The sequence below is a fragment of the Vombatus ursinus genome, unplaced genomic scaffold, assembly GCF_900497805.2.
Source record: "Vombatus ursinus unplaced genomic scaffold, bare-nosed wombat genome assembly UNPS02010193.1, whole genome shotgun sequence".
NCBI classification, from domain to species: Eukaryota; Metazoa; Chordata; class Mammalia; order Diprotodontia; family Vombatidae; genus Vombatus; species Vombatus ursinus.
In genome coordinates, this window is record NW_020949971.1 from 9,069,604 (window position 1) to 9,135,682 (window position 66,079).

General features: G+C 42.7%; 1 protein-coding gene across 1 annotated transcript; it reads right to left on the reverse strand.

The window, feature by feature from the left end:
• Positions 1–33,421: 33,421 nt before the first annotated feature.
• Positions 33,422–45,716, reverse strand: IL21 (interleukin 21). Its single transcript, XM_027853744.1, has 5 exons — positions 45,412–45,716; positions 45,251–45,286; positions 38,351–38,497; positions 34,881–34,958; positions 33,422–34,793 (listed from the first exon to the last, which is right to left on the reverse strand). Exons 1-5 carry the CDS (start codon positions 45,553–45,555, stop codon positions 34,734–34,736), a joined length of 465 nt encoding a protein of 154 aa, XP_027709545.1. The 5' UTR covers positions 45,556–45,716; the 3' UTR covers positions 33,422–34,733.
• Positions 45,717–66,079: the final 20,363 nt, after the last annotated feature.

Below are 66,079 nucleotides of genomic sequence, written 5' to 3' on the forward strand. Positions count from 1 at the left end.
CTATTGGGTACTAGGCAAAAAATAGAAAAGTAGATTAGGGAAGGATAAGTCAGACACCATCTAATTCTATAGCCTAGCCTTTGAAAAACTCATGGACATAAAGTACTTGTGGAAAACTCCCTATTTGACAAGAACCACTAGGAAAATGGGATGAATAAAAGGATATGAACAAACAATTCTCAAAAGAATCACATACTACTAATAAGTATATGAAAAATAGATCCAAGAAGCCTGGCCTAGGAAAAGAGTTGAGAAAAGGTACTTTATTTCTTTTATAGAAGTAGGGGACTATGGGTGTGGACTCTCGAATGCACTTGGTTGATATGTTTGTTAGTTTTTCTGAATTGCTTTTTTTTAAAAAATTTCTTTGTTACAAGGGATAGGAAAGGTATTTATTTTTAAGGATATTTTTATTTCATTAAATATTTCTCAACTACATGTAAAAATTTTTAATATTTATTTAAAAAATTTTTGAGTTCTCAATTCTCTCCCTCCCTCCTGTCCCTCCTTCACTCCTAGACAAGGCAATCAATGTGATATTGATTATATATTTGACATCATTCCAAACATATTTCCATATTAGCCATGTTACAAAAGAGACACACACACACACACACACACACACAGAGAAAACCCCAAGAAAAATAAAGAAAAATTAAATATGCTTCAGTCTGCACTCAGAGTTCATCAGTTCTCTCTCTGGAAATGGATAACATTTTTTTTTTTTATCACGAGTCCTTTAGATTTGTCTTGGATTATTGTCTTGAACAGAATAGCCAAGTCTTTCACAATTGATAATCCTTACAATATTACTGATACTGTATACAATGTTCTCCTAGTTCTGTTCACTTCACTCAGTTTATGTAAATCTTTCTTAGTTTTTCTGAAACCATTCCCTTCGTCATTTCTTATAGCACCATAGTATTCCATCACAATCATATACCAAAACTTGTTTTGCCATTCTCCGATTGATGGGCATCCCCTCAATTTCCAATTCTTTGCCACCACAAAGAGAGCTGCTATACATATTTTTTAATAAATAGGTCCTTTTCCTTTTATCTCTTTGGGATATAAACCCAGCAGTGGTATTTCCAGGTCAAAGGGTATGCACAGTTTTATAGCACTTGGGGAATATCTCCAAGTTGTTCTCCAAAATGGTTGGCCCAGTTTACAACTTAACCAAGAGTGCATTAGTGTCCTAATTTTTCCACAATGCCTTTAGCATTTGTTATTTTCCTTTTTTTTCATGTTAGCCAATCTGATAGGTGTGAGGTAGAATTTCAGAGTTGTTTTAATTTGCATTTCTCTAATCAATAGTGATTTAGAGCATTTTTGATATGACTATTAATAGCTTTGATTTCTTCTTCTGAAAACTGCCTCTTCATATCCTTTGACCTTTTATCAGAGAATGGCTCATATTTTTATAAATTTGGCTTAGTTCTCTATATATTTGAGAAATAAGGCCTTTATGAGACACACTTGCTATAAAATCCCCCGCCCCCAGTTTCCTGTTTTCCTTCTAATTTTGTCTGCATTGATTTTGTTTGTGTGAAACCTTTTTAATTTCATGTAAATAAAATTATCCACCTTACTTCCCATGATCCTTTCTATCTCTTGGGAATAAGCACTTTTTAAGCACCTACTGTGTACTCGGCACTGAACTAAACGTTTTAACAAATATTATTTCATTTATAGATATATGATCATATAGATATATATATGTATGTATATATATATATGTATGTGTGTGTATATATATATATATATATATATATGTATGTATACATCCTCATAAGAACCCTAGGAGGTAGGTGCTATTATTATCTCCATTTTACAGGAAACTGAGGCAAACAGTGGTTAAATGACTTGTTAAGGTGATACAGCTAGTAAGTGTTTGAGGCCAAATTTGAACTTGGGTTTTCCTGACTCCAGGCCCAGTGCTGTCTCCACTATTCCATGAAGGTGATATAAAAATGAGAGTTATTAACAAAAAAATTTTAAATCCTCTATTTTTCAATCTAGGAATAATTTGCTATTATAAATTATGCATATTCTAACCTATTCATAATATATTATTATAAATAATAGTTTGTAGTCGAGTTGGATAGTCAAAGACACACATGAAAAGATGTCCCAGATAGTGCTAAGCAGTGTATACATGGTGGCACATTCCAACTGCATGGGGAGCAGTAGACAGCAAGCATTCTGAAAGTCACAGCACATTGAGGTGGGCAGAGAAGGCAGGCTTCACAGAGGACATTAGGATTTCATCTGAACCTTGAAGCATGGGTCGGACTCTGGTAAGTTCAGACAGGGAGGGAGGGAATTCTAGGCAGAGGAATGATGAGCAGAGGCTCAGGCATGTGTTCTGGGGCCACTGAGCATAGTAGCCAGATTGGAGAACACGTTTTGAGTAGGGGAATAATGGGAAATGAAGTTAGAAAGGTGAGCTTATTGGGGCAGGTTGATGAGGACCTGGGATGGGGGTAAAGGCATTTCATCGTTATCCCGTGGTATTAGGGAGCTACTGAAGATTTTTGAGCAAGGGAGTGATGTCCATACTACTATCATGTTGGGACTTAGGTCCGCTTTGGGCCATCTTTTAAAATTAAGTTCCTATATAAAGGCAGCTCTTGGGTAGTGGCAGGTCACTGGATTTCAGGTCAGAGGACCTAGGATTGAATTCCTGCACTGTCTCTAGTATTGCCCAGAGGCCCTTGTTTCAACTTTGGCTTTCAATTACTATGTCCGTAAAATGAAGGGGTTCTCTAAGAAAGATTCTTCCTGCTCCTAGTCTATGTCGGAACTGGCAACAAAAGCATGTTTTCACATATGCATAAAGGAAGCTTCCATCCAATTTACGGAGATTCATGTCGCTATATTGAGACACGTGCCCTTAGGACTGTATTAGACACGAGATCTAAACCCTTTTGTCTAGTACGTGTGGCAGGTCTAGGAGACTTGGATTCAAATCCTGCCTCAGATATTTACTAGTTGTGTGCGAACACAGGCAAGTTACCTGATTTCTCTTGGCCTCAGTTTTCTCATCTGTCGGCTGTGTGCTAAAATAACAGCAGGAAGACATGGAGTGGGGGCAGAGCTGAAAGCGGCCCCCAGTCTCAGCAGCCCTGCTCCCCTGCACCCCTTGCTGCTGACCCTGCATGAGGTGTCCTCACTTGGTAGTTTGCATTAGTCTAAGGGCAGGAGTATGGCACTGTCTTTTGGCTACAGGAATCCAAGCAGGCTCCTCACTGTCCCCTCACTCATCACTCAGCTTGCCCTGAAAGAGGGATGATATCTCTTATTGTTTTTTTTTTTTTTTTTTTGGTGAGGCAAGCGGGGTTAAGTGACTTGCCTAAGGTCACACAGCTAGTAAGTGTTAAGTGTCTGAGGCTGGATTTGAGCTCAGGTCCTCCTGACTCCAACGCCAGAGCTCTATTCACTGCGCCACCTAGCTGCCCCATCTCTTATCTCTTTAAAGGGGTCAAATCTCTCCCCAAACTTCTGTCTGCAGGCAGCACTGATCACACAAATGAGTGTAAAACAAGTGGTCCAGGGGACATGCCGGCGATCTCTGTCTGCTTCTGGGACCACCTGTGTGACCCGGCACTTGACAAATCTCCTGGCTGCTTCTCGTCTTGTAGTGACTCAGTGTGAAGAAGAGGGGTGTTTTGGGAGGATGCAGGAAACCTTTGGGGCCCCTTGGCCCATCCCCATCCCATGACAGTGGTAGGGTTGAGAGATGAGGAGGAGGAGGAGGAGGAGGAGGGACGGGGTGCTGTGTCACTTAAGATGAGAGACAGCTTCCAGTTCCCTGGCTTCCTTCAACCCTCCAGGCAGCATCATGTAACTGAGATTCCCTGTGAGCGGTCAGAGGTGGGCTGGACTTTTCCCACCCTGGGATTTGGAGGCTGCTCTCCTGAGGAGTATAGGTCTGACTAGGTGAGCTCAAGACCACGCCCCTGGCGACCTCCTCTGCTTTTTTCTTCTTTCCTGGGTGGGTCACTGAACAACATGCCTGTGTCCAGGCTTGGAAGAGACCTGGTAGGTGGGAAAGGGCGGGAGGTCGATCAGGTCCAGCTGACTGGCAGCTGGGAGGTGAAATGAGGCCATGGTGGTCTCACCAACCGCCCATGTGCTGATGAGGTGTATTTGTCAGCCTCTTAGGAAAGATTTAAATCAGTTATAAATTCAGGTACTGAATCTTATATTAAGTTGTTCATCAATGTGAATTGTCTTTTGTGTTGCATTTAGTATTTCTTTTGCATTTAAGAAATAAATACCTGTCCCATACCTGATTCATATTGTACCTCTTACCCTCCCTCTCTGGGGAAACCCTAAACATGAGCCACAATCTAAGCTTTAAATAACTTGTCCATGGGGCACCAGGTGGTTGTTTAATGAGCCAAAGGCTATGAGTAAAGGAAACCCATTCCCCTTCTCATTAGCTGCCAAGCTCCCCCAGGACCAAACTTGGCCTGGATCATGTAGGGGTCCAAAGCAGAGAAGCTGACCAGTGGAGAAGAGAGTAGGTGCAAGGTAGGGCCCCAGTCCCTCCTTACCACTACCCTTAGGTCCAAAAGCAATTTTTAAAATTGGACAAAAGTTTAGACACTCACAAGTTTTTAACATAGAACAAATGCTATAGCATAGACATTGAAAAGGAGTCCGAAAAAGGTAACAAAAAATATGAGCCCCAGCCCTTTTTGACTGTTGGGCCAGGAGGCAAAGATCATCTGTTTCTCTAGCATCCCCTCTCCAATCTCTGTTGAATGGCTCAGGAGACAGGGCGGGGTTGGCTATGGGGCTACAGATGTACCCGGAGTGTTCTGCTGCTTTCTGGTAAGAAGACTGCTTCTCTGCTCCCAATCACTGCCGTTCACAGTGGGAACTCTCAGGTTCCCTAGGCCTGGAGAGATATTGTATTTAGGACCAAAGTGTGCCATCTTTCTTGGAGCTTAGCCCAGGGCATGGGGCACAGGATGAATCCTCTTTTTGCTTTTCCTAGATAGCATTGGGTAGTGGAATGCTCCCTGACTTTGTAGTCTGAGGACCTGGCTTCATATCTTACCTCTGATATTTACTGTCTGTGTGAACTTGGACAAGTCACATCACTTCTTTAGGTCTCTGTTTCCTCATCTGTAAAAGAAAGGGTCTGTTCTAGATGGTCTTTCTGGCTCCTTGTCGCTCAAGACCTGTGATACTATGAATCCTACCTAGCTCTCTCAATGCCAAGTTCAGAATGTTTCCAGACTGGTGAATTCTGGGAAAGAGCCATCCCTGGGATCTGACTTCTCTCTGGTAATGATCACAGTGGCTGCTAAGTATTTACATGCCTTGCATGGCAAACAGAAAAAACAAAACAAAAAACAAACAAACCAAGATAGGAAATAGAAATAAAAGTCGTGGCATGGTGGAAAGGTCACTGGATTTGGATCCAGTGCATGGGGGTCCAAACCCTGGCTCTAATACTGTGTAGATCTAATACTACTGGTGTGGGTGAGTCCTTTTCTTTCTCTGGGCCTGTTTCCTCATATGTGGAAAAAAAAGGTGGTTACCCTAGATTAGGAGTCCATGAACCTTAAAAAAAAATCTGTAAGTATATCTCAATATAATTGATGTCTTTTGTAATCCTCTGTGGGCATTTTTATGTATATAGAAACATTATTGCGAGCAGTCCGTAAGCTTCCCTAGACTGTCCCCAAGGGGTCCATGACACAAAATAAGGTTAAGAAACCCTGCACTGGTTGGTTTCTAAGATCCTTTTCTGCTCTAGTATCTGTAGCACAATCTCTTAAAAAATGTTCTATTAGGCTGAGGGGTGGGGGAAGGTGAGATGTTTCTGCCTCTGCTTTCTTGAGTCCATACTGCCACTTGGTGGTGAAATGACTATAAACCTTGGTATGTGATGAGAGGAAGGTTTAGGATCTGCGTAGGTTCTGGGTCAGGGTTCCAGCTCATAAGACAGAACCTCAGATACGAAAAGCCACCTGGAAACATGAGCACTTGGTAGCAATCCGAAGGTTGTCTGAGGAAGATGAAGAAATGCACCCGTAGGGACTGTTAAGAGAAGAAAAGTCTCAAGGATTAGAAATAACAGAATCCAGACAGCTGGTGGCGCTGCAGTGGATAGAGCACCTGGAGTCAGGAGGACCTGAGTTCAAATTTGGCCTCCACATTTACTAGCTGTGTGACCCTGGGCAAGTCAGTCAACCTCTGTCTGCCTCAGTTTCCTCATCTCCAAAATGGGGATCATAAAAGCACCTGCCTTGCAGGACTGTTGTAAGATCAAATGAGGTAATATTTGTAAAGCCCTTTGCAAAACTACAGTGCTGTGTAAATGCTCGCTAGCTTACCAAACCATCCTCCCTCTAGCCCATTATAAGGAGAACCAAACAAGAAATCTGTGACTCCTGGGCAGAAGCATTTTCCTCCTGGACCACTTGGTGGCCAGTGCCAGAATTTGAGGTCACCTTAGTTTTCCATTTCTCAGCCTCCCGCCAGGATCTTAGGCAGTCTTAGACACAGGAAGACCTGGATTCCCACCCCAGCTGTGTGGCCCTAGCCTCATTTTCCTCCTTTGTGAAGTGGGGGCTGTAATGGCACCTGCCTCAGAGGAGTGTTGTGAAATTCAAATGACGTCAGTACTTTGAAAACTTTGAAGCAATTTGTAAACTCTAGTTCTCTTTTCTACCCCTCAGCATCCCAAGAAAAAAAAATGCCGCAAGGATTCATGTTTGCCTTCAGCTTGCCTTTCCAGATTGGCTTTACGTTCTTCCCTTTTACACATTCTACATTTCAGCCAATCTGTACTACTGGTGGATCCTGAACTCATACCCCATCTCCCAACGCCACACCTTTGCCCAGGCAGTTCCCACTGCCTCCTTGCCTTGACCTTTTAGAGTCATCAGCTTTCTTCAAGGCTTAGTTTAGGCGTCACTTCCTATGGGAAGCCTTTCCAAAGTTGCCTGATTATTAACACTCTCTCCTCCCTCCTTGATACTTTGTGTAAAAGTCAACTCTTTTCACCATACTCAGCACCTAGAACAGATCTGTGCATTATTAGTCAGTCAATAAGTGTTTATGCAATGGAACAGAATTATATTTAGTTGGGAAGCTTTTGCCTAATAGAAGTGACATTGGAGAAGGGCTCAGAGATGGGAAACACTATCTAGAAGGTACAGGAACTCTCTAACCATGAAGGGAGATGTTCTACTGATAAAGAATCATTCACAAATGCTGCCTTTTGAAAGGATCCCAGAAATTAAGCTTTTGTATCCCAAGACAACCTATAGCCTATAAGGCCCATTCTTAAGATTCTCAGCCTTCGTGCAGGGCTGTTGAACAACAGATCTTTCACCCACCTCCCCAAGTTGCTTCTTGAGGACAAGGGAAAAGTGATGTGGCTAGGGGAGAGAGGAGAGAGAGAAAGAAGGAGATACAGAGAGAGAGGGAGAGAGAGCCAGAGAGAGACAGAGACAGAGACAGACACAGAGACACAGAGAGGGAGAGTAGAGAGGGAGAGACAGAAAAACAGAGAAACAGAGATGGAGGGAGGGAGGGACAGAGTGAAGAGGAGGAGGGGAGAGAGAGGGAGAAAAGGAGAAAGAGGAGAAATCAAAGGGGGGGATGGGGGAGAGAGAAGAGGAAGAGGGAGGGAGACAGAGACAGACATCATGATTTGGAGGCTTTGCAGAGTAACCAGCTTTGCGGTTCCATGAGGCGCACAGAGCTTCACGGGTTTCCGTTCTGAGCATTTGGTCCCGGAAACTGAAGAGACTTGTGGTTTCAGAAATGACACACTTTGGGCTCTGGAGTTTGGCCCCAATCCCCAGCTTCTGCTGAGCCGTGGCCCGCTCCCATCGATAGCACAGCAGATGCCCGGCTTCTACAGCTGAGGCACCTCAATCACTTTTATATGGTCAAGGGAAGAATGTTAGCAGACAAAGTCTGTAGTCTTTTGGAGAGTAAGCCAGACAGATCGAGGGGCTAGAGAGGAGAGGGACTGTTCTAGAGTGGGAAAAGACCTTAGATATCACTGAGCCCAACTCCCTCATTTTAGAAAATGGTGAAAGTGAGGTTGAGAGAGCTCAAGTGACTTACCCAGGGCCACACAGCTGGTCAGGGTCCAAGGCAGGTGTAGGCAGGGAGTGATGGGCAGGAGTGTTGATAGCAATAGCAAAAGACACTTATTACTTTAGGAGTCTCTAATCTTCCCCAGCTTGACCACAAACAAGGGACCTCAACTTACCAGAGATGTTGAATCGAGTTTGTGGGCATCCTCAGTGGCAAAGCATGCTTGTTTAATCACTAAACTGCCCAATAAAGTCAGCATAAAGAGGAGCCTGATGAATACTAATGTGGGTTCTGAAGCCAGGATCTGGGAGGTCCAACTTTGCTTAACCTTTCCGTAGCACCCGAAGGGCCCCCACCCACCCACCCACAAGTGGCAGAGTGGATAGAGTTCCAGCTTCAGAGTCAGGAAGACCTGAGTTCAACTCCTACCCCAAACACTTACTGGCTGTGTGACCAAGTCACTTAACCCTGTTTGCCTCGGTTTCCTCATCTATAAAATGAGCTGAAGAAGGAAATGGCAAACCACTCCAGTGTCTCTGCCTAGAAAACCCCAAATGGGGTCACAGAGAGTCAGACACGACTGAACAGCAACAACAAAACCAAGATAATACTAGCACTAGGGTTACTGTGAGAGCAAACAGTGCTTCGCAAACCTTAAAGTGCTCTATAGGCATGATAATAATAGCTGGCATTGATAACAGTGCTTCAAAATTTGCCAGGTATTTTACCTGCCAGATCACTTGATTCTCCAAACAACCCTTGGGCATAGGTGCTATTATTACCTCCATTTTACAGATGGGGAAACTGAGGCAGACAGCAGTGAAGCGACATACCCAGTGTAACATAGATAATAAGTGTCTGAGGCTGGATTTGAACTCGGGTCTTCTTGACTCCAGGCCCAGATCTCTATCCTCCCTCCTTGCCCAAGACAATCTATGTGCCTTCTTCAAAGCCATAGTTCACTATCCCTCACCACTGCTTCTCTGCACACCCTCCACCATGTGCAGCATCCGTGGCAAGAAAGGATACATCTCCAAGCGTGGTCAGAGTCATGCACGGAGGGCCGAGGAAGGGTGGGGGCCGCTCACCCTTCCCTCATATGTGGGGCCACCGATGGCTTCTGGGGATGTCATCCTGCTTTGCTCACTGGATCTTCTCATGTGGTCACTTCAGGGCAACACTCCACTGGCCTTGTGGTTGCAGAACGCTTCAGGGCTGCCAATTCTGGCTTCAGTGAGAGGGCAGGTGCCTTCCCTTTGAGCCGAGAGCCGAAAGACTTCATTCAGCCTCAGCTCTCTTAGTGAAGGAGGCAGGTCCTTCCCACGCCTGGTCATCAGGAGACAGAGAAACCTTTAGCTCTTTTCTCTCCGTAAGTAGAATAAACCGGCAGTTCCCGGCATGTTGGCAGTGTGACTTTTTTCTCTAACCTGGGGACTATTAATCTGTTTTCTCTGAACTATTTTGATAACTTTTTTCCCCAAGATAATTGGTTTCCTCTGCAGTCCTCTGTGTTTTATTTTATGCATTTAAAAACATGATTCAGAGGAAGGGTCCCTAGAGTGACAGAGGGTTCATGACCCATACAAAGGGCAAAGAAGCCCTGTCCCCACAGCTTCCCCACCCATGCCCCATCTTGAAAGGAATGTGGAGGGGGTGGAGTGGGGGTGGAGGGACAAATTTTTTTGGAGCCCACATCAGGCCACTCATGAGAACTGAATCCATCTCAGAACCTACTCCCCGGCGCTCCCAGGAACAACCTCTCTGGGCTGAGCTGTTGTTGGACTTAGAGTTAACAAGTTCCCTTTAACCACATTCTGTTGTTGTCATTCAGTCATTTCAGGCATGTCTGACTCTCCATGACCCCATTTGAGGTTTTCTTGGTAAAGATACCGGAGTGGTTTGCCATTGCCTTGTTTAGCTAATTTTACAGATGAGGAAACTGAGGCAAGCAGGGTGAAATGACGTGCCCAGAGTCACACAGCTAGGAAGTGTCTGAGGCCAGATTTGAACTCAGGAAGAGGAGTCTTTTTGACTCCAGGCACTCTGTACACTATGGCGCCACCTCGCTGCCCTTCTTTCACTGAATAGGATGGCCTTAGAGACCATCGAGTGCAATTTCCTTCATTTAGAAGGTAAAAAAACAGAGTCATAAAGAGAATGAATGACTTTCCTAGGAAGATATAACCAGCAAGTGTCTTAAACAGGATTTGAACTCAGGTTTTCCTGACTTCAAGTCCAGTGCTCTATCCACTGCCCTACCCTGTTCTAAATTCTTGAAGTTCCATCAATTCTTGATTGTCAAGCCTATACCTTTTAAACTTATTTTTAGGAGCTGTCCTCTAACCAACCACTAAGAGCTCTCTAGGTCTGGGGCCCCTTGGTCTTATTTCATTCCCCCAAGATTTTTTGGTCTCCTGTGTAAATGAAGGGGTAGGGGAAGGGCAAGAAGAAACATCTCAGGCGGACCCAAGTCAATCCTTTGTTCCAAAATTCCTGCCTTGTCTTGTTATGTGTGGCCATCAGTGAGCCTCCCAGGCTTTGAGTACACCAGGGCTGTAGCCTGAGAGGAACGTGCTGATAAAATAAGGCATGAGAGCACTCCACATTTGGGGAGCAGCTAGTGAAAATGCACGGTCGAGAGACGGAGTGTCTTGTTCAAGGAATAGCGAGGAAGTCAAGGTCACTGGATCCCACAGTATGATGTGGGCACCAAAGGTTATTCCTTAGGCTGGCAAGGACTAACACCTGTAAATCCCAAAGAAAATGCCAGGCCCTTTTGGAGCCCACCTGATATTCCAGGTGTCAGCCGTCTATCCCAGCTGAGTGCCTTTATGTGTATCTGATGAGCGTGCCTTCCTCACTTGTGAAATTAAGGAGGTCGCCTAGATTAAACTCCAGAGTCCCTTGAGTTCACGTCACCTCTCCTGAGATCCTGAAAAGCTAGGTAGATGGCTTTGGTGGTGCAAGGCTAGCCCACAGGGTAAGGAAGAATCATAGAATCTCAGTGTTGAAAAGTACCTCTGGGACCCCCAAGTCCAAACTGCAGCTGAACAAAAAAATCCCTTTACAGCATTCTCAGCGAGCAGTCAGCTGGCCTTTGTGCAGAGACCACCAGTGAGGGAGGACCCATTCCCACGACGTGAGCAGTTTCTCTTTATTTTATCTGGAGATGGCACATACAGGGTCTGAAGAGCCACTTGGTAAATTTTCAGTGTGAGCATTTATACCTCCAAAATTGGCAAATGCTGAGGCAGGGTTTGATTTATTATTTTGTTGGTTGTCATTTATGAAAGGGATGGAGAAAATATTTACAATGCAGCTTAACCCTAGAAGGGTACTGTGCTTTTCCAGATAGGTGGTTGTTAAAACTTTACCAGCCCTGCCCCTTCATCCAAACCAAACAGCGGTGCTATCCCTCTGTGATCCGTCCTTCCATCCTTGCTATGATTGTTAGTAGTCTTGACATGGGGGCGGCTAGATGGCGCCATAGAGCACAGAGCACCAGGCCTGGAGTCAGGAAGACTCATCTTCCTGAGTTCAAATCCAGCCTCAGACACTTACTATCTGTGTGACCTTGGGCAAGTCACTTAACTCTGTTTGCCTCAGTTTCCTCATCTGTAAAATGAGCTGGAGAAGGCAACGGCAAACCATTCCAGTATCTCTGTCAAGAAAACCTCCAGTGGGGTCAACGAGGAGTCAGACACAACTGAAATGAGTCAGCAACAACAATCCTGACACAACTCCTCCAGAGCCTAACCACTCTTTGGCGTTCTTCCTTCTCAAGGTAGTTGGGACGGGGCTAACGAGTAAGGCAGAGAAGGCCATAGTGTTCAGTGCTTATCTGTCATCTGCTCTCTTTGACTTTTGTACTGAAAATGACCAGACAAGAATGGCTAGCAGGGAATTAATATGCTTACGTATGGGTGCTCTGTCCAAAGGAATATTAATTTTGATTGCTTATACTTTGCAAGTTATCTCGGAGTTTGGGGGCTAGGTTTTTTTTCTTCCATATTTATTTATTTTATCATTATTTTGTTGAAAAACTGGAACAGTTAACTCTTTTTTTCTCATGTAGTTTTCATTTATGATTTCTTGAAATAAAGCTCTGGAAAACCAGGCTTTGATAAAGCCCATTAGGATTCAAGAGGGGCTACTTGACCATGCCTTAAACCCAAATCACTCTGGCTCTCACTGATTGGCCAATAATAGGTCCCAGCCCAACCTCATTTGGCCATTGTTTGGGTTTTGATGACTCAGAGTGAGTGCAAATAGCAACTGTTTCTGTTCCGGCCAGAAACTCTGAGGGTCTTCTTCTCCTAGATTGATTCTTTTGGAAAGGTAGACCAGGCCATCTTTTGCCTCAATTCTTACCTAGCCTTTAATCACTGAATGAATATTGTCTCAGACAAACTGAGACTTGGGAGAGAATTTACCTTAAGAAGACCAAGGTCTCCCACTGCATCTGGGGCCATCTCTAGTTGTCCTGATCTGTATCTTGCCACTGGACTGCAATGACTCTGAGGAGAGAGTGAGGCAGATGACTTTGCACAGCTCTGCCTCACTTAAATCCAATTAATTTGCAAGTCAAGACATCACCCTCCTGACACCATTAGTCCTCTTCAAAAAGGACAAAGGAGAACCACAAGAAGTAAGTGGATGGTAAGAGAGCTGTGATTACTTTGGATGAATTTGAGTAACCTGGCCCAGACCTTGTACCTAGAACTGTAAGAACTGAAAGAATAGATCAATGTGGTGGTTGAGCCTCTCTTAGGAACATTTGAAAGGTGGTAAATGAAAATGGGGTGGAGGGAGGTCCCCTAGGACAAGGGCAAATATGCCTACTTTCAAAAACGACAAGAGAACAAAGTCTCCGAAGAATAAGCCATTGAGCTTGACTTCAATCCTTGGAAGAATCTCAGAGGGGATCAGTGAAGAGAGGGTTTGTGAATATCTAGAAAGGGAAGCAACAGTTACAAAGAGAACCAGCATGGCTTCATCAAGCACAGGTCCCACTGGACCAATACTTTTTCCTTTTTTTTTTATTTAAACAGTTACTAAACTGCTGGATCAAGGGAATATGGTAGATATTATTCACCTAGATTTTAGGAAAGCTTTTGATTAAGTGTCTCCTATTTTTCTGGAAAAGCTGGAGAGATGTAGACCAAATGAAAACACAATTAGATGAACTGGGAACTGGTTGAATGATTGGATTCAAAAAGTACTTGTTGGTGATTCTGTGTCAACATGGTGGGAAGTCTGGAGTACCTCAGGGATCTCTACTTGACTCTGTGCTGGGAAACATTTTTATTAGTGACTTGAATAAAAGTGCAGAAGGCATGCTCATCAGATACGCAGAAGACACTAAGGTGTGAGGAGGGCTGATATCTTGGATGACAGTCAAGACCCAAAAAGATCTTGCATTCCACTTGTGATTTAAAGTCCTTCGTACTTTTCCAGTCCAAGGTATAAACTTTAGTGACCACTACGTACTGTGTGATCCGGTGACACTGGCCTCCGTGCTTTTCCTTGAACAAGACATAGTTTCCTGATTGTGCATTTTCATTAGCTGCCCCCGGGATGTGGAATACTGTCCCTCCTTATCTGTATCTCCTGGTTTCCTTCATGTTACAGATCAAACCTCACTTTCCACTAGAAGCCTCTCCTGATTCCCCTTAATTCTGGTGCCTCCCCTCTGTTAATTATCTCCAGTTTATCCCATATATATCATGTTTGTACAGAGTTGTTTGCATTTTGAGCTCCTTGAGAACAGGGGCTCTTTTTTTGCCTTTCTTTGTGTCCCCAGTGCTTAGCACAGTGCCTGGAACATAGTAGGTACTTAATATGCTTGGTAACTTATTGCCTTATAGCTATAAAATGTTGTATGATCCTGACTGTGACTTCAAACTTTTTCTTTTTGTGGCTGCTTATAGTATTTTTCTTTCACCTGATAGCTTTAGATTTTGACTCTGACGTTCTTAGAAATTTTCATTTTGGGGTTTCTTTCAGGAGATGACTTGTTTTCTATTTTCATTTTGCCCTCTGTTTCTAAGAGATCTGGGCAGTATTTATTTATGATTTCTTGAAATATGGTATCCCACCTTAGCAGAGGATGGATTGGAGTGGGGAGAGACTTGAGGAAGGCAGACCTACCTGCAGGCTATTGCAATAGGTCAGGCATGAGGAGATGAGGGCCTGTACCAAGCTAATGGCAATGTCAGCAGAGAGAGAGGTGGTGGTGGTGAGGAAATGTACATGAGGGATATTACAAAGGTAAAATCGATGGAACTTGGCAACAGAATCACTGTAGAGGTGAGAGAGTGAGGTTTTGAAAAGGACAACTTGGCCCAGAGCCTACATGACTGAGAGGTTAGTGATACCCTTGATAGTAGGATGATTGGGAAGAAGGGAGGGTTTGCGAGTGGAGTAGACATAATATGCTCAGTTTTTGTCATGTTGAATTTAAGATGTCTATGGGATATCAAATTACCAATGTATAATTGGCAGTTGGAGATGAGACTGGAAACTAAGAGGTTAGTATCAGATTAGTAGTGGTTGTAACCCATCTAGAGTAGTGTAATCATCACATTTTAGGAAGTATATTGAGGCGCTAACGAGCATCCAGAGGAGAGCAAGAAGGCTGGTGAGGTGCCTGAGATCATGCTAAATGAATACTTGTTGAAGGCACTATGGACAAGCGAAATGATAGCCCTTCAAATACTTGTCACGTAAAAGGGGGATTAGCTTCTTCTTTCCTGTTGGGCCCCAGAGGATAGAACCAGGAAAAATGGGCAGAAGTTGCAGAAAGATTTTGATTTAATTTGATATAAATCCCTATCATTGAGAACAATTTAAAATCTGAATGGGTTCAACTGATGCCTATTGCCCAGCCTCCCATCTTCCCCTCCACTGTAATAGGTCTTTCTTGCCTCTTCATGTGAGATAATTTACCCCATTCTACCTCTCCCTTCCTTCTGCACCTGTTGTGGTCTGAGAGGTTGAGACCCCTCAAAGACTGGAGTACGGGATGGGGTCATCTGGAATGAATTCACAGACGCAAGCATTCTTTACGTCAAGGTGGCAAAGATTTATTGTTACGCTTTTCAGCAGGCAAGGACTCTTAAGGAACCTACCATGGTGGGCAGAGCTCCGTAGGGAGCTTGCAACCTAGCAGGAATGATACTAAAGCTTATATAGGAAAAGCAGTGGATTATATGCCAAGTGTGCTAATTAGGTGATAACATACAACCTTGGTCACAGGCATCATTCACTACTGGAAATGGGGGCGGGGGAGAAGAGAGGGTTCCTAAGGGGTGTATTTTTGGTCTGTTATGTCTGTAACAAGATGGCTTTGGGAGTTGACGTCTATAGCTTGACTCTGGATTGTATATGGTAACTGTGGGCATCAGTACTTGATGGTTCTGCTGGTAGGAGATAGTCCTGTTCATACAAGGGAAATTCTAGAGATCAGCTTGTTCTTGTGACAGGGAGAGATAGTTTGCCTCACTGGGCACACTCATGAGATAGAGTCCTTGGGCTGGAGGGAAACTGTCAGGGATAGTGTTTCTGAGGCTAGGGAGAAATTGGGGTCCAAGCACAGACACCCAAGCACCCCATCACACCCACTGTATTCTTCTTTCTCATCCTTTAATTTTTTATGTCATTCCCTCAAATTCACCTCATACCCATACCCTTTATCTATGTACAGTCCTTCTATCTGTACAATTAGTGATACAATTTTTAAGCGTTACAAGTATCATCTTCTCTTGTAGGGATGTAAACAGTTTAACTCCACTGAATCCCTTATGCTTTCTTTTCCCTTTTTATCTGTTGATGCTTCTATTGGATCTTGATATTGGAGGTCAGATTTTTGGCTTAGTTCTGGTCTTCTCATTATGAAGGCTTGAAATCCTTCTGTTTTGTTGAATGACCAATTTTTCCCTTGACATGTTATGCTTAATTTTGCCAGCTAAGCAATTCTTGGTTGTAGTCCTAGCTCCTTTGCCCTCCAGAATATCATGTTCCGTGACTTCTGATCTGTTAATGTTGCAGCTGCCAAGTCCTGTGTGATCCTGATTGTAACTCCCTGATATTTGAATTGTTTCTTTCTGGCCATTTGTATTTTTCCCTTGACCTGATAGTTCTGAAATCTGGCTATAATGTTCCTTTACTTGGAATCCTCTTTCCTGAGGTGATTGGTGGATTCTTTCAATGCCTAATTCTGTCCCTGTTGCTATATACAAGCAAGCTGTCAACCTGCCCCTCTCCCCCTCCTCACCTTCTTCAAGGACCAATCTGGTGTTCCCTTTGCCATTAAGCTGTTCTGAATGTTGAAGTCAAAGTCAGGATCAGACTTTGCAAAAGCAGATTCTGTGCTGAGAGGAGTCAAGACTAGGACCAGGGGAATTTGGGGAAAACCCCTTAGCGGTGCTGGCATCATCCTGCCTTTCTATGGGGTGAGGGGATAATGGGGATTGATTGACATTTAGGAGATGATTATTATTTTCTGTTATCTTCTCACCAGGTGGCAGCATTGTACCATATAAAACTGAAAACATAGCTGGTGAAACTGGAAACCCTTTGTCATTCAGCGTATGAATTGTTTAATTTTTAATGAGGTAATGCCAACGCTGGGGTGCTCCAGCAACAGAAAACTCCCAGAAGACGGTGCTGAATGCCCACAGGGACCTCATTCATGTTTCATCTCTAGTGGCTCTTTGATATCTATCAACAGGGACCAAATTAGTAGAGGGTGGCTGGGATATGTTTATGCTTGACCATAATTATCTGTTTAACTGTCGTCATTATGGGCTTTTAACATATCTACAGGATAATTTTAAAAATGCAAATCAGTGATTTTTCTTGACATAGGATAGGAACAGACCCCTATTTTTTTTTTTTTTGGTATCATGAATCTTCTCTACCAATGAGGGTCAGCACCTTCTCTGAAATTGATAATCTTAGATTACGGTCCAACCCAAAAGGGAGATGGCAGAGCCTACTTTTCCTCTTGGATGGAAGTCTGGAGGTCCTGAAGTTCAAACCTAAGAGGGAGAGATGGGATAAGCCACCAAGTGGGGAGCGGCTGATTAGATGCATGTTATAGAGCAGCAGAGGTGAGGCCTAGGGAAGGAGCAGCAGGGACATGGCGCTCCACCCAAGTGTGGGCAGAGCAGTCCTAGAAGGAGCAGTGATATAACCACAAGAGGGCATTGGTAACCCTGTATCAGTAGAAGGCCCTGGGCATATGTGTCCCCTACACATACAGCCCATATGGGATCTCTCCGCCTGTCCACTGACCCAACTGAGGGTGTGTGCATTTGTGTAAGAGTGTGTTCCACGTTTCTTGGAGGAAGGGAAGGGAATTTTAGGGAATTTCTCCTGTTACTTTTCTTATGATGCTATTTTATTAAATGCCTTTAATTTGAAGAAGAAGATAGCCATCTTAGAGTTTCCTGGGAGCACTCACAGCTGAAGTGGCTTGCCCAGGGTCATCCAGTCAGTTCCTGTCAGAGGTGAGACTTGAACCCGGGTCTTCCGGGCTCTGTGGTGGGTGCTTCTTATTAGCCTTGCAACCAAAAAACAAATACAAATATCGCTTGTCATTCTCTAGGCTCCACATGTGCGGCTTTGCACTGAACACTGTCCATGAAGAAATGCTTGTTAGTGAAGTAAGCTATGCATTTGAGAACAGAGTCAACAGCGGTGGTGTTAACAGTCATCAGGTGCAGATGGGCTAAGTGAAAACGTGATTTCAGGGCCCAGCTCAGACGTCTCCTCCTCCCTGAAGCCTTCTCAGGTTCCTCTCCCTCCTCAACTGTCTGGGAGCCTGTGTGCCTTTATCTCAGCCAACCTGGCATCAAACCTTGAGTGGGTTTAATTCAGTTCCTGGGTCTAGAGATGAAAAGGATCTTAGTGGCCTCCTGGTTCAACCCTCCTCGTTTTTCAGATGAGAAACCTGAGGCCCGAGGCCCTGCCGTGACTTGCCTCAGGCCACGTAATTATCAAAGTCGGTGAGCCTGTGCTCTGACAATTGTACCACGCTGCCTCCTTCAAATCGATTTGACGTCTGTGCTGGAGTGATCCCCAGCGAGGCACTGGGGATGCAAAGATCTGCTGCCCTTGGGGAGCTTCCATTCTGCAAGCGTGAATGAATGAATGAATGAATGAATGAATAAAGCCTCTATTGAGTACTTACTATGCGCAGGCACAGTGCTAAAGAGCTAGAGATACACATAGGAAAGTAAGCTAATCCCTGTTTTTGAGGAGCTCACATTCAAAGTGGGGAAGGTTCCAGCTGCAAATCAGATGGAAAGTCCGGTGCTCTTTAGGGGGCTGCGGCAGAGCGCGTGGAGATGCCAACAGCAATTTCAATGTTAGCTATACAAAGTAATGGGGAAGAGAGAAAGTACTAACTGTCAGGAAAGCTGGCAAGGACCCACGTAGGAGGCAGCCCTTAAATAGAGACTCAAAGGAAAAAAAGGATTCTAAGAGTAGAGATGTGGAGAGAAAGCATTCCAGGTGTGGGGGAGCAGTTTGAGGAAAGGCAGAGATGCCCAAGATTTGCTACCACAAAAAGAGCCAGGTTGTTGTTTTTACATTGGGGTCCTTTTTTTTCTTTCTTTGCTCTCTTTGGCATATAGGAGTACTGTAGGCTCTTTATACGTGTTGGTTGAACTTGAATTGACTAGATTTGAATCTCAGAAAAGCATATAATCCTTTTCAAATCATGTAGCCAATATAAGTCGATTTTTGTACTTTATTTTTATTAGAGGAGAACACATATTTCAATAGGAATAAAGGCCAATTATTTTAGAGATAGTGTCTGAGAGTGGGAGTTTTTTAAAATCTCTGTAGTCAGGTGAAAGATAGTGTGGTTTGTTGTGATAGGGTGCCAGCCCAATAGCCAGGAAGACCTGGATTGAGGTTTCAACTCGGACAAATATGGGCTGTTTAACTGTCCTCATTATGGGCTTTTAGCATATCTACAGAATAATTTTAGAAATGCAAATCAGTAGTTTTTCTTGACATAGGATAGGAAAAGACCCCTAATTTTTTTTTCGGTATCGTGAACTCCCAGGTAAGGAAATCTTCTGTACCAATGCAGGTCAGCACCTTCTCTGAAATTGATAATCTTAGATTATGGTCCAACCCGAAAGGGAGATGACAAAGCCTACTTTCCTCTTGGATGGAACATAAACAGGTCACTTGATACGTTAATACTCTGAACCATTCTTTAAGACCACAAGGTGCAGAGAAGGGGTGTCTCTGCTTTGGTAGAGGGACTTTCCTGACCTGGGTGTTCCCTGAAATAGTGAAACCATAGGTCTTATCCCCCTTCCTGCTTCCTTGCTGTTATTGAGTCATTTCAGTCTCTTTGTGATCCCATTTGGGGTTTTCTTGCCAAAATTCATTTTATGGATGAGAAAACTGAGGCAAACAGGGTTCAGTGATTTCCCCAGGATCACACAAGTAGTAAGTGTCTGAGGCCAGACTTGACCTTAGAAAGGTGAGTCTTCCTGATTCCAAGCCCAGGGTTCTATCCATTGTGGTGCCACTTAGCTGCCCTTTCCTGCTTCGAGATACCGATAAGAACAATTCGAGTAGGGAATCAGCACAGCATTAGGCAGGAACAATTCCAGTGAGACTATTCAGAGGTAAAAGATGGGAGACACAAGACGCCTGATGCAATGAGGAATGTGCTAGTTCGTGAGTCAGAGGACACGGCTTTGAATTCTGTCTCTGGTTCTTACTGTCTGTGTGTCCTTTCATAAATCGTTTAAACTACCAGGGTCTCAGTTTGCTCCTCTTTACTAATAATAGCTGGTATTTATATAGTGGTTTAAGGTTTGCAAAGCACTTTACATATATTATCTCATTTGAGTCTCACAGCAACCTTGACAAGTTACTATCCCCATTTTACAGATGGGGAAACTGAGGCAGTGTTTTTTAAGTGACTTGCCCAGGGTCACACAACTAATAAGTATCTGAAGCAGGATTGGACTTGGGGCTTCCTGACTCCAGGCCCCACTTTCTGTCCATTGTACTACCCAGCTACCTGCCTCTTTAAAAGAAGGAGGTTGAATCAGATAACCTCCAAGACCCCTTCCAGCTCTATATCTATTGTCTATATTACACGAAGAGATCACAGTGTTGTGACTCAAGTACTGAATACAGCTGGCGTAGACAAGGCTGGTTTCCTATTCCACCCCTGTCGCTTACTGATTTTGTGACCCAAGGAAAGTGACTTCAGCTCTTTTACACTGTTTTTTACACTTTTACACTCAGTTTTCTCATCCAGAGAATGGAGATAAAGCCAGGCTGTAATGAGATAATGATTGTAAAGTGTTTTGCCTTACATCAATGTTAATTATCCCACAATTATATCAGAGTGGGAAGCTGCTTTCAGACTTTGTTGAATATGCAGATATCCCTAGGTCCAAAATCAGTTTTAAAAATGGCTGTTTTTTGCTTTGGGGTGGAGAACAAAGTGAGAATACAGAGGGGTTAAGCATGGAAAGCAGACTCACTAAAATTCTCTATCTTTATATGTGTGCACACTTGCAGAGCTATTAAAGCTTCAAACTGCACTAAGACTCTTGAGAAAACCTGTAACCGGCAGGAATGACGTCAAACAAAATTGGAAAGAGAAGCTGGAGGGAAAAAAGAAAGGAATGAAAACTGCAGGGCGTTAGGAAAGAGATGCTACTAGAAACGAGAACAGTTTTATTCTGAACTCAAGTAGGAAAAGACGCAAGTGGATACTGTCAAGTAGATTAGTGGGATCCGAGATGGTTTTTTATTACCTTGTGGAAGAATACAAGAATGAAGGCAAGAGGGAGCCACTGCAGGTTCTTGAGCAGGAGTCAAAGCTTGTGTTTTAGGAATATTAATCCCACAGTCCTTAGGAGGATAGACTAGAGAGGGGAGAGTCTTGGGACTGAGATACCAATTAAGAGGCTATTACAATAGTCCAGGTGATGGGAGTCTGGGGGAGCTGGGTAAGTGGAGAGAAGGGAACACATGAGATATATTGTGGGGGTAGAATGGACAAAGCATGGCAATTGATAATGAAAGATAACGTGAATGAAATTTAACTAAAGTGGGGGATGGAACAGTGGGAAAAGTAGGGGACAGGGAAACAGAGATTTCCCTGGATTCAGGTCTTGGCTCAGATATTTCCTAGCTGTAGGACTTTGAGCGATTCACAAACCTCTCTGAACTTCAGCTTACTCATCTACAAAATCGGGATGATAATACTGTCAGGATCTGCCTTATAGTATTGTGAAGAAAATGCTTTTGGAAAACTCAAAACTATGGATGTGTGGGATAAATTCAATTCAGTTCGACAAGCATATTTATTCAGCATCTATGATGTGCCAGGCACTGACTTAGGTTCTAGAAATACAAAGACAGAAATGAGAAAGGCCTGCCTTCAAGGAATATACAGTCTACTGAGGGAAACAACAATTGTGCAGATAAGTAAAAGGCAGCTAGGTGGCGTTGCAGGGGATAATGTGCCGGGCCAGGAGTCAGGAAGACTTCCTGAGTTCAAATCTGGCCTCAGACACTTATTAGCTGTGTGACCCTGGGCAAGTCACTTCAGCGTGTTTGCCTCAGTTTCCTCATTTGTGAAATGATCTGGAGAAGGAAATGGCAAACCACCTCAGTACAACTGAAACAAGTGAACAACAAGCAAATAAAAATATTTACAAAGTAAAGTTACTTTAGCAAGAGAGAAATAACAGCTGAAATGGGAGGAGAGTTCAAGAAAAACCTTGTGCAGAATGTAGCTCTTGAACGAAGCTTTGAAGGAAACTGGTAAAATTCTGAGATGAGATCCTCACATCTAGTCATCGCCAGTTCTTGTCTGTTCTACCTCCACCATGTAGCTCATCTATGTTCCTTTCTCTTTCCCCCTTCCAGTTCCAGCCCCCATCACCTTTTACCCAGAATATTACAATAGCTTCTTAACTCGTGTCCCAGTCCCAAGTCTCTTCCTTCTCTGGTCCATCCTCCCCAGGGCTGCAGAAGCACAAGACTGACTCTTGCTCAAGAGCCTCTTACCTCAAGGATAAAATACAACTTTTAAAGCCTTGTACAGTCTGGCTCCAGCTGACTATTTTAGGCTTTTCTCACATTATTCACTTTCATATATTCTATGGTCTGCCATATTGGCCTCCCTGCAGTTCCCCATACCCAAAATTCCATCTCTCATCTCCAAGCAAGAAAGAAATAAGTATTCATTAAGCCCTCCTACTACGTGCCAGGTACTGTGCTAAGTGCTGAGGATACAAAGAAAGGCAAAGATAGTCCCTGCCCTTGAGGAACTCACAGTCTGATGGCGAAGACATGAAAACTACTATGAACCGAACAAGATACATCCAGGATAAGTTGGAGATAGTCAAATAAGAGAAGGTTCTAGAATTACAATGAATGGAGAAGGGCTTCTTGTAGAATGAGATTTTAGTTGGGACTTGAAGAAAGCCAGGGAAGCCAATAGGCAAAAATGAGGAGAGAGAGAGTGTTCCAGGCAAGGGGGGCAGCCAGAGAAAATGCCTGGAGTCAGGAAATGGAGTATCTTTTTTCAAGGAACAGCAAGGAAGCCAGTGTCACTAGATCACAGAAAGTATGGAAAGGGAAAAGCATAAGAAGACTGGAAGTAGTAGGAGGGCAGGTTATGAAGGGCTTTGGATGTCAAACAGAGGATTTTATATTTGATCTTGGAAGTGATAGGTCAGATCTTTAGGAAGATTAATTTAACAGTTGGATGGAAGATGGATTGGAGTATGAGAGACACTCAAAACGGGGAGACCAACCAGCAGGTTTTTGTAATAGTCCGAAATGATGCAAGTATCAGAGGAGAGAAGGGAACATACATGAAAAATGTTATGAAGGTGAAACTGACGGGTTCTGGCAACAGATTGGATGTGGGGTGTGTGAGAGAGTGAGGAACAGGGGATGATACCTAGGTTGTGAGCTTGGGTGACTAGGAGGGTGGTGGGATACTTGGCAGTAATAGGGAAGTTAGCAAATGGAGAGCTTTAAAGGGAAAGATAGTCGAGTCAGTTTGGGACGCGTTGAATTTAAGATGTCTAGCAGGCATCCAGTTTGAGATATTTAATTGGCAGTTTGGGAGGCAAGTCAAGGACGTGCCAATTGATTTCCCGTTGACTCCAATGATCATTCCAGTTGACTTCCCTGTCTAAAACAATCCTCAGTGGCCATCCCCCTCTTATGTGTATTTTCTTTCCTGTTTAGAATGTAAGCTCCTTGAGAGCAGAGACTGTCTTGCTTGAATTTGTGTCCTCAGAGCTTACTTACCACAGTACTTAACATTGTGAATGCTTAGTTAATGTTTCTCCATCGATTCATTCAGGCCTTTGAACTCCTCATGAGTAGAATACACTCTCTCCTTACCTCTACCTCATAAAATCTCTAGAATTACTTCAAAGCTCCCCTCAAATGCCATTTCTTACCGTAAGCCTGTCCTGAGCCCCATGTTATCAGTACCTATCCCCAGAAATTTGTATATATTTTGTATTTAATTTTCTGCATGTTTCTTCTTGAGGGCAGGGAATGTTTCATTGTTGCCTCTGTATCTCCAGGGCCTAGCACTGTGCCTGTTTTATAGGAAGTGTTTGATAAATGTGTTATGGACTTAAATGGAATCAGTGGAGACATGGAATTCTTACACCCGAATCATAGAATCCTTACATCATCATCATCACCATCATCATCATCACTATCACTATCATCACTCAAATTTATATGAAATGTTCAGGTTCACCCCACATTTTCTTTACAACAGTCCAAGAGAGAGCACAATTATCATCATCCCCATTTTATTTTTTTCTTTTTTTAAAAAATTTTTATTAATTTATTTTGATTTATCAATAATCACTTCCATATGCTTTTGAGTTTAAAACTTTTCTTCTCCTTCTTCCCCACCACCCTCCCCAAGACGGCGCACAATCTGATATAGGCTATACATTTACATTCATATTAAACATATTTTCACATTAGTAATGTTGTAAGTAGAAATTAAAACCAATAGGAGGAACCATAAGAAAGAGGAAACAAAACTCAACAGAAGAGAAAAAAAAATAACAATTCGGCTTCCATAGTTCTTTGTTTGAGTGTGGATAGCATTTTCCATCACAAGGTCTCTGGAGATGTCTTAGTTCCTTGTATTGCCAGGAAGGGTTAAGTTTATCAGTATTAGTCATCACACAACGTGGCTGTTATTGTGTACAACGTTCTCTTGGTTCTGCTCACTTCACTTAGCATCAGACCATACAAGTCTTTCCAGGTTTTTCTGAAGTCAGCCTGTTCCTCATTTCTTATACCACAATAGTATTCCATCACATTCATATACCACAACTTGCTCAGCCATTCCCCAATCGATGGGCATCCTCTCAATTTCCAATTCTTTGCCACCACAAAAAGAGCTGCTATGAATATTTTTGTACATGTAGGTCCTTTTCCCATTTGTGTGATCTCTTTGGGATATAGCCCTAGAAGTGCTATTGCTGGGTCAAAGGGTATGCACATTTTTATAGCCTTTTGGGCATAGTTCCAAATTGCTCTCCAAAATGGTTGGATCATTTTGCAACTCCACCAACAATGCATTAGTGTTCCAATTTTACCACATCCTCTCCAACATTTATCATTTTCCTGTTTTGTCATGTTGGCAATTCTGATAGGTGTGATGTGGTACCTCAGAGTTGTTTTGATTTGCATTTCTCTAATCAATAGTAATTTAGAGCATTTTTTCATATGACTATAGATGGCTTTAATTTCTTCATCTCAGAGCTGTCTGTTCATATCCTTTGACCACTTATCAATTGGGAATGGCTTGTATTCTTATAAATTTGACTTGATTCTCTATATATTTTAGAAATGAGGCCCTTATCAGAGAGACTGGTTGTAAAAATTCTTTCCCAATTTTCTACCTTCCTACTAATCTTAGTTGAATTGGCTTTGTTTGTGCAAAAACTTTTCAATTTAATGTAATCAAAATTATCTATTTTGCTTTTCATAATGTTCTCTATCTCCTGTTTGGTCATGAATTCTTCTGTTCTCCATAGATCTGACAGGTAAACTATTCCTTGCTCTCTCAGTTTGTTTATATCTAAATCATGTACCCATTTTGACTTTATTTTGGTATATGGTGTGAAATTTTGGTCTGTGCCTAGTTTCTGCCATACTCTTTTCTAGTTTTCCCAGCAGTTTTTTTTCAAAGAGTGAGTTCTTATTCCAGAAGCTAGGGTTTTTGGGTTTATCAAATAATAGATTACTATAGTCATTGAGTACTATGTCTTGCATACTTAACCTATTCCACTGATCTACCACTCTATTTCTTAGCCAGTACCAAGAAGTTTTGATGATTGCTACTTTATAATACAATTTAAGTTCTGGAATGGCTAGGCCACCTTCCCCTGCATTTTTTTTCATTAGTTCTCTTGATATTCTGGGCCTTTTGTTCTTCCAAATGAATCTTGTTATTATTTTTTCTAACTCTATAAAATGATTTTTTGGTAGTTTGATTGGTATGGCACTGAATAAGTAAATTAGCTTAGGTAGAATTGTCATTTTTATTATATTAGCTCGGCTTACCCATGAGCAATTGATGTTTTCCCAAGTATTTAGATCTGTTTTTATTTGCGTGAAAAGTGTTTTGGATTTGTGTTCATAGACTTCCTGGCTTTGTTTCGGGAGGTAGACTCCTAAATATTTTATAATGTCTGCAGTAAGTTTAAATGGAATTTCTCTTTCTATCTCTTGCTGTTGGGCTTTGTTGGTAATATATAGAAATGCCGATGATTTATGTGGGTTTATTTTATAGCCTACAACTTTGCTAAAGTTGTTTATTATTTCAAGTAGTTTTTTACTTGATTCTCTGGGATTCTCTAAGTATAACATCATGTCATCTGCAAAGAGTGATAGCTTTGTTTCTTCTTTGCCTATTCTAATGCCTTCAATGTCTTTTTCTTCTCTTATTGCTAAAGCTAACGTTTCCAGTATGATGTTGAATAACAGTGGTGATAACGGACATCCTTGTTTCACCCCCGATCTTATTGGAAATGCTTCTAGCTTGTCCCCATTACATATTATGCTTGCTGAAGGTTTTAGATAGATGCTAGTTATTATTTTAAGGAAGACTCCATTTATACTTACGCTCTCTAGTGTTTTTAATAGGAATGGGTGTTGTATTTTGTCAGAAGCTTTTTCGGCGTCTATTGAGATGATCATGTGGTTTCTGTTAGTTTTGGTGTTGATATGATGGATTATGCTGATAGTTTCCTTATATTGAACCAGCCCTGCATTCCTGGTATAAATGCTACGTGGTCATAGTGTATTATTCGTATGATAAGTTGCTGTAATCTATTTGCTAATATTTTGTTTAAATTTTTTGCATCTATATTCATTAGAGAAATTGGTCTATAATTTTCTTTCTCTGTTTTGACTCTTCCTGGTTTAGGTATCAGCACCATATTTGTATCATAAAAAGAATTTGGTAAGATTCCTTCTTTACCTATTTTACCAAATAGTTTATATAGTATTGGAATTAATTCTTCTTTAGTATTTTACTTCCTCTTCTGTTAATCTGGGCAATTTATATTTTTGTAAATATATATCCATTTCACTAAGATTGTCAAATTTGTTGGCATATAGTTGGGCAAAATAATTCCTAATTATTCTTTTAATTTCCTCTTCCTTGGTGGTAGTTTCACCCTTTTCATTCTTGATAGTAGTAATTTGGTTTTCTTCTTTCTTTTTTTTAATTAGATTAACCAAAGGTTTATCTATTTTATTGGGTTTTTCATAAAACCAACTCTTAGTTTTATTTATTAGTTCAATAATTTTCTTAATTTCAATTTTCTTAATTTTTCCTTTGGTTTTCAATATTTCTAATTTGGTGTTTAATTGAGGATTTCTAATTTGTTCTTTTTCTAGTTTTTTTTAGTTGTATGCCCAATTCATTGATCTCCTCTTTTTCTATTTTATTTATGTAAGCATTTAGAGATATAAAACTTCCCCTAAGAACTGCTTTTGCTGCATCTCATAAGTTTTGGTATGTTGTCTCATTATTGTCATTCTGTTGAATGAAATTATTGATTGTTTCTATGATTTGTTCTTTGACCCAGTCATTTTTTAGGATTAGATTATTTAGTTTCCAATTTTTCCATGGCCCTTTGTTACATATAATTTTTATTGCATCATGATCTGAAAGGGATGCATTTAATATTTTTGCCTTTCTGCATTGGATTGTGAAGTTTTTATGCCCTAGTACATGATCAATTTTTGTGTAGGTGCCATGTACTGCCGAGAAAAAAGTATATTCCTTTCTATCCCCATTCAGTTTTCTCCAGAGGTCTATCATACCTAACTTTTCTAATGTTCTATTCACCTCCTTAACTTCTTTCTTGTTTATTTTGTGGTTAGATTTATCTAGTTCAGAGAGGGGGAGGTTGAGGTCCCCCACTAATATAGTTTTGCTGTCTATCATCATCCCTATTTTAGAGATTGAAAGGGTGTGTGGCACAGTGGATAGTCAGTCTCAGAGCCCAAAAGTCCTAGCTTCAAGTCCTACCTCTGACATATATTGGATCTGTGACCCTGGGCAAGTCACTTAACCTAACTCCGGGTGATCTGGTAACTTTAGGTGCCTGATTCCAGTGTTCTAGGTAACTGTAAGACAAGTTGCAGAGAAGTACCGACTAGCATCAATATAGAGAGTTTGCTAATCTGGGGGGTTCCCTACTCCAATGAAATCATGTCCTCTAATCCCTAATTCCTGTTCTAAAGATAAGAATTTCTGAGGTAGAAGGAACCTTAGCAACCATGTAGTCCATCCCGCACCCCAAGAGGAATCCTTTCTACAACATACTCAACAAGTTGTTCACCAGCCCTTTTTTGAAGAACTTCTATGATGGGTTCCCCCCAGGGCTTCCCATTCCACTCTCAGAAAACTCTAATTGTTAGGAAGGATTTCCTTGTGCTAAATTAAACTTGGCCTCTTTGCAACTTCTACCCACTACTCTTGGCAACCTGAATCTCAGAGAGGGTAATTATAGTCATAGAGGTGATAGGTGTCATCCAGTCTACACCCACCACATTCATCACTGCTAATTCAGGAACAGAGACAGGCGGAGGCTGATAGAGTCATCCTTTTCATGCCCAGGTCTCCTTGGGAGCTTTGGTTGACACCCGTGTGCCCATGTGACACCCAGGTTTGTTCACATTAGTGGTACAGTCCATGATGATTCATTGAATTTTTCCCAATCTAACCCTAAACAACCCTGAGGATGAACCCAGTTTTGCCTTGTTAGCCTTAAACTCTACTTGACTAAGAGTTGAAAAGAATCATCAGAAAGGATGAATTTTGGAATTAAGTATGTTTGGGAAGGAGAGGAGATATTCCTCACTGATAAGAGGAAAGAATTATGTGATTCAGGAAACTAAAGAAGGTGAGCTACTTCTTTCAAGATTCCTTTTTTTAATCATAGGAGTACAGATGAGTCTATATCTCCTAAATGATTAAAAATTGGAAGAGTCAATCACTCATTCAATAAACACTTATTAAGCACCTACTATGTGCCAGGCACCATGCTAAGTGCTAGGGATACAGTGGAAGATAAAAGACAGTCCCTGCCCTCAAAGAGCTCACAAATCTAATGGAGGTAGGTGACAACAAGGTAACAAATATGTACAAACAAGCTGTATTCAGGATAGAGTGGGAAGAAATTAAAAGAAAGAATTTACAATTAAGTAATTAAGAGGGGTCAGGAAAAGCTTCCTGAAGAAGGTGGGATTTTAGATGCAACTTGAATGAAGTTAGGGAAGCCAGAAGGCAAAGATGAGGAGAAAGAGCATTCTAGGCAAGGGGAACAATCAGTGCACATTCCTAGAGTTCAATGATGGAGTGTCTCGTTCCAAGGAACAACATGGAGGCTGGTGTCACTGGATTGAAGAGCATGTAGTGGGGTGTGAGGTATAAGGAGACTGGAAAGGTGTGGTGTGTGTATGGGGATGAGGTTAGGTTATGAAGGGCTTTCAATGCCCAACAGAGAATTTTATACTTGATCATGGAGATGATACAAAGCTACTGTAGTTTATTTAATGGGGCCAGTGGGAGGGTGACATAGACCCATGATTTAGGAAAATCACTTTGTCTGAATGGAGGATGAAGTGGTGTGAGGAGAGACTTGCGGCAAGTATATCAACACACAGGTTATTATAGTAGTCCAGATTAGAGGTGATGACGGCCTACACCAGGGTGGTGGCAGTGCAGAGGAGAGAAGGAGATATATTTGAGAGATGCAGCAAAAATGAAACCTATAATCCTTGGCAACCTATGGGATATGAGAAGTGAGAAATAGAAGTTGAGGATGACACCTAAGTTATGAGCATGGGTGACTGGGAGAATGGTGTTACTGTGGATAGTAATTGAGAAGTCAGGAACAGGGAAGGATTTGGAGGAAAGATAATGAATTCAAGTTGCATATGTTGAGTTTAAGATATTTACTGACCATCCAGTTTGAGATGTCTGATAGGCAGTTCGATTAGAGGTCAGCAGAGAGCTTAGGGTTAGAGAAGTAGATTTGAGAATCATCAGATAATTTAATGCATAGGAGCTGATGAAGTCACCAAGTGAAATGGTATAAAGGGAGAAGAGAAGAGGACCCAGGGCAGAGCTCTGGAGGACACCCACCCATGGTTAGCAAGTATGACCTGAATGAAGATTGGGCAAAGGAAATTGAGAAGTGGTCAGGTAGGTAGTAGGAGAACGAGGAAAGAGTATTATCCCAAAAACCTAGAGAGAAGAGAGTATCAAGGAGAAGACAGTGATCAATACCTAAAGGCTACAGAGAGGTCAAGAAGTCTAAGGTTGAGAAAAGGCCAACGGACTTAGCAGTTAAGAGATTATTGGTAACTTTGGAGAAAGCAGCTTCAATGGAATGATGAGGTTGGAATCCAGACAGTAAATAGTTAAGAAGAGGAAAGGAATTGGAGGCACTTTTTATAGATGGTCTTTTCAAGGAGTTTAGCCACAGAAAGCAGCAGAGACAGAGGAAGATGATTAGCATGGAGGGAAGGATCAAGTGGGGTTATTTTGAGGATTGGGGAGATACGGGCATGTTTGTAGGCAGTAGGAAGGAATCAGTGGAAAGATTGAAGATAAGTGATAGAGTGAGGATGACAGGGAATAATCTGTTGGAGGAGACATGATGGAACGGCATCACTTATGAAAAGGAGTAAGGGCATCTGTTCATGTGAGAGAGGAGTGTTGGGGGAAATAATGGCAGAAGGCATCTGAGTGATATAAGATTAGGAAGAGGGAAGAAGGGGGAGCTCACAGTGAATGGCTTAAATTTTTTCTGTAAAATATGAGGCAAGGGTCTCAGCTGACAGGGTGGAGGGAGGGGGAGCCATGAGAGACTTGAGGAGGAATAAAAAAGATTTGGAAGAGCTGCTGTGGAAGCTGTGAGATAGCAAATTCATAAGGAAGGTATGGGAGAATTGCCGAGCAACAGTGAGGGCCCCTAGAGGTTGTGTAATACAAATTTGTAGTGGACCCAGTCAAAAGGATTGTGTGATTTTCTCCACTTTCATTCAGCAGCACATGAGTAGGAGTGAAGGCTTTGGATGGCAGAAGTGATCTAAGGCTAAAGCTTGGCAGGGAATAATTGCTTATATTACAAGGGGGGCCGGGACTCAAAAAAAAAAAAAAAAAAGAAACAGTGTAGACTTGAACTGGTTAATCAAGGGGACAGGATGGGGAAGGGAAGAGAGTATGGCTAGTGTAGGGGAGATGATCTACTAGAGAATTGAGAGTTTAAGGGACTGGAGGTTGAGGTGAGGATGAAAAGTAGGGTTTTGTATTGGAAGGCAGAGAATGAAATGGAATGCTGATAGGCTGTGGTCAGATAAGAGGATTTCAGAGTTCATGAACATAGAAGTGGTTTATTTCTAGGTTATGGCAAGATCAAAGGGATGATATCTCTGTATGTGCTTGAGGTGGGGTGGAGGGATGGGTCATGGGAAATGAGTAAGTTGAGGAATTGGGATATTAGGGTATTTGGGAAGGAATAGAGGAGAGAAGGGTTGTGAACCAGGTGTAGAACTCATGGAGGAGAGAAGGGGAATGTTCTGGAGGTCTGTAGACAACAGCAACCAGGATTTTGATTAGGTGGTAGATGTGTATTGTATGGACCTCAGAGAAGGAGAAGGTACTGAGTCATGGTGGTAGGGAAAGAATCTGCAAGTGTTAGTGGGGAGCAAGGAATATTGCAACTCCATCACCCCAACTAGTGAGCCAGGGATAATGACTGAAGGTATAACCAGTACTGGAAAAGGCGGCTAGGGAAGGTGAATGATCCAAAGACAAAGGAGAGATGTGGAGTGAATATAAAGGGGTCTCATCTTATGACTTACACGCAGTCAATGACGTAGAAAGCATGACACCAGACAAGCATGAGCACAGATAGATGAGACACTCTATCAAGGAAGACTGACAATATACCAACATCCTTAGTGCTCCCTCTTGGTGCCCTAAGATGCTAAAAGACGCAGAGAATGACTTACAATGCATCTGCTTGGTCCTTTTTGGACAACTTATGGAAAGATGTGGACGAGAATGGCTTAGGATAAGTATACGTAGAAGAATCACGATATACTCTGCAGGAAGCAGTCCCCATCCCAAAGAATGAAAATCAAGAATTTAGGCTTAAGACAAGATATTGGTCCTGGCTGGGTAGTATTTAATGTACTCCAGTCTTAAATAAGAAGCCATTCACACAAAGGTTCCAAACCAAATATATAATAAATAAATCATTAAGTTAAAAAAACATAGTTTATATTAAAATTTAACTCTTAGTGGCAATTGTAAATACAACAGAGTAATATAACACTGAATAATAATGCTACAGTTCTGTACACGTGTCTTCAAAGGACACCATCAGCTAAAATCATAAAAATATGATTAATCTTCTCTAAAAGGTATAGCGTTCCCTTGCCTCACAGAGCAGGTGTGTGGGTTTACTCTATCCATATTGCCTGCTGCAATGGTCTTCTATAGAAACATCTCCCTTGTTTCTGCAGTAGGGGGTGCTAGAGTGCCTTTCAAATCAAAATAGATCAATGGAACTCTAGATGCCAAGGTAGGGCCAGTTCTTTTCCCAGTAAGAATTCTCAAAAAAAAAAAAACAAAAAAAAAAACCCAATTACAGCTGGAAGAGAACTTAGAGATTAACTAGCTGGTTCGTCTTCATTTAACAGATGAAGAAAACGAGGCCCAGAGAGGGCAGGCTACTTTCCATCTGTAAATGGTATAATGTCCAAAAGTCATTCATCCTTTGCCTCTGATTGGTCTTGAATAAAATAAGACAGAAGCAGAGCTTTCCACTGGCCTTCCTTTCCCTTTGGTTTCTGAACAGCCGTTGTCCCTCCTTGTGTTTCAGGAAAGATCTCTTAGGCCTCAAGTTTACTTGTACTTTTAAAAGCTCCGCCTCCCCCCCCCCCACCTCAACTTCCATGAAAGGATTTTTATTTCAGGTAAAGAACTTGGTCAAACAGCTTCTGAGCAGATATTTCAGAGGTCTAACCATTATGGTACTGAGAGAAATCCATTATTTTGAAACTCAAACCATGATATCAAAGAAACAATCAACCACCAAACCGGGCAGAGATAAGAACATATTAAGTAAGTGTTTCAGGTGCTGCAGAACTGCTGACCTACCATGGTTTCCATAGCATTGGCCAAACCAGATAGAAGTGGATAGCTTTTAAGTTTGAGCTAAGACACATGTAACGGTTCATGGTTATCATCATGTGTGCCAGCCATTTCCAAAATGGTTGAGCGTTTCAGAATGCAGTGTGGTAATTGAGCTGAGGTCCTAAGAAAAAATCATGGTCTTGAAAATATTTGTTTGGAACCAGCTATTTAAGTGAAACCATCCTCCACTTGAGTTAGTAGGTGGTTGCTGTACACTTCTCTTTCAAAACAGTAGATTTTTTTTCTCTCACTTCCTACTAGACCCGGAGCGTTGATCATCCCACACATTCTCTGTTCTTTGGCATGTTCCAAAGATCAATCTGACAGAGATAGGGGCTTCTTGAATTAGCTTATGACTCTGTGGTAACAATTTTGTTCTTTAGAGCAAGGGATCTTAACCTTTTTGGGTCATCGGTTCCTTCTAGCAGTCTAGTGAAGCCTATGGACCTCTTCTCATAGTAATGTTTTGTGATACATACAATGAAATACATAGAATTACAAAGGAAACCAAGTATAAGGAAATGCAGTTTTCCAAAAAATTTTTTAGAAAAGTTCACTGACCACAGATTAAGAACTCGTCCCATAAATATATTTAGCCTCATGTAGAAGGTTATCAAAGAGGCTGCTTGTTTCCATTACACTGTTTGGATGCGTGGCATATTTAAGACATTTAAGACAAAGGGACATTTCTTTCCCCCAAACCATTTAGACACAAGTTGTGCAAGGAATTCTGCAATGTTGGCTCCATAGGAGTTCAGTTTTCAGACTTCAAAGTTCAGGTTGGCCAGGGATGTTATTGCTGCCTGCCATCTCCTGTATCCATTATGAAGGCTTTGTTGGAGAATGGGAGGGGGGCAGAAAATGAAGTGTGGCAGCCCCAGCTGGCCCAGAATACTTTCTATGAACTTAGTGGATAGGATACTGGAGTTAGAGTCAGGAAGACCTGAGTTCAAATCCTTCCTCAGGGTTACAAGCAGTTGTGGCCCTGAGCATAGATCACTTAGCTTTTTTTTTTTTTTCCTTCTCAGACTCATCTACAAGATGACGAGGTTAGGCTCGGTGGCCTCTAGAGTCCCTTCCAGCCTTCAGTCTGTGAACGGTCAGGAGATTTTGGTAGGGTCATTTTGTACCCTCTGCTGGCACAGTACCCTAATCCTATTAAAAAAACCATGAATAATATAAATACATTTCTTCATTTCCATAGAATATAAATATTCCATTGGATCCTTATGAGCAAAGTGACGTTCTTAGTAGCCAGCTAGAAAAATAATTCCCCTCAAAGCATAAATAAGTTACATTTTTAACATGTAAAATATACTAAGAATGGGGGGAAAACTGTTCAGATAAGATTTTAAAAATTAGGTCTTTTTCTCTTTTAAAAAAGTTTGGTTTTTTAAAATAATTTTTCTTAGCTCCTGTTTCTATGTTCTGACTCATGTTTGAATAGGGACATTTTCTATTATGAATATAAACTAGCCAGGATTTAATTAAGCATGGTAAGGAGATCAGGTTTGCCAGAGGAGAAAGGGAACAAGGAAGACGGGGGCAGATCCAGAGTGACTCCATCTAGATCCTCTTCCCCATCTCCAGGTGACAGTACCCCGCCGGGTAACACAGTGAAGGATGAATATCAGAGGACGTGGCCTCTCCATCTGTCCCCTCGGTACGTCACCAAATCCGGGATGGAAGAAGGGCTCGAAGGTTTGTAGCTGATAGTAATTTTGGAAAACTCTTCCTGACTTTAAACTCTTATCTGAACTCATTTCCCCCCATCACAGTTATACTGCGTTTGCTCGGTTAGAATATTAAGATCTTAGAGTATGTCATATAGTGTCCAACTTTCTCTTAGGGCTTCAGGCATCTTCACCTCCCTCATGTATTAGGTGCAGTGGCCGTGGCAACGATGATGGTGGGGATGATGCTGATCATAAGAAATCATCTGTGAAGACAACACAGTATCAGTGATCCCAGCACGAAGGGCCCGGTCCCCATGTGTAGATGGAGGTGATGTAAGAAACAAAGATACCTTTTGGAGAAGTGATCTCAGGCTGTCGAGGAATTCTTGGGGTGGTTTCTTCTTAAAGGAATCACAAGAAGGGCATTTCTGCAAAGCCAAGAAGCAGAAGCACTCATTTGCACCCTTAATGTCATGGTTTCTTGGAAAGAAGAAAGGAAGAGAAGGAAGGAGGAGAGGAGAGAGGGAGAGAGGAATGGATGGAAGGAAGAGAGGGATGAAAGAAAAGATACATGAAAGGAAAGAACGGGAGGGAGGGAGGAAACAGGCATTTATTAAGCACCTACTACATTCTAGGCATTACACTAAACTCTTTACAAGTATCTCGTTTAGATGGGCGTGCACATCACCTGCCTATTATCCATCAAGCCAAAAGACAAAATCCTGTACTGTCACTTTACTGGGGCAGGGTGGGGCAAGTGGGGGAGAAGGAGGATGGAAAGAACTTGGAGCCAAGAGCCTGGAGTCCTGGATTCTATTCCCACATTTGTCCTAATGTGTGAATAATTTTTGTTAAGTCACAACCTCTTTAGGCCTCCTTACTTATAAAATGAGAGCATTGAATGAAGTGATCTTTAAAGTATTAAAAAATCCCATGACTTCTCTCTCCTCTCTCTCTTTTTCCCTCTCCCCCTCCCTCTCTCTCTCTCTCCCTCTCTCTCTCTCTCTCCTTCTCTCTCCCTTTCTCCCTCTCTCCCTCTCTCTCTCTCCCTCTCTCTCTCTCTCTCTCTTCCTCTCTCTTTCTCCTTCCTCCCTCTCTCTCCTTCTCTCTCCCTTTCTCCCTCTCTCCCTCTCTCTCTCTCCCCCTCTCTCTCTCTCTCCCCCTCCCCCTCTCCCTCCTTCCCCCTCCCTCTCCCTCCCTCCCTTTCTCTCCCTCTCTCTCTTCCCCCCCATTCCCCCCCCCTCGGAGGAAGGCAGAATAAAGGCAGTCAGGGATGATGGGTGGTCTTTTTTCCATTCATTCATCAACCAACAAGCATTTATGAGATGTCTACTATGGGCTAGGAAGTGTACTGGGTGCTGTGGATGGAAATGCAAAGAATGAAACCATCTTTACTCTTAGGGAATCTGTATGCTGTTGGGGATGACAACCCACACATATATAAGCATACACAGAATAAACACAAAGTGTGTGGGAGAGAGGGAGGATATGAGCAGTTGGGGGTATCAGGGAAGGCTTCACATAGAAGGTGCCATTTCATTCTCGCCCCAGGCCTGCCTGAACCACCTGACTGGCCTGAGTCAAGCCTAGCCAGGGTATTGACTCTGGAACTTTGTTTTGAAGGAAGAGAGGGATTTTATGGGGCAGAGTTGAGATTGGAGTTCATTCCAGATGTGGAGGGTGGTCTGAGTCAGGGCATGGAGATGGAATGCCATGCATGAGAAAGAGAGCAGGGTAATTTGGCTGGACTGCAGCGTGTAAGGAGGAAGAGTAATTCATGTACAATGAGGCTAGAAAAATAGGCCAGGTTGTGAAGGGCTTGGAAAGCCTGACAGAGGACTTTTATGTTTGATCCCAGAGGCAACAGGGAGTTTATTGAGCAGGGGAATGAATGATGTGATCAGATCTGCTTTTAGGGATGGACACCTGGACATCAGTATGGAGGAATAGGTTGGGGGGGGGGACACACTGATGCAGGGAGACCCCATAGGTAGCCATTGAAATAATTGAAGCAAGACGTGATCAGGACCAGGATCTGGGAGCTGTGTGAGTGTGGAGGAGAGGTTGATATGGGAGAAATGGCAAAATTTGGCAGCTGATTAGATAATTGGGGTGAGGGAATTAGGAGTCAAGGCTAATGGAACACTGCGAGCCTGAGAGGCTTGAAGAATGCTGGTGCGTTCAATAGGAGGAGGGGAGGGAAGAAGCAGTTGTATAGCACCTACTATGTGCTAAGCACTTTGCAGATATTATCTCATTTGCTTCTCACAATAACCTTGGGACGTAGGTACTATTATTACCCCCATTTTACAGCTGAGAAAACTGAGGCAAACAGAGGTTAAGTGACCTGCCCAGGGTCACAGTCAGTAATTGTCTGAGTTCAGATTTGAGTTTGAGCCTTCCTGACCCCTGGGCACCGAGGTGCCAGAAATAAGAAAGTTTGGTGGGGGGTGGAGAATGTTGGGGACATGTTAAGTGTGAGATACTTATGGGACATCCAGTTCGAAATACTCAGTAGGTAGTTGGGGATGAGGGACAGGATTAGGGGAGACAATGTTTTTGGTTATATGGACCTGTGCATCCTCTGTATATAGAGAGATGATAATTAAAGCCATGGAAGCTGAGGAGATCATCGAGAGGGTGCAGAGAAAGAAGAGAAGGCCAAGGACAGAACCTCGAGAAATATAGTTGGGAGTGGGATGTGGATGAAGAGGTGCTAAGGAGACCGAAAAGGAGTGATCGGACAGATAGATAGCAGGGGAGCCAGGGGAGAACTGGGTCACAAAAACCTCGGAAAGAACGTTCAGGAAAAGAGAGCGAATGGTCAATAGCATCAGGTGTGGTCGAGAGTCCAAGAAGGATTAGGACTGAGAAAAGAATGTCAGCTTTGGCGGCTGGGAGAACTGGTGACTGAGGAGAGAAGGATTTCGGTGGAGTGATGAGGTCAGAAGCCAGATTTAAAGTGATTGACGAGAGATGAAGTCGAGGACGAGGATAGATGGTTTGGCTGAGAAAGGGGAGGGAATGTGACCTCTTGAGGTGAAGGTAGGAGCTTAACGAGGGCTTTTTTCCCCAGGATGGGGAGACTTGGGCATGTTTGTGGGCATCAGGGAACTAGTAAATAGGAAGAAGATGGTGGGGCATGATTGAATGGCAGTCTTTTGGAGAAGACCCAAGAGAATGGGGTCAAGGGCCCGTGAACCAGGATCATTCTACTTGGAATAATCAGTCACCCAGCCATCAAGTGTCAGAAATGGATCTTAAACTCAGGTCTTCCTGGCTCTGAGGCATATTACCCTGCCTCTCAAGTTAATAAGAATAATTAGCTTAAATCAAAATTACCAGAGAGAGGGTAGAGATGAGCTGCCCCCCTGCCCCACTCAAGTCTCCTCCCTCTTTCTCCACCTCTTCCCTCCCCAATCATGCCTCAGATATGGTTAATGGTATCTACCCAGTACCCCAAATTTCTAATTATGGTCCTGCTTCTAGACCACTCATATTGAGAGGAAAGAAGGTGAGAACATAACTGTCTAAATTAGGAGAAAATACTTCAGAGATTACAAATGACAGCAAGTTTCCTTGTACCCATACTACTTCTTGGTAGGTTGGGTACCTGGGTATGTTGCTCCTACCCTCACAGGTCACCTGAGCCCCAAGTGAAGCTTAGAGTGTCCAGCACTTTGGAGTCCGGGGGCTGGGCCTTCCCCCAAAGTCAGACCTAACCAGGGAGCCCCAAGAAGCCTTGGGGAATCTCGTAGAGCACCCAACTTTGTGGTTCACAAGTAGAAATATGGTAGATGGCAGATGACAAAAAGCTTACTGGCTTGGTCTTTTTGGCCTCCCTCCAAGGCAGTTTCCTTCTGAGTTGTTTGATTAAGACATCAAATCTCATTTTCTTTTCTTCATTATTGTAGGGTGTTAACGGGGCCTCCTGAAAACATTTAATAGCTGATTCCTCACAGTGTTTCTGAAAGAAAAAATGTTTACATACGTATCAGAAAACCATGGAGAAAAAGTGGCCTTCTCTGCCTTGGTCATTCCATCTTTCTCAGTGGTTGGAGTTCATATTAATTAGTAACTGGCATCCAAGTTGAACAGTAGATAGAGCACTGGGCCTGGAGTTAGGAACACCTGATGCCAAATCCTGACACTTAATAGCTGTGTTGCCATGGGCAAGCCACTTAATCTTTCTTAGGCTTGGTTTCCTCATCTGTAAAATGGGGAGATTAATTCAATGGTCTCTGAGGTCCCTTCCAGCTCGAAATCTATTTATGAAAGTTTAAAACTTGCCTCTTTCACATAAGACTGTGTGATGCCAGGCTTAACACCTGCGTGTCTTAGGCAATTCTCTGACAGTTAGAGAAGGTGCCCACCTGCACTGGTGGAGGGACTTTCCTCATTCAGAAGTTCCCTACAGCAATGAGATCATAGGTCTGGGCCCCCTACCCTTCCTTCCCTCCTTTAGAGTTTGGAAAGTGCTTTGTAGAACAATGGTGTTGAGTTCTTTTGACAACCCCCAGAGGAAGGTGCTACAGGTAGCTTCTTAACCATTTTAGAGATAAACAAGCAGGTTCGTAAAGGCTCAGTGACTTGCCCAAGGTCACAGAGCTAGTAAGGATCAGAGGCAGGATCTGAACCCAGGTCTTCTGCACTCCAAATCCAGCAGTCCATTCACTTTTCTATTTGGCCTCTCATAAGATCAGGGAGGGGACCTTTAAAGGAAGGAAGGAAGGATCTAGAGTGTGCCAGGGGCTGTGCACCTGCTACTTAAGTGCTTTACAAATATTATCTCATTTGATCCTCACAACAACCCTTAGAGGGAGGTGCTTTTATTATCCCCATTTTATGGATGAGGAAACCAAGGCAAGCAAAGGTTAAGTGATCTGCCCAAGGTCACACAGCTAGTGTCTGAGTCCAGATTTGAACCTAGGGCTTCCTGACTCCTGTTCCAAGGCTCTATCCATTTACTGCCTGGCTGCCTCTTGGGTACCATCAACCGCTTACCTGGTGTCCTGCCCTGGATAGTTCAGGAATTCTGGAATATACATTCATCACTTAAGAGCCATCAGTGTATCGTTTTGAAAAATGTGTTCTGTCGAAAGCTTAGAAAGGTTGCGTTCCATATGACCCTGGATAAATCACTTTACTTCTGCACCACAGCAGAAGCACTCTAAAACTGTAAGATATACAGAGGCTACAATCTACATGGACAGAGAGAGTTTCCTCACGTGGGAGTGCCTTATATGAATGAAACCACAGGTTCAGGCCCTTTCCCTGTTATAAAATCAATACAACCAAACAATCTGATCTGCAAGATATGGAAGGAAAGAACAGAGACCCTTAGAATGGGAAAATCCTTGGGATAGCCTGCTTTGAAGAGGCATGCATTAGCTGGCCATGCTTTGGTAAAAACAGTATTTGCCAAATACTATCATAATTTAGAAATGGAAGGGATCACAGAGATTAGCTCCTCCGATATCTTTATTTTACAGATGAAGAAACTGAGGCTTAGAGAGCTGGTCACATGGATAGTAAGTAGCAGAGCTAAGATTTGAACTCAGGTCCTTAGACTCCCAATTCTTAAACTGGGGTCCATGGACCCCAAGTTGGGGGGTGTCTATAAATAGATTTCGGGGTCCCACAAGCTTGGATTTTAAAAAAATCACACCTTTGTTTTGTGTAATCTCTAATTGAAATTTAGCATTTCTTTCAATTAGGATTTTTTAAAAAATTCGGAGAAGGTCCAGAGACTTTACCAAAGGGATTCACAACAGAAAAAAAGTAGAAGACAAAAAAAAAAAAAATCCATCCTGGGATCAGAACTGATAAAGAAAATCGAGGGCCCCTCACCTTGAAAAATAAAGCTTACAATTGTTTGGTTATTTACATGAATCAAGTTAATGCCGGTTCTACGAAAGCGTAGGATCCTAAGTGTAGGCAGAGCCGGAGGAGACCCCACGGTCGTTTGGCCCAGCCTCACCACCATACACGTGAGGAAACCGAGGCTCAGAGGACGGGATCCTGCTGGGGCTCCCCAGCTGGCAAGAGAGCGAGTGTCCGCGGCTCATAGGGGACCCTAGAGCTGGGAGGCACTGAGGAGGCCGTGGCGTCAAGCCTCCTCGTTACAAATGAGGAAGCCGAGGCTCTTGGAGGTTGCCTTCCACAGTCACACACCGAGTAGCAGAGGCGGGATCCGAACCCAGGGCTCCCTGACTCGAGCCTGGCGCTTCATCTGCTCTACCATGAATTGGTTACATTTTTTTTTTTTAAATTCAAAAAGCTTCGTCTTTGGAATTTTTGTAAACGAAAGTTCGATGGTTCGGGGTCGTGCCCCCTGCCTTGCACTTTTCGCAGCCCCGCGGATCTCCTGTGGGTCCCTCGAATTTCCCCTGAGTGCTGATTAGGGACCCTGCACCGACGTGATCGCGGCTCCCGACCCAAGCCCCGGCTTCTCCTCTCTGCTTTCCCTCCCTCCCAGGCTGGCCGCCAGCTTTCAGCAGGGCCAGGCAGCCCCCTTCCGCAGCTCGGTCAAAATGCTTATTTAAGAGAAACGATTTCTAAATGTGAACTCGGGCGCTGCATTTTTCCTTGAAAACCACATACTCGCATTTGTTTCAGTTTCTCTCGTTTTCTTTTCTTTTTAACCACTACCGGCCTAACTTACTGGAAAAAAAATAATATTCATAATTAAAGAGGCAAATTTTCCAGCTGAAACTGAAAAACCTTAACTGTTTCATCCGTGATGATCTGAAGAACCAGCGTTTCTCACCGAGGCCCAGGATTGCTGAGTTAACACTTCCAGGTGTGTGTTGACAGCAAGTTAGCCTCCAGAGCAGAATGGAGCCCCGCGGACCTCGTATCATTGCCCCGCTCATCTGCTGGGTGCGGGCTGATGTGTCTAAAGCAGATTTACTGCAAGTCGGGTGAGCCCTTTGCATTACAGTGCCTTTGCCGGGAGTGCTTTGGAGATGACTAGGTGCTTTTCTCCAGATCGCAGCCCTGGCAGATAGGCTAAGTGCAGATGGTTTTAGCTCTGTATCGCCAGGTTCAGAAACAGCTCAGAAAAGCTGCTTGTGACTCGAGCAGGGTCACGCAGGTGGCACGTAGCCGGACCACAATTCAAAGCTAGGTCCCTCCTGACCCCAATTTATAGAACCATAGGATCATAGATGAAGAGTGAGGGGGGGCCTTGGAGGAAGGAAATAAGCATTTACATAATGCCAACTGTATGTGCCAGGCACTGCGCTCAGCACTTGACAAGGATCCTCACAACCCTTGGAGGTTGGTGCTATTATCATCCCCATTTTATAGTTGAGAAAACTGAGGCGGATAGAGGTCCCATAGCTGTGTCTGAGGCTAGATCTGAAGTCAGGGCCAGTCCTGTCCACCGTGACACCTAGCTGCTTCTAATAGCTCTAGAGGCTGCTAAGTCCAATCCTCTCATTTTACAGATGAGGAAACTGAGGCACAGGGAAGTTAAGGGACTTAGCCAGGGTCATCCAAGTAGAAAGTTCTTAGAGCCTGAGATTTTACCTTAGGTCTTTCCTGATTCCAAGTCCAGCTCTATCCATTATGCTGCACTGTCTTGCTGAAAGGGATCTGATCTGAGCCTCCTTAAACTTGCAATGAAAAGTCCTTTGGTGTGGTGGAAGGAGGGCTGAACAGAGTCAAGAGGAATACATTTATATTCCAGTTCCAACTGTATGACCTTGGACAAGTTCCTCTTTGCCTCAGTTTCCTCACCTGTAAAATGGGGATCATAATGCTAACTCTTCACAGGTTGGTTATGAGGAGAGTGCTTTGAAAATTTGAAAGTACCATGGAAATATGAGCTGATTGAACCACAGACAACGTAGAAATGAGCATCTCGGGTCTTCCCCACACACACGCATACTGGCTGACATCTTTGCCCACCCACCGCCTCTCCGAAGCACTGTGTTGCTATGGCCACCTGGTTCCCCCAGCAATGTGGGACCCTGGGCCGGTGTCCTGTCCTCCTCCAGGAGGCAGGTCCTGGGACCTATCGGGAAGGCTAACTTTGGATATCTTTTCCTTGACCTTTGGCCATTATGAATTAGCCAATTGAAATCTATGGAGTTCTCTACTATTGTTTGAGGGTCATAGATTTGGGAAACCCAAGGAAGTCAAAAGCCACAGTGACAAACCATTGAGACACACTCCTTCCTCTTTTTCCAGCAGGAGATTGAGATGAGGGCTGTGCCTGCAGCCAGGTGCACTGTCTTAGATTTCACACAGGAAAATGTTTGCCTTCATTAAAATAGAGTTTGCCTTCATTAAAATGGAATTTCACAGCCCATGGAGGCTCCAGCTACAAATCTGAAATTTGCTGGACTGGCTGAATGCTAAGAGGTCCCCTCTAGCTCTAAATCCTGTATGTCTGATGATGCTCTGTTATATTTTTCAGAACAGAAGCATCTAAAGAGGTGCTTTGCTCCCTTGGACACATCCCTTTTGTTCTACATGGAAGCTGGGGTTTGAGTCATTGAAAAAATAGGAAGTTGTATAGATGTACAGATAATTTGTAATAACTGACATTATAAAAAGTTCATTAGCTTACAGCTGGAACGGACCTTATAGGACCCCCAGTCCAACACACTCATTTTATAGATGAGGACACTGAGCCTTAGAAAGGTGAAGTAACTGGCCTAACGTTAACATGGAAAGCAAATGATAACAGTCAGGATTTGAACCTAGGTACTCTGACTTAACATAGTGCCCAGAACATAGTAGGCTTACTATAAATGTTTAGTTCCATTCCCCTTCTTTCCGTGGTACCCCAACTGCCTAATAGTCCCTTGAGAACTTTACAAAGCATTTGACATGTATAATTTCATTTGTCTTCCCGACAATTCTATGAGGCCAGTACCGTAGGTATTCTAATCTCCATTTTACTGATGAGGAAATTGAGGCTCTGAGAATTTAAGAGACTAAAGTGTAAGAGGTGGGATTTGGGCCCAGTTCTTGAAGGCCAAGTCCAACATTCTATCTAATACTCCACTAAGAATCATACAAAGTCTGTGGACTTGTCTACTACTGCAGACTTCACAGTTTTTCCACCGTGGGTCGGAGTCTCATCTACAATCAGTGTCATTCCCAACCCGACCCTAGTGAAGTGCTCTGCGTACACTGATTAGGTAAGTACTCAGTAAATGTTGGGTGCATTTTATCACATTTGTGTGCCAGACAATACAACCTCTAACATTCACCGTCTGAAAGAAACACTTAGATGATTCACTTTTGTATCCTTCCAGAGGCCAGTCAAATGGTCTTGGCTTGAGTGAAGGGGAGACAAAAGGGAGACCAAAGTGGAAGCACTTTCTCCTTTTCTGAGTTGGCCCGCTGGGAAGGAGCCGTAACTCTTCCAACCACGTCCTTTGTCACTGGTATCAAACACCATTTGACAAGTATTATCTCATTGCTGAGACAATAGCCTTTCATTTGCCTCATTGTTTACACATTCAGAGCATGATGGGCAGATGCATCTATTAAGAAGCATTCCCCCTTGGACTCAGTTAGGGACAACCTCCCCCTAATTGGTTGGAGGGAGCTCTTAGTTTGATGCCTTTTGCAAAGTGCGTACAGTAAATAGTGGGGCAGAGTAAGTTTTAGTAAAAATGAGTTACTATGACTCATTCACTTTCTCAACTATTTACACTCATTTACAGTAACTCCTTGCTTGTTATTCTTTCGTGTAACATTTAAATCCCTCCCTGTGCTGGTCCCTAGCTTTCTTATTATTTTTGTTTTTGAAAACACAAATGCACAGCAGTGAAAACATGCATTCACCACTTTCTGTGTGCTGTGCATGCAGGAATTAGCCTGAAGTTAGTGCTATCTAACTGGTCCTTCCTGAGATTCTGATGGATTTCTTTTTAGGTAGTTTAAGAATGCATAATTCATGGTGCAAGCAATACCTAACTAATCAGCAATACTCAGAATCCCTCTGAGACCCCAAAGAAGTGTAGTTATCTCAATGCCCCTGCTCTTGGCCATCCTACTAATTATTTGTCTTTACCTTAATGAACAAGCCTCTCGTGGTATGCATCCATATTTTACGTGCTTCTTCCTAGCCATTAAGAATTAGATGAGTTGCCTATTTCTCAGGTCCTTTCTCAAGGCAGAGTGAGGGACCTTGTGGCTCTCTGGGTATTCATTTCAGCCTAGTAGATTTGCAGAATCTTGGCTGGGGAATAATTCAAATCTCACCTTGGTCATTTGTTAACTATGTGACCTTAGGCAAGACACTTGACATCTCTGGGCCTCAGTTTCCTCATCTGAAAAATGAGACACCTGGACTTTATGGCCTTTAAGGCCCCATGCAGTTCTAAATCCATGGTCCTAAGATGCTATCTATGATAGATGCTATCTATCTATGACTTGGAAGTGATAGAAGATCAAATTCAAGAGATGGACATATGTAAAAAAAAAAACCCTCTTAGATTATACCTGAATGTACTTGATATACCTGACCACTCATCATAGAAGAAAGTTTAATATCTGAGCAAACGATATATCAACATTTTATAACTTGTTGCATATAAGATTTAATTCCAAATCAATGGACTTTTGAGGATGAATGATTTAATTTAGATGCTACTCCACACTCCTGCTTGCCCTACCAGGGTAGGACATTTCTTCCTCATCAGCCTTTTACAATACTCAAACATAAACATTTAGAGCAATGTAGAATTGGTCTTACCTCAACATTGTCGGGGGTAGGCAGAAGTGCAGGATCCTAGAGCAAAAGAAAATGGCATTCATGTGATTTTTAGGTGGAAAAGGGCTTCTTTCAGACGGGGAACAAGCAGCATCAAAGCCTTGGGTCGTTCGCCCCTTGGTGACGGCTCTGTTCTTACTCACCGTATCATTCACACACGTTTTCAGCTGTTGAACAATTTGTAGAAGTTGGACCATCCTGGTCTGGCGGCGGATTGGGGAGCTGTGTTTAGGGGCCACTGTCCCAGAGAAGATGATGACCAGGCAGTAGATGACTATCCTCTCCATGGGGCCAGGTTTTAGGCTTCCAATTGCCAGGAGTCAATCCCTATCTTTGCTAAGGATCTTACTAGAGGGGTACAATGGACAGGCTGTCAGCCACTCACCTATTTATTCATCCTTGCAGGAGAGCTAAAGCCCTCCCATTTCAGCCTGGAAATCTTTGTGAGATGGATGTATGTGAGTAACTTTTTTCTTTTCCACTGGCTAGGTATACGTGTGCATGTGTGAGGGCGTGGGGGCAGGGATTGATGGAGACAGCAAAATATGCCCCATCTGCATGTTAGACAGGAAAAGGAGAGAATGGGTGGATTCCAGTTTTCACCATGAATCAAAAGGGGCCCAGAAGTAAACAGTAGGTATTATAAGACCTCAAAGCAATAAACAAAAACACCTTGATCTCCTTTTTTCAGGCCACCCACAGCATCTTACCTGTGCCATCTGACACCCTGGGGGCACACTCATAGTGACACTCCAGTGATGAGTCAGCTGGCCTCATTTGTTGCTCTATAGGTCTTACCCCAGTGACTTTGTCATTCTGTTTGGAATTAGCTGGTATGCCACCAACTATGTAGGAGGAGAGGAAGCCTTTAGGAAGTTTTGAATAGAGAGGGCATTTCCCAAAGAAAAATTCTAGGTTCTGGCTAACTCAGAAATGGGACTCAGTCAGTCAACCAGCATTTATTAGGTTCCTACTGTGTGCAAATAGCACATATGCAATAGCAAATCTTGGTCTGCTGTCATTAATATTGACACCTACCAACACTGTGAACTTGGGCAAATCACTTATCTCTGAGAATCAGTTTCTTCATCTGTAAAATGGGGATAATAATATTTCTAGTACTAACCTCACAAAAGTGGGGTGACATGATGTACATATAAGATAAAGTGCCTGAAGTGCTTCACAGACTTTACAGAGCTCTGTATAAATGGCATTATTATTATTATAGTGTTGGTGGTTTCTGACACTGCATTTGAATATCTTGATTTGCTAATATGCGAAGTACTACACCTCCCTGGCCCAATGCTGCATCCTTGTTGAGCAGCCCTTCCATGACATGGTTAAGTAAATCACTTTTTGTTAAATGTTAGATGTTCCATGAAGGTCTCGTTCACCTAGGTGGCTGATGTGGAGAGAGGGAGAGGGAGAGGGAGAAAGTGAGTAGAGTGTAGACAGTAGGGAATGGAGAGAAAATAGAAGTGGGCCCAGGACAGAGCCTTGGAGGACATCCACAGTGACAGGGTGTGATATGGATGAGAAACCAGCAAAGGAAACTAGAGTGGTCTGATAGATAGGAGGAGAATCAGGAGAGAGCATAAAGAAAAGTATATCCAGGAGGAGAGAGTAGTCAACTGGGTCAAATGCAGTAGCAGAGAAGTCAAGGAGGATGAAAACTGAGAAAAGACCATCAGATCAGGTAATTCAGAGATACCTGGTGACTTTGGACAGAGCTGGTTTGGTTGAGTAATAGATGAGAAGTCCTTACAAAGGGTTGAGGAATATGTGTGAGGAGATAAAATGAAGGCAAGGGCAGATGACTTTTTCTAAGAGTTTGGCTGAGAAAAGAGGGGAGAGATATAGGATGATAGCTTGAGGAGGGGTAGGGTCTAGTGGAGACTTGGAATAGTAAAAAACTGAAGGTAAGAGAGGGAGCGTGATAATGGAGGCAACCTGCTAGGAAAGACCAGAAGGAATGGCATCAAGGCCATGTGGAGAAGGGTTGGCTTTGGAAAGGAGAAGGAACCTCCTCCTTATCCAGAGACTGGAACAAAGGAGAGACTGGGAGATGTTATTGAGAGATTTGTAGATGAAGAGAAGAGGAGCAGTGGTAATTCAACAGCCTCATTCTTTCTCAGTAAATTGGTAAGGTCTTCCAGTGAGAGGATGAAGTAAGGGGGAGATATAGGAAGCTTGAAGAGAGAAGAGGGTACTTGTTATGGCTTCTGTGGGGAGTGAGACAGGAACTTGATTAGGGAGGGATAAATGGTCCCACTTGAAGCTGGAGACCTTAAGTCTGTAACACCTGGTCAGCACCAATTTGTGATTTCCTCCCGCTCAATTAAGCAGCATGTGAGTAGGAGCAAAGGAGGTGGATGGTGGGAGTAAGAGAGGGTTCGAGTCTGGCAAGGGATGAGCAGTGATAGGACAAGAGTGCAAGGTATTCCAGTGGACAGCTCAGTGTGCAGAAGAATTGGTTAATTTTAGGGTCAAAATGGAGAAGGGAAGAAAGTACATCCAGAACAGGGCTGATGGTCTGGGAGCATACTGAGGGATGAAGCGGGGGACTGGAGGTGGAGATGAGAGTGAGGTGGAATGATCATGGACAGAAAGAGGAAACTCAGATTTTAACACCAAAGAATAATGGTGAATCATTATTGGTGATTAATGGTGAGATGCAGGTGACCATCCCTTTAAGTTGCTGGGTTAGAGTGGAGAAGCAGTCTGTGGGATCTGAGAAGACAGAGGAGCTGGGAGCTTAGGGTTTGAGGGAGCATCCACATAAACAAAGAAAGACCCTGGGAGGAGAGGAAGGCAGTTAGCAAGGTGCTGAACTTTCAGGCAGTAGACACGCATTTAAATTCTGGTTTTGGCCCTTACAGTTCCACCATGAGCGGGCCTCAGTTTCCCCACCTATAAAATGGAGATATTGATAACCTGTACTACCTATTTTACAATGGAAAGAATGCTAGTTTTGAAATCAATGGAACTGGGTTGAATCCTGGGTCTATCTACTCTTTTCTATGAACGTAACCTTCGGCAAGTCCCTTCCCCTAATCTATTTCAATCTCTTCTTCTATAAATGAAGGGTTGAGTTTAATAGATCAATAAGGTCTCTTCCAGTTCCAGGTCCTACATGAGACTTGTTTGTTCTGAGGATGAGGCACTATATCTATTAATTTGTAAATTAAACCTATGAAAAGTTGTAGGTAGAATGGGAAACTGAAATTGGATTTTTATCAAATGCTGGCTTGTTTGCCTGGTTACCTCTTCAGGTAACTAATCTGCCCTTTAACCTTGCTGTGCCTCAGTTTCTTCTTTTGTTAAGTGAGGGGCTTGGTTTCTAAGTCCCTCACGCTCTAAAACGATGATCCACTCACCTGGTTCTTCCCTCTGGAGCCGAGCAGAATAAGTCAAAGTCAAAGGACGACCCTTTGAATACTGAAGACAGCCCTCAAGTCCTATTCTGGCTCACAGTATAACTTGTGGCAAACTCCTTGCGATGCCCTCACTCATCCTTTCCCCTCATCTTCTTTCCTTCAGGGTGAACATCCTGTTCTTTCCTTTGACCAGTCTTTGGATGGCATGAATTGGAATCCCTTTGCCATCCTGGTCATCTCTGCTCAAGACCAGAATACTACAGAGGCAGTTTGACATAGAGATGATAGCACTGAGCTTGGAGTCAGGAGAAATAATAATTCGCATACTACTGACCTCCTGGGCTTGCACGAGAAAGTCATGTTGCAAGCCTTCAAAAACAGTAGGAATGTACGTAATAGTTACTGCCACTCTCTGTGTCCCAAGCAAACCCCTGTACTTTCTGGCCTCTGTAATTTTTGCTCATGTTCTTTGTGTCTGAAATACTCTTCTCCTTTTTTTCCTCGTTCAATTCTTGTTGTTCAGTTGATTTTGATCATGTCCAACCCTTTATGACCCCACTTGGGGTTTTCTTGGCAGAGATACTGGAATGGTTTGCTATTTTCTTTTCCAACTCATTTTACAGATAAGGAAACTGAGACAAACCGGGGTAAGTGACTTACCTGGGGTCACAAAGCTAATAAGTGCTGAGGTCAGATTTGAACTCAGGAAGATGAGTCTTCCTGACTCTAGGCCTTTTGCTCTATGCACTATGGCACCACCTACCTGTCCTTATTCAATTCTTGTTGTTTTTGTCCTTCATTCTTGAAGAGGACCGATGATATCGGTAGGTGAAATCATGATTTGCAGTGGAATTAAGTGAGGCAGGGCTGTGCAAAGTCACCAGCCTCACTCTCTCCTCCAGAGTCATCTGGGTCCAGTGGTAGGATATAGATCAGGACAACAGAAGATGGCCCCCTGATGGAGTAGGAGACCGTGGCCTTTTTAAGCTAAGGTCTTTCACAGGTCTCACCATTCAGTAATTAGGGCTAGATAAGAAATGAGACAAAGAATGACCTCTTTTACCTACTCAAAAAAAATCAATTTGGAGCAGAAGACCATCAGGGTTTCTGACCACAACAGAAACAATTACTGTTTATACTCACTCTAAGCCATCAAAATACAAATAACGACCAACTGAGGCTTGGACTGGGACTTATTATTGGCCAATCAGTGAGAGCCAGAGTGATTTGGGTTTAAGGCATACTGAGTAGCTCCATTTGAATCCCAATGGATCTTACCAAAGCTTGGTTTTTCCAGAATTCTATTTCAAGAAATCCACTTTTCTTTGGGCAGAGCACCCACGTGTAAGTGCATGATTCTCCGTCTGGACAGAGGGAGGGAGGGAAGAAGGAAGGAAGGAAGGAAGGGAGGAAGGAAGGAAGGAAGGAAGGAAGGAAGGAAGGAAGGAAGGAACGATGGAAGGAAGGAAGGGAGGGAGGGAGGGAGGGAGGGAGGGAGGAAGGAAGGAAGGAAGGAAGGAAGGAAGGAAGGAAGGGATTGCCTAATTAGAACTGGCCAGTTGGGTCCCCAGTGGGGTAGCTACTACTCCTCACAGATTATTGTTTGTCCTTCTTTCTCAAAGAGGACTAATAACATCAGGAAAGTGGGTTTATTTATATGCAGAGGACCAAAGATTTCGAGATGAAAAGTACCTTAGAGACCACCAAGTTTCACCCTCTCCTTTTACAGATAAGGAAACAGGCTCAAAGAGATTAAGTGATTTGGGAAGGATCCTATAAACCATAAGTTTCTGAGGCAGAATTTGAATTCAGATCTTCCTTCCTAGCCCAATGGGCCACCTGGCTGCTGTGATGTGTTTTCTCCCCCAGACTCTTGACTACCTCCCCACCAGGAATTCCCTTAGCATTTTACACCTCTAATAATAATAATAATGATAGAGAACATTTATATAAGGGCTTAAAACAATCGCAAAAGAATTGAAAATTAACATTACCAAGTTACAAAGAACAAACTTAACCCTAAGGAAGAGGTAAGAGAAGATACCTCACTCCATTCCTTTGGAAATGTAGGGGTCCCTGGGTGTGGATCATTGGGTGTGTCAGGGATTACTTTTTATGTATTGATTCTTTTTGCTGAAATTTTTTTTCCTCGTTCTATCTTTTTTTTTCTTAAAAAGTCTTTGCTATGAAAATAGCTCTCTAAGAGAAGGGAGGGAGAAGAATATGGGGAAAATTTAGGGGATACAAAACCAAGATATATATTTTTTAAAAGGTTATTGTAACAGTTTAGGTGAGAGGTGAGGAGGGTCTATACCAAGGGTGGGGTACCTGCAGCCTCGAGGCCACGTATGACCTTCTAGGTCCTCAGGTCCAAGTTTTACAGAACAAATCCTTTTATTAAGGGGATTTGTTCTGTGAAGTTTGGATTTAGTCAAAGGACAGCGCCTGAGGACCTAGAACACTACATGTGCCCTCAAGGCGGCAGGTTCCTCACCCCTGGTCTATACAAAGGTGGTTATTGTGTGTTTATGGAGAGAAGGGGACAAATGCAAGAGATGTTGTGAAGGTAAAACTGACAAGATTTGTCAACGGATTGGATATGGTGGGGTTGGGGGTTGAGTGGGGTGGGGGTTGAGTGGGAGTGAGGATGATACCTGTGTTGCTGGACCAGTTGACCAGGAGGATGGTGGTGCCCTTGACAATAATGAGAAAGTTATAAAGAATGGAAGGTTTAGGGAGAAAGATGGTGAGTTTTGTTTCAGACACGTTGCATTCAATATCCAGTAAGAGATGTCCAAGAGGCAATTGGTGATGAGGGACCGGGAGAGATTTTAGGGTGTGCTTACTTGATGCAGGAGTTATTTTTATCCCTACTTTGTGATGAGGAAACTCAAGATGAGAGTGATGAAGTGACTTAATCTACTTTGCCATTAAGTGTCTGAGACAGGATTTGAACTCAGTTTTTCCTGCCTCCAAGACCAGCAAAGGGGTGGGACTGTCTTTTGGCTTTCTTTGTGTCTATCCCCAGCATTTAGCACAGTGCTTGTCACTTAGTAGGTACAGAATCAATGTTTATTGACTAACTTAGCTGCCTCTCTAAGATACATATCTTGTACAACTTGGTTGTATGTGTAGCATGTCAAGTTTTTAGTTTGTAAGCTCCAGGAGGGCAGGAACCATGCCACCTACATTTTATATTTCCCCACTGCACCCAGCAGAGACTTCTGCAAATAATAGGCACTTAATACATATTTATAGGATGGAATTGTGAACCTAAATCTGGGAATACCTAGGGGCCCCTGGTTTCGGAGAATGTGGCCAAGTGGTCTGCATACATTTTGCACGTAGTTTGGTGACCTAATTATGGCATTCCAAATCAGAGGGCTCTGTGTTTAGTAATCCTGAGCAACAGCAGTAAAAAAATTCGTGCTCTAGAGGCACCGTAGTACAATTGGAAAAGCCTGGGGTTTGAAGGCTGGGGACCTGAATTTGAGTGTTGGTTTCAAAGCTTACCCAGTCTATGGCCCTGAGCAAGTCATTTCCCCTCTGAGCCTCAGTTTCCTCCAGGGTGCCTTCCAGTATTCAAGATCATAGGGTCTTGGGAAGGTGGAAGTGCCATTAGCTGTGTGGAGCTGATTTCCAGGATTTAAGAAGAGGGACTGAGATAGTGTGGTAGAAAGAAAAGAACAAGGGATGACTAGGAGTCAGGAAAACCAAATTCAAACCCACTTACTCCCCGTATGACCTTAGACAAGTCACTTGATCTCTCTGGCCCAATTTCTTTATCTGTAAGTCGGTGATGAGTTCAAGTCCTAACTCTTCCACTCGCTGGTTATTTTATATTGGTAAATTTCATCACCTCTCTGAGCCTCAAATTCCTCATCTGTAAAACAGGGATAATAGTCCTCAAGATACCCATTGGTCTAAGGGTTGTTTCACGGATCAAATGAGATATCAGAAGCTATGTGACGGTGCTTTGTAAAACATAAAGCATCATGCCCCTTTTCAGATGCTAGGATGGTGATGATGACAATGATGGTGATGATTTTAGAGGTAAAGAAACTCTTGCCTATGAATTATAGAATAACCTCTATAATTTTCAGAAGAAGGGCAGGTTAGATTATATGACCTAAAATTTTACAAGGGAAGCCAGTCCAGGAAAAATGGGAATTTTGAAGACAAAAATGACAGGACAATGACAAAAAAATGAAAAGACAAAAATGACAAGGATGAAAATTTGAAGACAAGTAACAATTCCAATGAAGAGGGAAAGGGGGAGTTGCTAAAAGATGAATGTAGATGGAACTCGTTGACCAACTTAGATTTTAAAGATGTACAGAAGAAAACAAAAGTAAGCACTAGAGAAAGAATATAAAGCAGCATCCGGAATACTGAATCTCAAGGGGAGATAGAGCTGGCAAGGAACGTTGAATAAAACTAAAAAAGACTTTTTAGCTTTGTTAGGGGAAAAGAATAGCATCAAAGAGACTTGAGGCGGATGGAATGATGATAACAGATTTTGGAGATAAAGCAGAAATATTCAACTCTCATTTTGCTTTTGTTTTCTCTATCAAAAAGAATGATATTTGACCAAAGGAGGACAGAACAATGATCACTGAAGTGAGTTGAAATCTAAGATGAGAGTAAGAGAGAGCTCTCAATGAATTAAAGTCACCTTACCCAAATAGACTGCATCCCGGGTTACTAATATACCTGGCAAACATGATTACTGACCCAGGGTCAGTGATCTTTGAAATGTCAAAGAGAATTGTAAAGGGACCAGGAGGCAGAAGAAGGGGAAATACTGCCCCAAGTCTAAAAAATGGGAAGAGAGTAAAATTTGCAGACTAGAAACAGTGAGCTTTTATGTGATTTCTGGCAAAATTCTAGAATGAATTATTAAAGCACTGATTAGTGAACATCTAGAAGAGGAAGCAGATTACAAACACATGAGCTTTATCAAGAATGTACCAGCAACCAGAATAATATATGTGACTATCATAATGTCAATTAAAAGACCAAAACAAAACACTGATAAGCAGCTGAACTCTGAGTAGTTGTAATAGCCAATCTTAGTCCTAGAAAACAGATAATGAAACATGCCTCCACTTTAAGGAGGGAGGTGGGGGAATTCAGGGGCAAAATGTCACATACAGTGTCATTGTAGTGACTGTTTTTGCTTAATTATTTTTCTGGGCTACACAAAATGACTCAATTCTGGGAGTGGGGAGGAGTGATATATCCAGAAATATTTCTGTTATAAAAAATGAAAGGTATTTTTTTTAAAAAAGCTTATTTTTTTTTTTTAAAAAAAGAGTAGGTCATGCAGACTAATCTTTCCTTTGGTTGGTTGGTGGTTGTCCTTCATGCTTGAAGAAGACCAAAATGACCTCACTATGTTGGGGTCAAGGTACAGTGTGTCTGACTGTGGTTGATAAGACCAGTATGAGCTTGGAAGGCTCTACCACAAGTCAGGCACATATAGTCCATATGAACATTTTTGGGTGCAGATGTCTCTAAATTTGCACATCTTGCATTTCTTTTGAACTACTGTCATTCTGCTTTGCTCATAGAGCACAGTGCCTTTTTGGATGTGGTAATGCCATGCTGAGCAGTCTTGACAGACTTATAAAACTGGTAAGACAAGAGGTTACTGTAGATATAGTTAGCTAGATTTTAGCAAAGGATCTGGCAAAGTCTCCCATGTTATTGTGGATGAGATGATGAGACATGGGGTGAGAAAATAAACGAATGAACGAAAAAAGCATGAATGAAACACTACTATATGCCAAGTACTATGCCAAACTGTGGGAATACAAAAGCAAAACAATCCCTTGTGTGGAGATTGTGGGCGAGCAGAAACCAAGGAGATACTTACATACTTGGAGGATTGTGAGTAAGGTAGTTCTTTCCCCACGGACATGGAAGTGTGCTCCCCCTCATCCTTATGGTCCCATGGGCATATCAATGAATGGTGACTTGGACATACAGTGGAATGTGTACCCCTACAAGGGCCGAGATTGCTGAGCCTCTACCTTTATATCTGATTGTTGTCGCTGAGAAGATTCACAGGGACTGAATGGGACAGGCAATCCATGCATAGTCTGGACTGCGATATTCCCCACCTCCACCATGACCGCAAGGGCATCGTGATTAGGAAAATTTGTTGACCTTGCATATGTGGACTAGATGAATTTTATTGATTTTAATCAATAAAGCCTTACATTCCTTGCTTATATGTAGCTGACTCAGCTTGTATTGAATACATAGGAATTTGCTGGTTTATAGGCAGCTTAATTAGTGGTCAAACATGTGAGTCACTCCTGTCAGCTAGTGCCTAGCTAGCCTAGCAATTGGCCATTCCTCACATTCCTTTCCTGGGGGAGGTTCCATGCTAATAGGAGGAGATAACACATAGAGAGGATGGTAGCCAGGGAGAATTATTTTGATTTAGGGAGTCACAGGGATAGAGACTGAGATTGGTACGCCTTTTCCTGGAGTAATGGTAATATTGGTTTGATTATGGCTCCTGCTGGCAAGGGTGAGTGGAGGTGGTGGGCGCCTGGCAGCATGGCTGATGACACAGTCTGTTGGTATGAAGGGTGTCGCTGCAGGCAGAGTATATGGTGGGGGAACAAATATGAATCTTACCTGGGACCAGTGGAGACAGACCTGAACAAATGAATAGACCTAGGGTCATTATCAATGACAATGGCAGCTTCAAAGAAGGTCTCTCAAATGATTCAACGATCTGTCCTTGGCTCTGTGATGGTTAACATTTTCAAAATCAGTAACTTAGAACATTAGACTCAATTTAATAAATTTACATTTAATAGAGATAAATGTGCAGTGCGGCGCAGTCATGCAGTGGGTAGAGAGCCGGCCTTAGAACCACAAAAATCTGGGTTCAAGTCCTGCTTCTGACTGGCTGTGTGATCCTGAGCAAGTCACTTAACCTCTTTGGTGTCCCAGGCAACTCTCTAAGATTATCAGTGGCAAGAAGCATTGGCTTGCCTTGGAAGAGGGAGTTCTTCACCTATTCTCTATGCCAGTACAACCATGGCTCTACCTCTCCCTGCCAAAGTGTGAAGTCTAACACTTAGATTCAAAAGATAAACTTCACAAGTGCAAGGGAAGTGTGATTAGGTGGCAGTTCACCTGAAAAAAGGGTCTAGGGGCTTGAGTGGGCTGGCAGCTCCTTATGAGTCAACCACTTGATCTGGTAGCCCGAGAAGGTAATTGAAATGTAAAGGAGGATCTTTAGTAGTAGTACTAGTAGTACAACTAGTAGTATTACTAGTCATAGTAATAATAGTAATGGTAGTAGTAATTATAGTGGTTGTAGCAATAATAGTAGTCGTAGTAGCAGTAGTAGTAGTAGTAATTGTACTAGTAGTAATAGTAGTTGTACTAGTAGTAGTTGTAGCAATAATAGTAGTAGTTGTAGTAGTAGTAATCTCTGTAGTAGTAGTAATAGTAGCAGTTGTAGTAGTAGTAGTAGTAGTAGTTGTAGTAGTGACTGATGTTTATGTAGCATTTTAAGGTTTGCAAAGTGCGTTATAGAATGTTATCTCATTTGAGCCTGGCAATCCTGTGAGGTAATTGCTGTTATTATCCCATTATCCCCGTTTGACAGATGAGTGTACTGAAACTGAGAGCAGTTAAGTGAATTACTGAAGAATACACAGCTGGGAACTTTCTAAGGTGGGATTTGGGCCTCAGATCTGCCTGACTTCGAGTCCGACACTCTATATATTGAACCACCTAGCTATCTCCTAAGCATGAGGGGCTCTCTGGGCCTCATTTGTCCAATGAGGAAGTTGCTAGATGATCTCTAGCTCTAAATCTATGATCCTATGATCCTGGTATCTGAATGGCTGTCATGTGGAGGGTAGGTTAAAGTTGGGAACCTGAGGGTTCAAAGAAATAATTCCTCTGACAACAATGTATTCAAATATCCCCGAGTAAAAGCAGTTGCCTCCTCAGTTGAAAAAATAATTTCAGAAAGATAAAAAACCAATGGTGAAGAGGTTATAATCAGTCATCTAGGAAGTTCCCTGGGGTCTCAGGAACTCCCCACAAATTCCTAAAAGCTATTTTTATCTTCTTCTTTCCCCAAAGGCCCCACAACTGGGTCCCAGATCAATACACTCGGTAGAGTGACTCTCCAGGGCCCCAGGTCTGCACCATTGCTTCCTTGCTCACGTCAGTCCTGGCTGACGGGGTGTGTGGGGGTGGGGGGAAAGGGGGATAGCACACATCTCCCCAGCTGTACCAGTATCCCAGCCCACAGCAGTTTTGTGCTACTTGGCCCCAGAAGTTAGAACTAGAAAGAAGTAGGTGGCTATAGCAGAGAGGCAGATCTAGGTTTGAGGTAAGGAAAAACTATAGGGTGAGTAGAGGTATTTAAGCATTGCTATGAACCACTTATTGGAGGTGAAAATAGAGAGAATTCCTGTCCAGGTAGGGACTGGACTCAGAGCTCTGAAGTCTCTTCCCTCCCTGAGGTTCTTTCAGTCCATGAGACAGAAACAACAGAATTTAGTAACAGCTTGATGTGGAGGTGAGGGAGAAAGAATGGAACTCTGAGGATTGGGGGTCTGAGTGATTTGAAGGATGGGCAGTTAGGTGGTACAGTGGATAGAGTCCAGGTCTGGGAGATAGGAAGACCTAAGTTCAAATGTAGCCTCACACACTTCCTAGCTGTGTGACCCTGGGCAAGTCACTTAACCCTGTTTGCCTCAGTTTCCTCATCTGTAAAATGAGCTGGAGAAGGAAATGACAAATCACTCCAGTATCTTTGCCAAGAAAACCCCAAATGGGATCAAGAAGAGTTAGACATGAATGAAACGATTAAACAGTAGTAACAACCGACTTGAAGGACCGTGACGCCATTCACAGAAGTAGGGATATTAGAAGGAAGGTGTAGGTTTTGTAGGAAACGTGATGATTTTGGTTTGGGACATCATGTGTTTGAAATGGTGTGTGATCTTCATTGAGGTGATGTCCAGCAGGCCGTCGGAACTGTGAAAATAAAGCTCAGGGATGATGCTGGGGTTTGAGAGAGAGATTTATGTATATAAAGGCGATGTTGAAGTCAGGGTGATGGATGAGAGGGCCAGGAGAGGATGTAAAAAGGAGACTGATGGGGACTGAATGTGCAAGGGATGCCACACTTAGGAGAGAGAGAGAGAAGAGCTTGGAAGGCAGCCAAGGAGGAGAGGTCCAAGAGGTGGGAGGAGACCATGGAGAGAGTGAAGGTGTCATAGTCAGGGGAGGAGAGAGGAGGAAGCAGGATGTTTAAAAATGTAAGGTGGCACCCAGGGGTTAAGGAGGATGAGAGCAGAAAAAAGGACTTCATTACAGTCATTGCTGAGAAGCAACGCATGGTACAATGAATAGAGAGCTGGCCTAGGAGATAGGAAGATCTGAGTTCAAGTCCTACCACTGACACATAATGGCTGTGTGAGCCCGGGCAAGCCCCTTAACCTCTTAGTGCCAGAGTCAATTAGCCACCTAAGACTATAGTTTGCAGAGAGAATGCCAACTTGCAGTTAGCTATACCAATGAAATCACAGGTGAAGTCTTAATCCTCCATTGTGATCACCATTGTCTCTGAGGCAGCTCGGTGACCCAGTGGAGAGAGCACTAAGCCTGCAGTTTGGAAGACCCGAGTTCAAATCTAGTCTCAGACGCTTACTAGCTGTGACATTGGGAAAATCATTTCACCTGTCTGCCTCAGTTTCCTCAACTGTAAAATGGGGATGATGATGATAATAGCACCTACCTCCCAGGATTGTTGTGAGAATCAAATGAGATAATATTTGTAAAGTGCTCAGCACAGTGCCTGGCGCACAGTAGGTACTTAATATATGCTTGTCCCCTCCCCGATATATATATTTCTCATGAAGACACCTACAAACATTCATCCATTTCATTCATTCAAGAAACAGCTAATACTACATGTACTGCACTCTAATTGGTGGACAGGCTATGCCTTCATCAAACTCACAGTAACATTGGAGAGGCATGATTTTAATTTAGAGGGTGGGATGCTGATCTTTGCACTTATAACTTTGCCTTTCTGTGGTAACTGTGATGTAGTCAGGCTGGAAAGGTCCTCCAGCATAGCATCATAGACCATTAGGGGTGGAAGGGCCTCCAGGTCAGCACGTTGCACAAAGTGGGCAATGAACCTGTTTGGCATTGAATTTGGTGGAGTGACTTGAACATCCTTCTCTGAGGCCGTTTCTGTGTCTCCCCACAGGTGGGACAAATAGGAACTCACAAAATTATGGAATCAAAGAATGACAGAGCCTCAGAGCTGTAAGGGACTTCCAGAGGTCAGCTAATCCAGCTGTACCTGAGCAGGGGCGATAGACTTGGAGTCAGGAAGACTGACGTTCAAATCCCAACTGAGGCAATCACTGGCTGTGTGTCTCTTGGGGACTCTCTCCATAGCTTTGGCTTTAGTTTCCTCATTTGTAAAACAAGAGGATTGGATTCAACGCTGACTGTGTCAGCAAGGATTTATTTAATACTTAATATGAGCCCACTGTGGACTGTACCTGGTAGCCAATTTCTACCTCCTCCTTGCTCTAACTTGGGTCTCTGAACTTACTTTCCGATTGACATAAAGCATCAGTCCTGGAGCCAGGAAAACCTGTATTCAAATCCAGCCTCAGACACTTACTAGCTGGGTGACCCTGGGCAGGTGATATCCTCCTCCTCATTCTCTTCAAATCCAGTAAAGCCCATGGAGGGCATGGCAAGGTGCCAAGTTTTGGTTAGAACAGAGGAATTTTCATTCTAGCTTGTTGTAGTGGAGAGAGTGCTGGACTCTGCCATCTATTTATGTTAACTTTGGCATCGCTTGGCTTCTTTGATCGTCAATTTCGTTTGGAAAAGGGGTTAATAATGTCTGTTACAGGGTTCTTGGGAGTGGAGCCCAGTGCTGGAACCATGGACTTGTGGGATTGGAGTCCAGATGGAGAAATGGTTTCCAACTCCTCCTACCTTACTAGAAAATCTCTAGGCAAGAGGACACATTTCCTCTCCTTCTGGACTACAGTTCCCTTGTGGAAAGATCTTTGTAAACCTTAAGCTTCTCTAGAAATGTGAGCTATAAATACAATCTATTAAAAATCGTTGACAAACCCAATTATTGGGAGAAAGTATATCTGAGTAGGAAGGTACAAATTCATTTAATAGGAAATATACATGAATTCGATTTGTTGTGCCAGATGAGAAGAGTTCACGTGAAGAAAAATGCCCTAATGATATGAGATATGCCCCAATAGAAATTTAAAAAACTGAATGACAATAACAATAAAAAACTGACAATATCTCAGTAGGAAAAGGCTAGGATATGAAGGGTTCAAAAAGCCAACAGAAGATTTTATATTGGGTCATGGAGGTAATGGGAGTTTATTGAATGGAAGTGTACTGGGTCTCCCAAATAGTTTGTGTTCTTGGTCACCTCTTATTCACGCTCCTCCTACTACTAAGACTTTCCAAGCCCGACCATGTCATCTCCACACTTCCATTTTGTGTCTGTATGTGGTGGGGAAATCACACTTTTTTGCCGTCACCTAGCTCTAGCCAATGCCTGACGCTGTGTGCCTTGCAGACCCAGTCACTTAGGTAGTCTGCGGCTTAGGAACATGGTGAGTCAACCTGGTTACTCTACAGTTGACATCACCTTGGCAGTGGACTTCCCCAAAGATGGAATTCTGGACTACTTTAGATTCCCTACCTGACGAGGGCTGACTTCCTTTTTCCTTTTCCTCTGACAGTCCAAGACATACACAAAGTAGGCCTAGTTCCCCCCACCCACATTTTCCTTTACACAGCACTGCAATAGAAGCTTTTCCTATAGCTTAGTCACTGATTGAGTACATAGCGTTCTGCCAGTTGAGAGGGAAGTTTGTGTGACCTGCTTTCAAGGAATTTTTTTTCTTTTTCTTCCTTTTTTTAGCATTAGAAAAAAGGCTAGATTTGGTGTTTACTGGAAAAGTTTAGCAGAATGAGATGACAAAATGACTTTATGGTGAAAATAACAAGTAGAAAGCATTGGATTATCAAAAACCTAGGAACCTAAATCTAAGCTGGAGGAGGCCTCAGGGGCCATCTCGTCCACCCCCCTCATTTTACAGAGGAGGAAACTGAGGCCCAGAGAGGGGGGTTGAGTTGCCAAGGTCACAAGTAGTGAGGAGCAGATGTGGGATTGCAAGCCAAGTTCTCTGCCTCCAGATCCAGTCCTGCTATCATCCCTTGCTTCCTTCCCCTTTCACACACATATTGAGGAAGCATTGACACCATTCTAGATATTTTGGGGTTACAAAAGATAGAGAAGCTCTCTTCATCAAAGAGCTTCTATCTGAATGGGCAGACAAGAAAGAGATAGTGTGATTTCATGGGTATAGGAACTCCCAGGCAAGAAAACTCCCTCTACCGATGTAGGTAAACAACTTCTCTTCAATTCATAGTCAGAGCAGGGGCTCTTAACCTAGAGGCTAAGAATTTGGTTTTTGTTTTTTAATAGTTTGATAACTGTATTTCAGTGTAATTGATCTCCTTTGTAATCCCACTTAAACACATTATTCTGAGAAGGGAGCCTTAGACTTTTATCAGACTGCCACAGGGGTCTTTGACATAAAAAAGATTAAGAACCCTGGTCTAGAGACAGCTGGGTGTCACAGTGGGTAGAGCACCGCCCCTGGAATTAGCAGGACCTGAGTTCAAATCCAGTCTCAGACACTTACTAGCTGTATGACTCTGGGCAAGTAAAAAGAGAAAAGAACCCCAGTCTTAGAGAGTGGCCTGGAACACTGAGAGGTTAAGGGACTTGCATAGGGTCATATAGCCCATATGTGGCAGAGGTGAGACTTAAACCTAGGTCCTCTTGGCTCTAAGGCCAACATTCTATCCACCAAAGCCACATGTGTACATAAAACTTAAGTCAGACTATGGAGTGCCGCCCTTTACCAATAAATATGACAAGTGTCCCATTTCAGTATGATGTGCCATTAGAGGGATTTTTTCTAGTGTTGATAATGAGTTTGCACTTCATCTTTACCATTATTGACAAGAATCTACGAGCTTTCACCTTTCTCCTAAGCACCACTCCTCAGTCACCAACTCCCTACTGGAGGTTTTCAGTTTCCCGACTCATTTCCCAATATTCCCCCTCCCACAGTCACTGTTCCAGGTAAATTGTCCTAAATTGTTTGTTCCCCAGGTATGGGATTCCATCTTCTACCTCTGAACCTTTGAGCAGGCTGTGTGTCCCAGGTCTGGCATGTTCTTCCTTCTCTCCTCTGCCTCTTCGCACCCGTACATCTGCTCAAGGCTCAGTTCAAGGAAGCCTTTACTGATCCCTATAGTTGTTGGTAATTCCCTCCCACTCACGAACACTCCGTATCTTTACTTACACACTCTCTGTGTGTCTCTGTGTGTGTGTCTTTCTGTGTGTCTCTCTCTGTCTCTCCCTCCCTCTCTCTCTCTCTCTCTCTCTCTCTCTCTCTCTCTCTCTCTCTCTCTCTCTCTCTCTCTCTCTTCTCTCTCTCCTCTTTCTCTCTCTTGCCTCCCTCCCCTCTCTCCCCCTTCCCTCCCCTCTCTCCCCCCACCCTCCCCTCTCTCCTCCCTCCCTTCTGTCCTCCCTCCCCTCTCTCCTCTCCCCACTCTCCTCTCTCTCTCTCTCCTCTCTCCTCTCTCTTCTCTCCTCTCTCTCTCCTCCTCCCCACCCCCTTCTCTCCTTAGCTATGTTTCTGTTGACCTTCCTTCCATCCCCATGGAGCCTCATTGATGGCACAGACTTTGGCTTTGTAGCCCTGTCACCTGGTACATAGGAGCTGCTTAATCAATGCTAACGAAATTGAATTCAGTGATGAGAGGATCAGTTGGGCTCAGGTGTATGACTGACTGCCCCAGTGCTGATGTTTTTCTTGTGAAATGAACTTCTCTGTGTTTGAGTATTTGGATGGATCTGGGACCTCCCCTGTGTTTATGCTCCCTTCAGTGGTGCGGTTCCCACTCCGTCCTGGCTTGCCCATCCTGGGGAGGGCTCTTGCCTGTGTTGTCCTGTGCATCCCTCCTAAGGAGCCCATCCGACACCTTGCACTTTTTAAAAAAATACTGCATAGGTGGTAATTGAGTGTATAGACTGCCCATCAGTTATTCTTCAGCATTGCTACAATAATTAAAAAAATAATATTTATGTAACACTTTATGGCTTACAAAGTGTTTTATAATATTAACTTATTATAATTAACTAATTATAATAATATCCCCATGACTACCCTGGGAGATAGGTGCTATTATTATCCCACTTTTACAGATGAGGAAACTGAGGCAGCTAGCCTAGGATCAAACAGTTAGTGTCAGAGGTCAGATTTGAACTCACTCTGAGACTGGCACTATCTACTGAGAGTTACCTAACTGTCCTACGTTGCTGGCCTATCTTTTCTTATGTCTCTCTGAGACCATTGTGCACATGCTGTAAAAACTGTTGTTATTTGCATTTTCAGATGAGGAAACTGAGGATCAAAAGCAATTGATTCCCTTCCCTTATAATCTGTCATAGCTTGGTCACCCCCATGGCTCTTGGCTTATGCTCAATTTCCCTTCTTTGGAGACTGGAATTTCAGGACTTGCATCATATCTGTTAAATCTGAGACTTTGGATTCAACCCCATGTTTTAGCTGAGCTAGGAAAGAAAAGTTGGACTAGATACCTCTGCAGAGAAATATAATTCTAGGGCTTAGGAAAGATGGATCAGTGTTTATAGTTTTCCCATAATTCCTTTACTGAGGATCTGTATGCATAGGATGAGAAGGGGGAAAGGGTTGTGACCTGGATCAGCAGAGGGCATAGTCACACCAGGGAAGTCATGGCTTTATCAAATCAAGGGAAGATGATGTGATTGTGAGAGAGTTATATTCATTAAATTCAGTTATGGTAAATTATTTGGAGGCATGGTTATGGAATGAGCACTTTTCAAAATCTTTCCCGTGTTTGTGTTTTTAGTAATATTAATAATAGTTAGCATCCATAGCATCCATCTATGGTTTGCAAAGTCCTTTACATAGATTATCTTCTGTGATTTCATCATCCTAGAATGCAGCTGAAATATATTTGAAAACATTTTTCCATGTTTTTCATGAAACATTCTGTATATTGGCAGCCTTCAAGAGCCCTGGTAAACTTTAGTAGAGCCTGACTCTAACAAATCACTGTGAGATGTGGGAGGGTGAACCTCTATTTCCTTTTTTTATTTAGATAATTTATTTATTTTTGGTTTTCAACATTCACTTCCATAAGATTTTGAGTTTTAAATTCTCTTCCCCTCCCTTTCCTCCCCCGTCCCCAAGACGGCATGCAATCTGATATAGACTTTACTTATACATTCATATTGAGCTCATTTTCACATTAGTCATGATGTATAGAAGAATTAGAACTAATGGGAGGAACCACAGGAAAAAAGAAATAAAACAAAACAATAAAAGAAAAGGAGAATAAATAGTCTACTTCCATCTGCATTCAGATTCCATAGTTCTTACTTTGGATGTGGATAGCATTTTCCATCATGAGTCTTTTGGAGATGTCTTAGATCCTTGCATTGCTGAGAAGAGCTAAGCCTATCAAAGTCAGTCATCATACAATGTGGCTGTTACTGTGTACAATGTTCTCCTGGTTTTGCTCTCTTCACTCAGTATCAGTTCACTCAGTATCAGCCTTTCCAGTATTTTCTGAAGTCTGCCTGCTCATCATTTCTTATAGCACAATAGTATTCCATTACATTCATATACCACAACTTATTCAGCCATTCCCCAGTTGATTGGTATCCCCTCAATTTCCAATTCTTTGTCACCACAAAAAGAGCTGCTGTAACTATTTTTGTGCATGTGGGTCCTTCTCCTGTTTTTATGATGGCTTTGGGATACAGACCTGGAAGTGATATTGATGGGTCAAAGTGTCTTGCATATCTAAACTATTCCACTGATCCACCACTCTATTTCTTAGCCAGTACCAAGTAGTTTTGATGATTGCTGCTTTAGAATACAATTTAAGATCTGGTACAGCTAGGCCACCTTCCCTTGCATTTCTTCTCATTAGTTTCCTTGATATTCTGGACCTTTTGTTCTAACAGATGAATTTTGTTATTGTTTTTTCAAGCTCTATAAAATAATTTTTGGTACTGAATAAGTAAATTAATTTAGGTAGAATTGTCATTTTTATTATATTAGCTTGGCCTACCCATGAGCAACTGATATTTTTTCCAATTATTTAGATCTGACTTTATTTGTATGAACAGTGTTTTGTAATTGTGTTCATATAGTTTCTGGGTTTGTCTTGGCAGGTAGACTCCCAAATATTTTATACTGTTTACAATAACTTCAAATGGAATTTCTCTTTCTATCTCTTGCTGTTGGGCTTTATTAGTAATTTATAAGAACATTGATTTATGTGGGTTTATTTTATATCCTGCAACTTTGCTAAATTTGTATATTATTTCAAGTAATTTTTTACTTGATTCTCTAGGATTCTCTAAGTATGCCATCATATCAAAGAGTGATAGCTGTGTTTCATCTTTGCCTATTCTAATACCTTCAATTTCTTTTTCTTCTCTTATTACTAAAGCTAACATTTCTAATGCAATGTTGAATAGCAGGTGATAATGGACATCCTCGTTTCACCCTGATCTTGTTGGAAATGCTTCTAGCTTGTCCCGATTACATATAATGCGTGCTCACAGTTTTAGATAGATGCTACCTATCATTTTAAGGAAGACTCCATTTATTCCTATGCTCTCTAGTGTTTTTAATAGGAATGGGTGTTATATTTTGTCAAATCCTTTTTCTGTGTCTATTGAGATAATAATATGATTTCTGTTAGTTTTGTTGTTGATATGATCAATTATGCTGATAGTTTTCCTAATACTGAACCAGCCCTACATTTTTGGTATAAATCCTACCTTGTCATCATGTATTATCCTTGAGATTAGTTGCTGTAATCTCTTTGCTAATATTTTATTTAAAATTTTTTTCATCTATATTCATTAGGGAAATTGGTCTATAATTTTCTTTCTCTGTTTTGACTCTTCCTGGTTTAGGTAGAACCTCCATTTCAAAGTCCCTGACAATGGAAGACAAACTCTGAAAGGTCCCACCAAACTAGGAGGGCTTGGCTTACAGGCCAGACATGGACCATGGATCTGCCATCTGAGGACCAGCCATGCTGAACACAGAAAGGCTAATCCATCCATCTATCCAATCATCCAGCAATCAATAAGCATTTATTAAGTGCCTACTATGTCCCAAGCATTGTTCTAGGTACCAGGGATACAAAGAAAAAAATGAAATGTTGTTGCTATAATTCTAGACATTTTCTTAATTGTATACAAAATAAATACAGAGCAAATTTTGGTGGGAGA

Bases quoted from the DNA above. Each gene is read 5' to 3' on its own strand.
- IL21 (XM_027853744.1), bottom strand. From the start codon at position 45,555: ATGGAGAGGATAGTCATCTACTGCCTGGTCATCATCTTCTCTGGGACA. The intron at 45,287-45,411 runs GTGAGTAAGAAC...CTTTTGCTCTAG, and splicing joins AAACGTGTGTGAATGATACG to GATCCTGCACTTCTGCCTAC. The intron at 38,498-45,250 runs GTAAGACCAATT...TTTTTCTTTCAG, and splicing joins CTACCCCCGACAATGTTGAG to AAACACTGTGAGGAATCAGC.